General features: G+C 47.4%; 1 protein-coding gene across 3 annotated transcripts; it reads left to right on the plus strand.

Annotated features, from left to right (window-relative positions):
* The first annotated feature begins 1,861 nt into the window (after nt 1–1,861).
* Nucleotides 1,862–36,483, plus strand: LOC144114725 (uncharacterized). Of its 3 annotated transcripts, none has more exons than XM_077648626.1 (12): nt 1,862–2,019; nt 2,141–2,237; nt 14,547–14,804; nt 15,151–15,186; nt 15,740–15,838; nt 16,588–16,620; nt 17,097–17,202; nt 18,613–18,837; nt 22,928–23,049; nt 27,702–28,021; nt 35,470–35,521; nt 36,258–36,483. In XM_077648626.1, exons 1-11 carry the CDS (start codon nt 1,966–1,968, stop codon nt 35,479–35,481), a joined length of 1,362 nt encoding a protein of 453 aa, XP_077504752.1. In that variant the 5' UTR covers nt 1,862–1,965; the 3' UTR covers nt 35,482–35,521; nt 36,258–36,483. The 3 variants fall into 3 exon arrangements, with proteins under 3 accessions (XP_077504752.1, XP_077504754.1, XP_077504753.1); XM_077648628.1 differs by having other exon boundaries at nt 35,470–35,517; XM_077648627.1 differs by lacking the exon at nt 35,470–35,521.
* Nucleotides 36,484–72,089: the final 35,606 nt, after the last annotated feature.

Raw genomic sequence — 72,089 nt, forward strand, 5'->3', positions numbered from 1 at the left:
GCCTTAGCGTTTTTCCTCCATAAAAACGCAGCCGCCGCGGTCGGATTCGAACCCGGGAACTCCGGATAAGTAGAAAATTGATTTTTGAGGAAAAGAAATTTCGGGGTAATTGTCTCGATGGGCACAAGAACCGCGGGGTAAGTGAAGGGAGGAAGGTGGGAGTAAAAGAGGAAAGAGGTGCCGTAGTGAAGGGCTCCGGAATAATTTCGACCACCTGGGGATCTTTAACGTGCACTGACATCGCACAGCACACGGGCGCCTTAGCGTTTTTCCTCCATAAAAACGCAGCCGCCGCGGTCGGATTCGAACCCGGGAACTCCGGATAAGTAGAAAATTGATTTTTGAGGAAAAGAAATTTCGGGGTAATTGTCTCGATGGGCACAAGAACCGCGGGGTAAGTGAAGGGAGGAAGGTGGGAGTAAAAGAGGAAAGAGGTGCCGTAGTGAAGGGCTCCGGAATAATTTCGACCACCTGGGGATCTTTAACGTGCACTGACATCGCACAGCACACGGGCGCCTTAGCGTTTTTCCTCCATACAAACGCAGCCGCCGCGGTCGGGTTCGAACCCGGGTACTCCAGATCAGTAGTCGAGCGCCCTAACCACTGAGCCACCGCGGCGGGTTAAAGACACAAATTTTGTCAAGTGCATGCGGCTGCAAATGGGATAAAGTTAAATGTGGCATGACTTTCAATGTAAGCGCGTCTTTGTCAAACTTCCACGCTTCTTCGATAACGTCGACGTACGCATTACCACCTGGGATCTGGACTTCCTTAGAAGTAAATGCGTTCCTTATACATTTTACGATGTGAGGAAAATCAGAAATGAAATGAAGGTTCCTTGTTTTGTCCACGGGATGTTGAACCTTGCACTTGATTTCCTGGGCTGATGCTGGAGAGATGGAAATGCACTTCGATTAACACAATAAACAATATCGTGGGCGCAATGCAGACACAGATTAGCGAAGCGGAAGCACACCAGAAAGACGCGCTTTCACTCGACGAGCGACACGAGGAGCTGCGGCGGCGGCGGCATCGGTCTTCTCTGCTCGACTAACTCGCCTGCCGCGAACAGCGCCACTTACGCTAGCATCGAAACAGGCTTCGGCGCGACGGCTGGCGAGGGCGCCTGCTCACGACACTAGTCAAAACTACTAGCCTCTATAATAAAACCAAGAAAATTCCCCGCCCCAAACAAGAACCATGAAATCCTCTATAATAAAACCAAGAAAATTCCCCGCTCCAAACAAGAACCAATTTTTGTGGTACTATCGAAACTCGAGGGATGGCGCTCGCCTCTCTTTGAGATGAAAGCAGCAACCGAAGTGGGGCCGATTCCCGGGGGCAGGTTTTGCAACTGTCCTTATCTAAAAACGTTGGCCCGTCGTAAAATAGTAAAGCGACAGCAGCGCCACCGACTAGGCGGCGATCGCGTGTGCCCGATCCGCTCCCCGGCGCAGCGGCGCTCTTAGCAAACTGATCCTGTCAAAAAACGTTGGCCGGAATCTGGGCCGCTGGGCGGACCAGGCCAAAGATGAGGTTGTGGTGGTGTGGGCCCCGGTTCTACGCCTGTCCTTTGCGGCTCGTTCTTCGCCGTGTAAATAGAAAAAACGTTTTTTTTTTTCCTGAAATTCAAGGCTATCGTTTATAAGTACATGAAAAAATACATGATGATACGACATATTCCATATGGGGCTTCTTCGGAGCTCTTCGCAGCGCATCACGGCGCCATGGCTTATGATAGCTTCGTTAGCTCAGGACGTCCGATCGTTGCCGCGGCGTTTTTGAGGAGTTCGAGCAACAGTGTGCACGACCGCGTGACGCGAGACCCGCGTGACCACGCCTTTCGCCCTCTCGCGCCCGCGAACACAAGTTCTTTTTGTCCCCACGTGCTGATCGTGTCGGTGGCTGCTCTTGACGTCCGCGAATTCTGTTCTTTCCTGGGCGATTTTTTTTCGGGTGTACACCATGCCTCCGAAGAAGACGGCGGCTAAGGCACAGCCTGCGCCTGCCAAGGCCAGCGTAAGTTGACGTTTTCTGCGAATAGTTTTTTGCTTTACCAGCCTCACGGCGCCGGTACACGTGTATAGAATGCTCCACTGCCGGTGCCTACCTTTCTCATGCGTCGTCTCTTTTCGCGCAGGCTAAGAAACCCGTGAAGAAGGTCGTTCCCGTCGAGGAGGATGAAGATGAGGACGATAAAATGGAAGATGACGAGGATGGAGAGGACGCAGATGCCGGTGAGTGCTATATAACGTGGCGATTCATTGAGCGATCGCGCCGGGTGCCGTCGCGGCAAGCGCCGTCGCGGCATGACGCTCTTGGCGTGGTGCCTTCTAGGACTACTTTTGTTGCCGGTCGCGCGTGCGGGCTTTTCGCTGATCTCTCTCGCGTTCGATGTGGGATCCGAAAAAATCGGAAGCTGCAGATCCGTTCTTTTTTTTTTAAATCCTACGTATGTCTGTTTTTCGGTGTTTTTGGAAGCGGAGGTCCGCCGATTCGTCCGGCGCGAAATGGCGCCCATAGAGATGAACGATGCTTGTGTTCGCTCTTTTTTTATTTTTTTCTTTCGTTGAGTGTACTTTGTTTTTAATGCTCCGCTTACGTTGTGGGCATCGTATATTCCCGCAGATTGGGAAATGTTCGTTGAGACTGGTGTCTCAGGCCTCGCGCACTTCCCTTTTGGCTTTGTCGTGGCGTAATGTGGTGCAAGCGCCCTAGGCGGACAAAGCTAGCGTGCTGCACGCGCGTATCTCAGCTCGCGGACACAATGGACGTGGCTCCCAGCTTCTGGGTTACGTTTTCCTCCGGCGTTGGGAGCGAAGAATGTGGTTTTAGCGCATCGGGCCGAGCATATTTTCCAGGGAACCTTAGTGGTGTTATTATCGATCCCCGGGTTTTGGCCGCGGTCTGGATTGCTGGTCTGAGTTTGATGGCGACTACGCTCAGACCGCTTTGCAAGTTGTAGCCGTTTTATTGCGCGGATCCGTAAATGCTTCCGTTTAGAACAGGAATCTTTTTGTTCGTTACATCACCCAGTCACGTGGCGTCCAAAACTTGGGCCTCGCCGAGTGGTATGCCGATTTTCCCGCCGAATGCCAGCCCTAGCTTGTTATATTCGTCGTTGCGAAGACACGAATAAAAAAAATGCTTTTTATTGGTAGTGTTTGCGACGGTTAAGCAGATGCTGTCCTCTCGGCGATTTTCGTATGTTTGCTATTTGTAGGGAAATTTTGTCTGTCTGCTGCTAAAGCGTGGTCTCAGATTGGGGCAGTAATGTCGTCTGCTGTGCTACTTGTCTGACTACATGCAGTACGCTGCATTTATTTTTCCGGAACGCAATCTGGGACCAGCTTTAGATTACTGCCAACCTACCTTGTGTCGCGCAAAGCCCCGACGTGAAGAAAGGTCTCGATTACTTAAATAGCTACGGTTTTAAAATAGGCCCAAACACGCGAAGGCTGATATACTGGCTTTAAGTTGACTTAAAAAGCCATAGACTATTAGAGTGCATTTTCAGTACACATGGCCCTGAAAATGCTCTCTGCGGCTTATGCATGCTGTCTTGGCTCGGTATGTGCATGGATGAAAGTTGGTGGTAAAAATATTTCTGCGTATTCAGAGTAGGCCAATGACAAGCATACGTGCGCCACTTTCCCGCAAACGTTTGCCCATAACATGATGATTTGTTGAAAACGTTCCGATTAGCCTTGTGTAAACGCGTTTGAAAAAACTGCTTCGTATAAACGTCAGTTGAGAGCGTCAGCTTTGACTAAAAGCATCGTGGGTCAAGGAACCGCAATAATTTATCGAGTTGCTAGGCTGATGTGCCTACTAATAAGCAGTATATAGCGGCCAGTGGCGCGCAGGAATTTCGCTTCAACTACGGCTAGCTGTTCTGAGGGGCTACTGCGCTGTTGCTGAAGTTCTCGCGATTTTGAGGCCTTCCTATTCGCAGCACACCGAGCTCGTGTAAAGCTTGGGCGTTAAAAGCCTGCTTTGTAATCATTTGTCGCCCTACCTGCTCTGCCCTATGATACTTGTAGCGCTTGGCTGCTCGTGTCATTTCAGAGGTTGTGATTAACCGCCGCTTGACTCTCTGTGAAGAAAGCTAGGCGAGCATCACACTCGCTCAGCCGGTTTTTTCTATCTATTCGTGCGATAAGCCAGTAATCGTCTCTCGCTGTCGAAGCAGCTCTGCTGTAGCGTTCCAGAACGTGTGCAGCTTTGTGTTCGTAGAAGTTGCGGAGCGGAGCCGCCGGCCGCCGTCGCCGGTGCTGCGGGGAGTGATCACGTGGCCAGCCTGTGCGCGCGGCTCAGAGAGAAAGAGGGAGGGTGTGTTCTCTCGGTCTCGGCCCCACGTGACTCGGTCGGCGCTGCGTGTGAGAGGGGAAGGTAGCGCGCTAGCTTTGAAGCGCCGCGCCTTTCCTCAAAATGCAACTTTCAGTTTTCTCTTTCACCCGCCGCCGCGGTGGCTCAGTGGTTAGAGCGCTCCGCTAATAATAATAATTGTTTTTTTGGGGGGAAAGGAAATGGCGCAGTATCTGTCTCACATATCGTTGGACACCTTAACTGCGCCGTAAGGGAGGGAGTGAAAGAGGAAAGGAAGGAGGTGCCGTAGTGGAGGGCTCCGGAATAATTTCGACCACCTGGGGATCTTTAACGTGCACTGACATCGCACAGCACACGGGCGCCTTAGCGTTTTGTCCTCCATAAAACGCAGCCGCCGCGGTCGGGTTCGAACCCGGGAACTCCGGATCAGTAGTCGAGCGCCTAACCACTGAGCCACCGCGGCGGGTGCGCTCCGGCTACTGATCCGGAGTTCCCGGGTTCGAACCCCGACCGCGGCGCCTGCGTTCTTATGGAGGAAAAACGCTAAGGCGCCCCTATGCTGTGTGATGTCAGTGCATGTAAATATCCCCAGGTGGTCTAAATTATTCCGGAGCCCTCCACCACGGCACCTCCTTCCTTTCTTTCACTCCCTCCTTATACCTTCCCTTACGGCGCGGTTTCAGGTGTCCAACGATATGAGACAGATACTGCGCAATTTCCTTTCCCCTAAAACCAATTATTATTGTCAGCGCGGCGCCTTTCCTCAAATGCAACTTTCAATTTCAGTTTCTTTCACCCACCGCCGCGGTGGCTCAGTGGTTAGAGCGCTCGGCTACTGATCCGGAGTTCCAGGGCTCGAACCCGACCGCGGCGCCTGCGTTTTTATGGAGGAAAAACGCTAAGGCGCCCCTATGTGTGATGTCAGTGCATGTTAAATATCCCCAGGTGGTCTAAATTATTCCGCAGCCCTCCACCACGGCACCTCCTTCCTTTCTTTCACTCCCTCCTTTATACTTTCCCTTACGGCGCGGTTCGGGTGTCCAACGATATGGCAGATACTGCGCCATTTCCTTTCCCCTAAAACCAATTATTGTCAGCGGGGCGCCTTTCCTCAAAATGCAACTTTTAATTTTCAGTTTTCTCTTTCACCCGCCGCCGCGGTGGCTCAGTGGTTAGCGCGCTCGGCTACTGATCAGGAGTTCCAGGGCTCGAACCAGACCGCGGCGGCTGCGTTTTTGTGGAGGAAAAAACGCTAAGGCGCTCCTGTGCTGTGTGATGTCAGTGCGCGTTAAAGATCCCCAGGTGGTAGAGATTATTCCGGAGCCCTCCACTACAGCACCTCTTTCTTCCTTTCATTCCCTTCTTTATCCCTTCCCTTACGGCGTGGTTCAGGTGTCCAACGATATGAGACAGATACTGTGCCATTTTCTTTTCCCAAAACAAATTATTATTAGTTTTCTCTTCTTTCCCTCCCTCCTTTATCCCTTGCTTTACGGCGCGGTTCGGGTGTCCACCGAGATATGTGAGACGGTTACTGTGCTTTGCGCGCTCGCCGCGCCTCTGGCATGACGTCACACCGCGCGGATCTTGGTATGACGTCACACCGCGTTCCTCGTTGCGCTCGCCTCCGCTCCCTTCGCCAGCAGCGTCACATGTCTGATAACATGTGGGAGGATTGAAAAGGAGAGCTCGCGTGCGCCACAACCACAGTTGTGTTGTCTTTAATGCAATCAAGATTAACCAAGGCTAACCAAGCTATGCCTTGATTTCGCTATGTATATCCTGGCATAGCTGAGCTAAGCCATTGCCAATTTCTGTCGCTCTCGCTCCCTATTCACCTACTGGGCATGCGCCTCTAGTAGCATGGAAGGGGGAGGGGAGGAACACCTCGCAGTGCAGGGCAGTGCCCCACCTTTCCTCAAAATCCAACTTTAAATTTTCAGTTTCCTTCAGTTTCGCTTTTCCCTCCTCCTTTTCCATCCCATCCTTTAAACCCCCCCCCCCCCCCCCCCCTGCTTTGGTGTCCACCCCAGATATGGGAGACCTTTACTGTACCATTTCCTTTCCTCAAAAACAAAACCAAACAAACAAGTGAGCAGACAGCTCATAGAGTTCATTGGTGTTGACAACTTTGCAAATACCATTCATTTTCAAGGAAAGGAAAGGTGCTCTGTGGGTCAGTGGAGACCTCAATCTCGCTTTTGCTTTGTATATCCTGGATTAGCTGGGCTAATCCACATTTTTTTCGTCGCAGATTTGCGGCGAGGGGTGGGGGTGGGGGTGTTAGCCCTCACACGTTGATCACTGTCCCAGCCGGAGTCGGATCGGCTGTGGCCATGCGAATGTTAATGCTTCATCCCAAACCAAACCACGTTTATTTTTCTGTAAGGAGACGTTGTGGAGAAATTGAGATTGCACTGTATGGTAGATTACCGCGTTCTAGCAACTGAAAATGGAGCTTTTATGAGCTAGAAAAGTTCAAAAGTCAATACAGTGTCGCCACTACTGGCCGTTTTCGCAAGCAAAACTGCGATACGTTGAGTCAGTTTTTAGTGCTCGGATCACTGAGGCTATACTACCTCGTCATTCCCTTCCAAACTGTGATAGCTAGTCCTTTTTGGTTGATACCCGCCGCGATGGCTCAGTGGCTTTGGCGTTCGACTTCTGATCGCAGGGTTGTAGGTTGGATCCTAGCTGTGGTGGCCGTGTTACGATGGAGATGAAATACAAGAACTCCAAGGGGTTGAGCGGTGTCACTGCATGTTAACACTTTCCTCCAGGGTGTCCAAACTTTAGGGTGTCTAAACTAATTCGGAGCCCACCGCCTTGACATCCCTCTGTTTGGCGCTCTTTGGCCCCAGTTGCCCTTGCGCCATTAAAACCTAGCATCATCATTGACATCCCTCATTCCCATGTGTTGCTTCAGAGTGTTAAACTGCAGTTTTTTTTCTCTGACTTGACATCGCTAGTTCAAATCGATTTGCAGGAAAGTTTTTAAATCCAGTTTTCTTTGCAATAAATGCATCTTTTGCTGCCAGGCAAACATTCACATAGCAGAAATAGCCATAGAATAGTTGTACAAAGAACAAAAATTTGGTTGAGTGTAATCAGTTTAAATGAAAAATGAGTGCCTACGGACAACAGAAAAACCGCGGAGTGTTAAAGGAGTCATCAGTGTAGCTATGTCCACTGCAGGAATGAAAGCGCCCTCCCATATCACTCCAGTTAACCCTGTCCCATATCATTTGCGTCCACCTTCCTCCCACAAACTTCCTAACCTCATCCGTCCACCTGCTTCTGCCACCTCCTTGTACTCTTGCCTTCTCTTGCAATCCATTGTTACCTTAAGGAACCATTGCCTTTGCAATGGATGCCCTGCTTTCAAGAGTGGGTTACTTCCGGAAGTTTTTTTTGTTGCATGAGGTGCACACACATCTCAGTACAAGCATAATAGCTGCTTCATTGTCGTAATTACAACTGTTGCATCAGCCTTCTCAGAACCCAGAAAAAACAAGAAATGAATGAGTAGCTATATATCACTGTGTTCCTGTGCTTCGCATGAAATGTCACGGCAGGAGTTTGGGTTTTGAAATCGAACCAGGAGGGAAAATTTTCAGTCAATTGTTTACTGCGACTAGGCAGGTTTGCACCACTTGAAAGAAAAATAACGCTACGAAAAATTTGGTGATCTTACACTTAAGTATTGAGCTAGTTGCTAAAATTTAATGGTAAATTTTTTAAAATTCTTCATAAAACTTTTTGCACTTTGCCTGGGATTTATCTGGGATTGGTAGCCCGCCATTAGTTGCAGCTCACCATTAGTAATGCGATATTTTGCCTATCCACTCTCATTAAATTGAAACCGCTGAGCTGAGGAGCATGCAGCGCCTGGTGGCTACGTGATATTAGAAATGGGCACATCTCAGCAATTTCTGCAACTTTTGCATAGAAGAATTTGCACTCAAGTTAACAGTGCAAAATGTTGCTCATTTTAATTTGTCACACAGTAAGTAAATTCCGGTGCATTTTAAAAAAAATACGTACATATGGCCAAGGTTGCTGCCTAAAATCCTGCACTGCTCATATATTTGTGCAGCGCAGTCATTTTTTAAACTGGGGCATCCTCACTATAGGGCTGCTGCTACACAAACCACGAGGAAGGTGCACCAAATTGAATTTTTGCGTACTACAAAGCCTGCTCCAAAATCTTGAAAATGCTCAATGCTCCAAAAGCTTGAGCCCAAGACATGCAGAAACATTTACAGTACTCTGTATTGAATTTGGCTGCTGAAAGCATAACTTTCATCAAGCACCGCTAGGCTTACAGGCTCCATGAACTGGGCTCCTGTTACATCCCATGCATTGTAGTTAATATTGAGCACAACATTACATCTGCTCAGAAACTGCAGTAGATAAAACCTGGTTAAACAGCAAATTAATTTTAATATACATCCTGAAAACATATCTTGGGGCCAGAATTATTCTGTTAAATCACTATTGTGTACAAATTTTTTTAATTATGCCTGCACTTTTATGTAATGCGAGCTGCATGCACAAGATATGTGGCTTGGTTTCATTGCATTGCCATAATATTGTCTTGTGAGATGGCATTTGTTGAATATTTGTGAAATTTTTATCCTTGCGTCATGCTTCCCTTTAAGGATGCTTGGCCAAGATGCAGTCAAAAGGTACTGAGGTTATCTTCGTGACATTTGGTGTTGTCTTGGTCATTTTGGAAAATCTAAAAACTGAATGGATATTGCTAATGGCAAGTTACAAATCGCCAGAATGCACTTAGTTTCAAACATGAAGAGTCAAACATTCATATTGCACTTAGTGCTACATTCGGAACCAAGGTATGAAATAGTTTTCATTTTTTTTTCTGAGCTTTTCAAAGCACCAAAAGTGGTCTTTGAAGCTGGGCTCAACAGCCGTTTGGAGAAGGCAGATTTTGATGTCGTTAATGGCAAAGTGTGCGGCATGCAAGTATGCGAAGGAGAAGGTTGCTGTGGATATGGATAGGCGGCAGTGCAGGTCGTTGAGAGCGCTGGAAGAGCAGAGTGGAGTAGGGAAAGCAAAGAAGCAGAAATGGGTGCAGGCCTGGGGAGCGGGAAACAGTAGTAGCGGCGTGGCGGCTGCTGCGTAGGAGGCAGTGTGCATTCAAAATATCTGAAGCTTGGCTTTGCGGGATTGTTGCGCAGGTATCTGAAACATAGCCACTTGGGCAACACTAACATATTGCCTGCTTTTGTAGTTTAACGTGCAGTCTGTTTTTTGAGGCGGCCCTCGCCGCTGGTTAGCCTGAAGAGTTTCAGATTGCATTATAATCATAATATTTGCTTTAAAGTTATCCTCCTCTCATTATATTCATGCAAATAAGGTAAAATAGTCATTTTTCCATCACACTCATTCGTACTGGTGTCCATAACAATAGCATAAAAAAGAATGTCGCTGCTAACACATTTCACACAACACCAGGAACTCTTTATTAAAATCATCTTGTGTCCCCTTCACATTGGACATACACATCTCACATCTAATTTCATACTCGTGAAACTATGTGGTGAAGTAGGCACAGTAAACCATACTTTTTCGTGCAGAAAATTGGAAAAACTAAGAAAAGAGCATTTCGTATTATCTTACGACAGGCACATGCTTTTCCACTCCAGCTTGCTCTTAGGAGGTAATGTGATGGCAGACTTATCAGGAGTTGTTGGATTCCTAGAAAAAGGAAATGTCATCAGCAAATTGTCATTTTTTGTTAAGGGGGGAAGCTGGTCTTAAATAAAATTTAATAATGAAGTCTCAATTCTGAAATCTCCAGAAAATGTATTTTTTATAGGCTGATTATAAATGTCATTTACTTTCATGTAAAACAAGCCGTTGGGCACTTCTGTAACATGTTATGCAAGTTTTTTGCCAAAAGCTTTCAAAAATTTCTGCTGCAGGGAACTTGCTGAATTGCATGCTGTTGGTTTGTCTTGACATCAAGGCATGCAATAAGGGTGGAATTATCATCCTACCTATCCTAGAATGAGTTACTGGGTATTGGAGCTGCCACTTGAGAAATAGGAAGAAAAGTTTGTATTTCTGTTTCTGGAGTGGCAGCTTCAAAACCCAATAGACCAGAATCCAGAGCCGCTCTCCAGTGCAGCCATTGCTGTCGGCTGGCGTGCCGCGGTGTGGGCGGCTTTTCTTTGGGGACTGCTGGGCTACTGCAGTTCCGCGGCCGCGCCTGCACATAGCCGCGATTTACTGCCCTTCGGGCGCTAAAAAAACACTGCCAAGCATACTTTCGCAGAGCGATTGTGTTGTAGGAAGACTTTGCCTATCAAAGGGATAAAATTTATGCATAATCATGGCATTTAGTTTGACATTCACGCTAATTGTGCCAACGTTTAGCATGCGCTCGTGCTTATATATATATATATTGCTACCATATTGGTGCTTCATTGCAGAGAAAACTTTTTGGTCAATATCAAGCATTAGGTATATGGCTAGCATGCAGTTCCAATTCCAATGCGCTCCTAATCCTTCCCGCCGGCCATAAAGCACCCCCCACAAATAGTTCTTCCTTGTCGCCAGCTATGTGGTGTGCCGGTCACATCAACAAATTATCGTTGAGCTCAACTGAATCTCACTGCTAACAGAAAACATTTTTTGTCATGGCTTATGCTATCTGGTGCATAAAAACATATTTTCGCTTAGTTTATCAAAGTTCGAATAAATATTAGCAGAGAAGGCAGCTTTCACGAATTCTGAGGCCCGAAGTCGCATTTATTTTATGCGGCAACTCTCGCCGCGTGTTATGGCGTTTCGTAGCCATTTGACGAAGTGTCACAGAATGTAATAAAATCTTGTTTATTTTGGTATGAGTAAGGCAGATGTCATCAGCAGAAAGATGCTACGGCCAGCCTTTTACCCCGCCGATCCCTCTGACATAATTGCGGAAATAGCAACTGAAATTGGTAGCCGTCGTGCTTACATTTTTGTACGCGAAAGGTGTTCTCAATAGCAAGCTCAGCGCAAGGATTGCAAAGACGTAGTGGTGAACGAAAACTCGCTTTGCCGGCACAACCTTCAGTCTGCAGCTAGCCAATGCGGCTACTACACCATAGAGTCAAATCAATAAATCTACATTCTGATGCATAAAGTTATCATAGATGGTGGCGCACGTAAAAGACGGCTACAAACTGCACGCCAGCACAGAAATTTGCTTATAAGTACCGGTTTCCAGTCCGTACACCTACCAGGTCGAGTACCCTCGGATATCACGTTAACGAGTAACTGCGCGTCAGATAACCACAGTACGGTCTGGTAGAGGGAAAATGTGAATAGTGGTGCACAGCACATACCCACATACATTAGGTGATGGTAGCTGTTGGAGCGCAACAGCGACAGAAGTGAGCACGTAAACACGCGTTCTACGCGTGGCGCTGACGCCGCCCACAGTCAGCCGGGCCATGCGTACCGACAGATGGTGATGGTTGTCAAGAGTGGAAGCGCGCCCGCAGCCTATATGCGCAGGTAGAAGAATGTGGTCTATAAGTAAGTTCTATGACAAACAGGGTGATAATTTTACCCTTATTGCATAGCTTGATGTCAAGACAAACCAATGGCATGCAGTTCAGCTAGTTCCCTCTGCAGCAAAAATTTCTTGAAAGCTCGTGGTAAAAATTTGCATAGCATGTTACACAAGTGTACAAGCCCTAGGTTTGCATGCAATTAAATGGGATATTTTGAATCTGCACCCAAAAAAACGGTTCCTGAAAATTCCAGTTGTGACTATATATATATAAAAATTGGAGGACGCTTAAGCTTCATCTTTAAGAGTGAGACGCGACAGCGTGTCGCAGCGTTGCTGAGAAGTACACGGAATGCCGTCGCCCGCGATGTGGCCCGTTGGACAATTTAAGGAAAGGACGCCTGTCACATATCTCGGCGGACACCCCGATCGCGCCGTAATCAATCAGTCGATCGACGATCAATCAATCCATGATCAATCGATCCATCCATCAATCAATCAATCTTTAACGCTGTCGCGTTAAAATCCCTTCCCTTACGGCGTGGTTCAGGCGTCCACTGAGATGCGCCATTTTTTGCTCACGGCCAGACGCCGACGACACCGGCTTTTTTGCGACTCGAGCTCCTTAATGCTGTCGCGTTAAAAAAATTCCCCCCTTAAGAACTAGTTGTCCACCAGTGCAACAGCAAGATCTGTGTTTCGCACATGACCCTGTGTTTTGCACATGAAAGTCTCGGCTGCTTGTGTGCCATAAAACCAAACACGCATGCATACATTTACACAAAAAATGCTTTAATCCACTATTTTTCTCAGAATCTCCCAATTGTGGGAAACTAAGTGCACTAACTAGTTGCAACTTGCATATAATTTATGCGCAGCGCATATATTTGTGGACGCAGCCATTGATTTTTACATTGTATCCTGAATAAACCTGTTCACAACATGTTGGGAAGGTCCTGTTATAATTTTCAATTATATGTGGAATTTCTGAACTGTTGAAACATTTTGGTACAAATAAAATTTAGTTTTCTTTTAGCCTACTATGCTTCTAAAAGAATCCCAAAATTTAGTGCCGCCATTTTAGCACGTTGATTTACTCATGAAACAAGGGCAAATTGCTCATCTGCGGTTCTCATTTTGCCAAGTGAAGTTCCGATTACAGTACAGTCGAGCCCACATGTAACGGCCCCGCGCGACGAGACCTGCGCGACCGTCAAAATATACATTGTTTCAATGGAACAAAATCACGTATAACGAGCGTCATTAAGCCCTGCTGATCAGTTAAAGCGAACGGACGGCGTAAACCTGGCGCCGCGATGAGAGATAACCTGCCTCCGAACCCTTTGTGCGCCCGGCGCGCGGTTTGTTTTTCTGAGCCTCATCGCAGGCCAACTGCCCGCCCCGTTTCGTGCCGCTCTCAAGCGAGCTACCCTTTCCCCGCCGACGCGCCTTCCTAGATCGCCCTCCCGCCTCTCCTCGCAACTCCACTCACCTCTCCTCACTCTCTTGCAAATCCACGTGTGGCCTCCGCAATCAACCCCGCTGCCGCCGGTGCCGATCGCGGAGGCCACGCTCCGTGAAGCAGGCCTTCCGTGGGAGCCAAGAAGTGGCTGCACTGACGCTCACGAACGACCCTCATTGGTCTCTCTGCTAGCGCTGTGCGTTTGTATATTTAGCTTGATTGGCTTGATTGCCGCCTGTGCACGCTGCACGTCTACCCCATCGCGCGCTTTTGTCGCTTGTTGCGGTGCGGACGTCTTGTTGGCTTCGTCGAAATCTTGGGCCCTGGTTGTAATTCGGGATGGCAGACGGGAACACCGTGCCCATTTCCAATTGTATTCAGCGGTCGAGATGATGAAAGCGGCCTGGGCGGAGGTGACAGCCACTGGCGAGCGGAACTGCTTCCGCAAGGCCGGCTTCGTCGACATAGTGTCTGATGCCGAGCCTGATGCTTCGGAAGACGACCAACCCGGCGGCGATTTGTGGCAGCGCGTCGTCGACTCCGACATGGGGTCATGACATTAGTTGTAACAATTTTATTTCTGTTGATGACGACGCCGACACCGCGGAACCGTTCACGGACGAGGGCATCGTTTCTGAAGTGCGGGACGAGAGTGACGCGGAGGTATCAGATGAGGATGAAACTTCGGAGCCAGCACCCATAAGCGCGCCTGTAGCAATGAGCTACATAGAGAGCCTCAGACAACATGTCTATTGCAAGGGCCTCGGTGATCGCACGCTTCTGCTTTAAATAAACTGAAAACCTCCCTCATCGGATCTGCGCTGTAAAAACATGTCCATCGCGGACTTTTTCGCGAAGAAAAAATTTTTTGTTTTGACTAGCAACTGTCTTTAAAGCTGTTGTACACTTACTACGAACTACGGGATATAACAAACGGACGTCGCATGGCGCTCATGTTCGTTATAGGCGGGCTCGACTGTATCTGAACAGGACAAAGACAAGTCCTCGTGTTTGTCTTGTTCTGATATTGAACAAACTCTCCCAAGCTTTCACTTTATTCAGCTGCAGTCACTTGTCAGATTTGAATGCTAAAGTACATAGTAAGGAAGCTTGGCGTAGTGCTTTTCACATCAACTAATCTATTCTATTTTATCTTTTGAGTTGCATGTTGCTGTTATCACATTCTTACTGGGGTGAGTCTGTAACCTTGGCTGGCTGTACTTTTTTCAGGCATGGATGAAGCTGTAAATGAGGAGGAAGAGGAGGCTGCAGCTAATGAGGAAGAAGAAGAAGATGAAGAGGAGGATGATGAGGAAGCTGCTCCTCCTCCAGCGAAGTCCAAAGCCAAGAACGGCCTCCAGGTCAAGGCTGATGTAGCCCAGGAAGAGGAGGACGAGGAAGAGGAGGTTGAGGAGGTAGATGCTGAGGAAGAAGAGGAGGAGGAGGAGGAAGAAGAACAGGAAGAAGAGGACGAGGAAGAGGAGCAAGGTGAGTGAGGAATGCTTGTCTAGCAGTCCTGTGTGGTAGATGTCAGAAAATAGGTGCCTGGAAGCCATATAGATGCCTGCAAGCCATATACATCCAAAAGTTGTAACGTCTGAAAATTCAATGTTTGCATGGCATATTATGCATGTACTAGAGCTTGCATAATAGCCACTGTGTGTCAAATAACTCACATTGAAGTTTGATGTACAGTACAGTTTAGTACCTCAGATAACCTGCATTTTCTGCATAGGAGAACTGAATAACTTGTGACCTGCCAATAAGAGGTTATCAGAGGTGACCGCCGCCAGTATTTTTTTTTTCTTCACTAATTGGTGCATTTTATTTCTAGGTGACACTCCTAAAAAATCCAAGAAAGCTGCTAAAGGCGAGTGTTCCTTAATTTGTTTCTTATCAATTTTGTTTCTAGTTTCTCAATTTTAGACTATGGCAGTAGCTTCAAATATTTAGGAGCTTACATGTCTGAAACAACTCGATGGTAATTGTGGCATTAAATTGTCGTTTCATCTTTTGAGGCACGATCTTAAAGTGTTGAAAGAATAGTGCTAGAATGTGACTAGCTTGACTGGTGTTTTCTTGCAGATTTTGGCTTTGTCTGGTTTTGGGGCCCAAATTTCAGTCTGTGAAACAAAAAAAAGTGTCGGTAATGTGAAAAATTGCACGTGATTTTTTTCTCAGAGCATATATTGGTGGGACATTGTACATTGTCAAGATCCTTTTGGCCTTGGTTGTTCGTTTTACCTGGCGTTTTTTTGTTTCCCTTTTAAAGTGGTTTCTGGTAATAAAATTTACCACTGCAGTGGTTGGTTTTTGTTTCCCAGCATGTGCATGAATAGTGCCGATAGCCTTGTGGTTGTGCAGTTCTGTAGGTGTGAATTAAGGATGATGTATGTCTCAACGTGGGCTCATTTCCTGTGTAGACAAAAAAGCTGACGGTGCAACAAAGAGTGGCAAACGGAAGGCGGCCGATGACGAGCACAGTGCTGGAGGCAGCGACGCCAAGAAACTGAAGCTAGAAGGTGGGGCACAGGTTTTTTGGCTTTGTTTGATGCATTTTTTTATTATTCAGCTCTGCTCAGCTTACTAGTTCTGTCATTGTATTACTAAGGCATTACAGTTTGGTAAACTTGTATGGATGATTGTTGTCATTTTGACAGATACACAATGACAGCCAAAGGATCGAGTACGCAGAAGACATCGAACATGATCGCAAATTGTGTTAGAACATCTCCTGCGTACTTAATCTTTGGCTGTCCTTGTATTTTTTGTCTGAATGCTGGCACGCGTTGGCGCAATGCCATGCCAACAAGCTTTACTGGTGAACTTATTTGAGCAAAATAGCATTTTGTTAAAGCTGCTGCGGTGGCTCAGTGGTTATGGCGCTCAGCTGCTGATCCGAAAGATTCGGGTTCGATCCCGGCCGTGGCGGTCGAATTTCGATGGAGGCGAAATTCTAGGGGCTCGTGTACTGTGCGATGTCAGTGCACGTTAAGAACCCCAGGTGGTGGAAATCTCCAGAGCCCTCCACTACGGCGTCCCTCATAGCCTAAGTTGATTTGGGACGTTAAGCCCCTGAAAATAAAAGCATTTTTGTTAAAATGCTTGTGAAGCATTTTTCTGAATCGACGTTAAGCCCCTGAAAATAAAAGCATTTTGTTAATGCTTGTGAAGCATTGTTCTGAATCGTGTTGCACTTGTTTTTGGCTGTTGCCTTTGAATAGCTTAGCTATGAGGGTTTGTTTTCAATTTCTGTCTTTTTTAATTTCAGACTATGTTCCAGAGTCTTGCATCGACAGCCAAGGTGTGTTTCTTTGCAGTGTATAGCCTTATTACTGCAACATTTATGTTCCAATATTTTGTGGAAACGAAGCTGTAGTACAGGGATACTTTTCTCTGTTTGCTAAAGATATTCATCTGCATGACTTCACTTCGCACTATTACCCAAAAGACTCCACTTTGAGAGTATTATATAGGGGTGATAGTACAGGAGTAACGGTTCTGACCGCCACATTTAATTTAATTAAGAGTATATTGATGGACAGTTGGTGGCAGCTACATTGGGAGAGTTTCAATCTCAAGGTGATTTTATTATAAGTTACATTGCAATGTGAATGTCTCATCAGTACATCTGCAAAGCATTTCACACAAACCAAAGTGGAACTTTGGTTCGTAGCATTTCCGAGACCTTGAACTCGTTAGAATTTTTTCATCGAGCAATTGCTTTTTTGTCAAAATTCTGTGTCATGTCTTTTTGACTGTGGTACTTTTTCTACACAGAAAAAAGAGACAGCTGTAGCCTCGTCATCACCATGGCACGGGGAGCTCGGCCAGGCGACATCACAGAACTGTCGGGTGACATCATTAACCTGGTTGTCAAGGGAGAGTGAGTTGGCCTTTAACTTTTTTTTTCTCCTGTGTGCTTCTCGGGGGAGTCTGCTGCTGCCTGCCAGATTGGCCGTTATATGCTCTTGTGAGAATCTTGGAAGTAGTGTGTGTGTGCTGTAGAACAATTCTGTATTGCAGTATTCATGCACAATATGCTGGACAGTTAATAGTCATTTAGCATATTTGAGTATGCCCTGAATGTGGGCAAATGCAAAAGGAAGTCTGCAAGCCTTGTAACTGCCATAATCAAATACCGTAAATGACTTCATTTTTGCAGATCATATTTGTTTACGAAAAACTGGTCATTCGTATAATGTTCCCAACATGTTAACTTCAGAGACAGGCAATGTTCTGCAAAATGTCTGATGACCAGTTTGTTCCTATCTGCAACTAGAAGGGGAAAATGCGATCGCATTTCTTGCGGACAGGTTCTCTTTCTGAACACGCCATCATTTCAGCAACAACATTCCTTGCTCTTCACAGCCTGCTTGTTCAGTGGGTGCCAAGTAGAAATCATTTAGAGGGTGATCGTCCTAACCCGCAGCCAGAATTTCTGTTCCTTCCATTCTTTGTGTCGAGCCCTTCTGCTTGCTTACCTTCAGGAAAGATGAAAGCAATGCCTGCCACTTCCGTTTCATGAAATTTATTGGCTATGAAGTTTAAAGTGCGACTTAGCTCAATTCACAAAATATTGAGCTTTCAATGAAAATGCATGAATGTAGCAACGAAAGCTTTCATCTCCTATTTATGTCTGCACTAATGTTTCCTAGAGCTTTATACATTGGGTTCCTCAAACTTATTTGAACCAAAATCAATTGCAGAAATTTCCTCCTTGTACACTTGGTGTTGATTTTAACATGTGCTCATGTGCTCTGAGCCATCCAAAAACCTCGTTCTTGGCGCTCTTTGGCCTTGGATGCCCTTGCACCATAAAAAACCTAGCATCATCATCATTAGAAATTCTTCCGTCTACATTGGCAGTTACTCCTGAAGTAGTCGTGCAGCCTGTGGGCAGTGTCCATTCCCAACTCTTAAATAAATCTTCCCCTATCCTGAAGTATGCTTGTATGCTGGGGTTTGCAGTGGAAGCTCCACAAAACTGCATTTCAAATTTGTGGTGAAGCAAGGTACTCTGTTGTCAAGTGTTAGGAAGCACAGTAGTCTACCCATGTGAAGTACGGTCCTTATTGGTGTTCTGTTCTGAGCACAGTGTGATTGCCATATTCTAAAATGGTTGCATGAATCTGTGTCGTCAAGTTGTGTACTTTTATCACGGTTGTGTGCTGCTTTGACCTTTGTCAGTGCATTTGGTATAGATACTTACCCTTCAAGTTATGGCATAATATGCCTGCAGAGAGGACATGAATAACTTGATTAATAACAGCGCATGTGTCTATTGTGTCTGCAGGAGGGCATTTGCACGCTATGTGGACGCGGAAACTGCGGCAGAGAACCTGAAGCTGCTGGAGAAGGAGGCCGGGAAAGGCAAGGTGGCGCGGGTTGAGAAGTGCACGACGCATGACACTGAGACACAAGACAACTTGCTGGACGTGTTCCGGGTGCCCTTCGAGTGCACCGTCAGCCGGCTCAAGGAGCTGTTCCCTGGTGCCAAGGTTTACGTGCTTAATGACGGGTGAGCTCTTATGTCTTGTTTATTCTGTGTCAAAGCATGGTGGCATGGTTAGCAAACAGTCCAGATTGGTCCATCCGTGCATGGCACTACGAATGGACAACTTTAGATAGTAAAATGATTCGTGTTGCAAGTCTTCAAGAAACTTTTTGTGAGTAGTCTTCAGATATGTGTGACCAACATTGTAAGTTAAACGCTAGGTGCTTCCGATGTGCCGTTATGAGAATGGGGGCTATTGAATCTCAAAAAGGCAGCTGTAGCAGTTCAACTGGAAACTGCTTTTGCAGGAAAATGTTTGTGAAAAAATGCAGAGAAAGAAGTGGGGACCCTGAATGGCATTTCTGCCTACTGGGCCACATCTCCATGTCACAGTTTGCAAACAGGAGAGCCTGTAGCTGTTGTCAAATTACCGTATATACTCGTGTAAGGGCCGCCCGCACCCCTAATTTGGCAGCCAGTAATTAAAGAAAAAGTCAGCCAAAGGAATTGTTTCATGTGCGCATGATTTTGCTCACATGGTACTTTACGCTACGAGCTGATAGATAACTGCCTGCGACATTCTGTGCAACCATGCATGCGTCGTCTCGCGCGCCGAGTCTTACTCACGCCTGGAACCGTGACCACGCAGTTCCCTAGCGCTGCTAACTTGTCTTGTGCACTTGGTGTTCGCATCAGAAAGGACAAAACGTTATGCTGCCGAAAAAACTAAAATGGAGAGTACCCACACCAGTGGCATGCTTCCTTATGGCGACACGGCGCCTGCCAGGCTCGGGCAATATGTGCCGTGGTAGCGAGCGCCGTTTTTGCGGTTTTGCTAGGCCTAGCGTGCTGTGAATCAAAGTTGCAGCGAAAGTGCTTTGAATAGTTACAGTTGGTTATACAGTAGCCGACAGATAATTTGGACTCAAATAATTCGGACTTGTAGGATATTTCGGACTTCGATGAGGCACCATCAGTGACCCCATAGAAGCGCATACATATTCGCGATGGATACTTCGGACTTAAATCCGAAAGTTTGATTTTTCGGACTACTTTCAGTCGCCTGCGGCCAAAAATCGGCCAACTTATCGGCTTTTTGCCGGCGCAAAAGACGCCATCTTGGATTGAGGTGGATTTACTCTGCAGTTGGATTGGCTTGACATACTTTCGGTACCTCATTTTTGCCAGTAGAGGTCATTGCGAACTCTGCCACTTCGAGGTGGCAGTCAGATTGCCATCGCCGTCAACTTGTTTTTGTTGTTGCGGGCAGTTATCCCTTGTCTCATACATTCGCCGTTTGAAAATGAAAATTGGTGCTTTGGGAAAGGAAATGGCACAGTATCTGTCTGACACAGTGGCTGACACCTGAACTGCTCCATAAGGGAAGCGATAAAGGAGGGGAGTGAAAGAAGAAAGTGGAGAGCTCCGGAATAATTTCGACCACCTGGGGATCTTTAACCTGCATTGACATCGCACAGCACACGGGCGCCTTTGCTTTCCACCTCCATAGAAACGCGGCCGCCGCGGTCAGGTTTGAACCCGGGTACAGTTGTCACTTGGGTTTCTCCGACTGCGTCGACTGAGTGGCGCTCCGTCTTCACGAAGTTACACCTGTTTGCCGTTTTGTGATTGCGTCTGGCGGTTCCACCACTTTGAACGAAAAGTGCCTTGTCTTTGCGTATGTTTGAAGAGTGGTGTGGTGCACACTCGGGTTGTGGACAACATGGCCCCGCTGGGTCTGTCAGAGAAGCGTAGTATTCACCTGAACGCCGTGACCTTGCTGTCTAGCGTGTATAGTGAAAGCACAACTTTGGCGCAAATACAGGCGCAAATCGTCGCCAGCAAGAGAAATTTTCCGCAAGGTAAAATCGGCGACTTTTTAAAGCCGATTTCATCTCATTAAGGTGATATTTTTGTACTTCACGGATTTTTCGGACTGCTTGATTATTCGGACCATTTTCCGGGTCCCTTCGAGTCTGAAAAATCGGTCGGTGACTGTAAAAGGTCTAACATTGTTACCAGTTTACAGTCTCACAGTAACCCACAAGGCCTTCGACAGTGAAGCATGCGAAAAAGCAGGCCAGGCGAACGCCACCGTACAGGGTCCTGCGTGAGTTGAACGCGTGGAGCACCGCTTTGAACTGTCTGTGAAAGGCATCATTACTGTCAGTCAAGCGCTGGGTCTTCGGAGGATCTTGATCTTAACTCAGATTCATGTCTTTCGCCAGTAAACTGATGTAGCAACCTGTTTTACTTTATGCGGATAATTCGCGCTGGTCATCAGGCGTGCGACCCATCTATACTTTCAGTGCATTATGTACTGTATAATCTTGCATAAAGCCGCTGCGGTGGCTGAGTGGTTATGGCGCTGGCCCGAAAGACACGGGTTCGATCCTGGCCGCGGCGGTCGAATTTTGATGGAGGCAAAATTCTAGAGGCTCATGTACTGTGCGATGTCAGTGCACGTTAAAGAACCTCAGGTGGTCGAAATTCCCGGAGCCCTTCACTACGGCGTCTCTCATAGCCTGAGTCGCTTTGGAACGTTAAACCCCCATAAACCATAAACCAAACTAATCTTGCATAAGGGTCGCTCCTACAAAATTCACTCTCGAATGTAAAATAGAAATTGCGGCCCCTACACGTGTTTATAAGGTATTTGAAGGATTTGCCAGGAACGCGCTTGACACGCGCTCGTCACTTCCGGAAGCGCCGAGTGGGGGGACGGCAAAAAGGGAGAACTGCTCCGCTGCGGTCCACGCTTTGGTGAAGGACAGGTCGACGTAATCTTCTGCTAGAGTCCCCAGCCTCTTCCACATTAACCAGACAAACTGCCAGTGCGCAGCATACTGAAACTGCCTGCACAAAATATGTGCATCAATATTTCTCTTTTCGCTATATTATTCCTTGCTGAGCTAAAGCTCCTTCCAGCACTGCCTTACTGAGGCTCGTTACGCACTGTGTGCCTTTTTGCTTTTTTCCTGATTTCTTGCACCTCCTGGCAGCACAAGCAATCCTCTTAATCTTTCATTAGTGCGCAGCACATGCAGCTGCACATAATTTAACAAAAAACTGATTATATCTACCTAGTCTATTTGAGCAATGCAAACATTTGCATTCATGAACGCTTGGTCATGGCTGACGATCGACAATGGCGCCAGAATTCATGCAAATTTGTCCTTGAGTCAGAATGGCAAAGTCGTCGAGCCGCGGTACACATATCTGTCACAAGTAATTCTGCTGGTTATCTCGATACGCAACAGCAGCAACTGTACCTCGCAGAACACTAGTTTTAATGAGCAGCACTGCAAGCTTTGAAACACAGGCATAATTATTGTTCAAAAGCGTGTTCAGCATGCGAAAAAAAAGAAAACAATGTACGGGGTAAATGCAGAAGTTTCGTGGTTGAACCATAGTCCGAACATGCGACAGAAGGAATTGCACACACGAGAGCTTCCCCCGTCGTCTTGTCTCTTCGCGCTGCAGTAGTACAGCAGTGAACCCACTCCAGCCCATTCAGTTTGGCATTCTTTTGCAGTTCTAAAAGGCCTTCAGGTTTAATTAGGCACGTCACTATATAAATGAACAAACAAATGCTTTACCTCGCGCGACTCGTGTAATCATGCTGGCGATCATGTAAATTCAATCACGTTTATAGGCGTTACAAGAGGTTGGTGGCCAGGCTTTTATGGAGCCCCGGTACACAACGTTTTGACGCAATTTCCTTTTTTATTATTGCCACTTGCACATACGTGTACACAAAATATATGCACGAAACATACGTATCAGTTGAGATTTCCAACACGTGAAAATGTCGCGACTTGACTTTAGCTGCCAGCGCACACCGCGGCGTCGTTGGTTCCGCAGTCTTCTGAAGCTGCTGATGGCTCGATTGTGTATGGTGATAGTTCAAACTTCTCAACACTGCTTGAATTATCCGTAATTTTCAAAGCGTAGTTCTTCCAAAACAGGGTGCGTGCGGCCTTTACCCACCTTTTATGGTACTGTTTTAGTGTGAAGTGAGGTAGGCAAATTGGGTTAGTCTGTTACAGTAGGCTTTCATATTGTTTTTGCTTTGTCTCAACAAGTGATCATAACTTAATATTTTTTTTTTTAGGTTCGCACGATTGCATTTTGATTCTTCAGAAGACCTGCTGAATGCAGTGCAGAACCCTGAGTGCCACACAATTGATGGAAGCAGTATCCGTTTCAGCCTTGTTAAGAAATTTGGCGGACAAGGTAAGCTTGCTCTACTTTTGCTTTATTTCATACACGGCTCTTTCGGGCTGAAAATTCGCGAAAGAAATATGTTTTTCAATTTTGTCATATTTGGATTTATGAGGTCATTTTGCACCTGACATCGTATTTTTGGAAAGAAATAACCTGTATACTTGCTTTGTAATAGCCACTTAACGGGAGATGCTCCTCGAAGACACTTTTTTTAAATATTTAACCTATGATTATGAAACTTGGATCATTGATAATGTTTTTAATGCAGATTCCAAATATGGTGTTAGTTTTTATGTAGCTTGCATAGTTTTTGTGTAAAAGGGCCCACAAAAGCACACTATAAGGCCTTTTGTGCACACTTTTCTGATAATAAAATGCATGTCTAGAGCAGCTTGCAATAGCTCATTGTGCTGCTTTGGTAGTGTATGTTGATCTCTACTTCAAATTTACTCATTTTATCCCATTATTGTAAAAAAAATTCAGGAACACCTAAGTGTATATTTTGGGCACCATGTGTCAACATTCTGAATTTTTTTCAAAAAATGTTGACGAGATGTTGTATAATCAGATAGATAACAACATTCTACACATTTTGAAAAGGCTGTGTGCAAAATTTAATCCAAATCTGACTACTGCAAGTACTTGAAATTTGTTACACAAAACATAAAGAATGCTGAAAATTACAATTGGAGAAAAACGCATTTGAAAGTTTCAGACATCTGTATTCTTGACAAGCATGATGCAAGCACATGAAATTCCTTGACAAAATACAAAAATGAGTCTCTGACACAGCCATGCTTATTAGAATTCTCCTTGGGCCCTCATGATCTTCACGAACGGAGTCTCGGACGAGCTCTCAGTGCCATGTTACGGTGATGTGCTCGGGCTTCGGCTGTTTGACGGACCTGACATCTTCGTTCTTCTCTGCTCATGGGAGGTTCCCAGCACAACAAGCTCTGCCGGTGGCAGCACGCAAAGCTCCTCGAGAACTTGTTGAAACGTGTCCCATATGATACCATCGCGCGCGCAGCCACGGCCACCTTGATGTTCACGGCGAAGTTGTTGCAGGAGCTCCCGCTCTGAAAGCTCCGGCTTCCGCTAGCGCCATCCGCGAGTCCACCAGGCACAGCACGGCTCGAGGTGTATGTAGAAGAAAGTAGCGATGCAGGGCACTCGCTATTTCTGCAGTGGAGTTCAAGAAACGCCGAAACGCCCTTAGGTTTTTTGGCCGGTTCGCATACCGCAAGGTTACAAGTACGGCACGGCATGTTGGGCATGCAGCCCCGTTTACCAGTAATGTTAGCGCGCCGATGTCGCATATCGCGGCACTTGTGGAATGGCGACTGCTCACAGCTGTGTCACTCTCCAGTCTTCACCTCTGAGGCGCTCACGAAGTTCACCACGGCGTCAATTTTTCCCAAGTGGCTGTTGCCCTGGTTAGGGCTAGCTGGCGTCGGGCGGCTGCCTTCCGCTGTCGTTTTCTGTCGAGGCTTGCGACGGCGTCCTCGGTACGCTTTCTTTGTGCGAGATTTCCGCGCTTATTCGTGTCGTCGTTCATTTCGAACAGATTCAAAAAAACCCGGAGAGATCGATGTAGACGCCACTCAATGCGAAAGCAGGCGGTAGCAAAAGGTGGGCTTCGCCACAGTTGCGCATCGGTCTCGGCCAATGGCAGCTGCGGTAAAGCAGCACGTGATTTAAAGGTCCAGTAGAAACGCTCGAAATAGGCGCCAAAAATGTGTTTGTTTAATTATTTACAGCCAAAATACGAAACGGCAGGAGGTGCTGTCTGCGAGAAGGCCTACTCTATCTCTCCAAGCAAATGGCACTGGCGGGCGGTGCCGCGTTCTCGAGAGGAAGATGCTCGAAAGTTGACGATGTGCGTGGAAAGTTGCAGTTTCTCGAGCCACCGTGGCTCAATAAAATGGATGTTTTACCAATTTTGCTTTCGAATTTCGCCTTGATTTTTTGGGAATTGTAGGTGAATGCCAAAAGATAATTTTAAAGTAAAAACCCAGAACTGAAAAATTTCGCGAAAAAACTCTTTCGACGCGCATCGCTTAAATTTCCGAAAGCACACAAGTTGCCTTTTAAATTGAGGTCAAATCATGCCTTCGCTCTGTACCTACGTGCTCCCCCCTCCCCGTTGCCATCGAAGCTGCGTACAGAAATCGCGCGATTGCACTGAAAACGAGACCGTAGCTTGGACACCACTTGTGGTGCAGGGCAGCAGATGCGGAAAGGTGGACGGGGCCGTTGAGGTACCTTATAAACCGTATATAGGTCGAGCGGGAGCATAGGTCGACCCCCTTACCTTGATGTGAAGAAAATAGAAAAAAATAGAGAAGCAAATATTGCCGAAACGCATTTATTGCAACGTCTGACTGCGTCCTGGACCACAGGAGCTGCGACTTCACTCCGAACTTTCATCAGTGTCGTCGGAAGACGATTCCTTGTCGCTCACCACCTCCCATAGTGCGTCGTCCTCAGTTCCATCCAATATGTTGCTTATGCAGCACTTCTTGAAAGCCTTTTGCACCATGGCATCTGGCAAAGAACGCCAGGCCGACAACACCCAGCTGCAGACGGTCGCAAGCGGAGGCCTTTGCAGGCGGCCCGTCGGCGTCTTCGGATTGTCGCCGGACACCCACTCATTGTACTCCTGTCGCACTCTGTCCTGAAAGGGCTTGTTGAGTACCACGTCGAGTGGCTGAAGCGTGGACGTCATTCCTGGTGAATGACGACGAGGTCGGTCCTAGCTCCGTGAGCGCGCGCTTTACTGATTCGGTCAGGTGGCCGCGAAAAGCATCCAAAACCAGCATGCTCCGATGACGCAGCAGTGCACCGGGCCGACGATTCCACACCACGCGAATCCAATCAATCATCATGCCTCGTCCATGTACCCTTTCTCATTCACGCGCACAACACCACCTGAAGGGAAGGCTTCCTTCGGCATGGTTTTCCTTTCGAAAATGACAAAAGGAGGCAACTTTCTGCCATCTGCCGTGCACGCAAGCATGACAGTAAAGCGCGAGTGCTCACTTCCTGTCGACAGAAGTTTTACTTCTTTGGCGCTGCGTTCCCTGACCGTGGTAGCCGAAGGCATATCAAACCAGACAGGGGTCTCGTCGGCGTTCGCAATTAGTCCGAGCATCTAATTGTGCTCTTCTCGAAGCCGAATGACATACCGCTGGAAGCTGACGAGCTTATCGGTGAACTCCTCTGGCAGCTTCTGGCATATGGATGTGCGGCGACGGAGAGAAAATTCCTTGCGCCTCATAAAACGGCGCACCCATGACTTCGGTGCGCTGAACTCTTCTCGGCGTAGTTCAGCTTCCTTGCGCAAGGTCCAAAGCTTTGCATTGAATGGAATGCACAGTCACGGGTAGTGACCGCGCACGAAGGTGCCGCACAGTCCACAAGTGCGTACTGTACTGCCCACAAGGATGTACTGCACGATGTCCGCGAAAGGACATTTTGCTCGGCTTGCACGCAAACAACTTATCTTTGTCTGCGCCAATACCGCACGCTCTTCTCCGAAACGCCGAACATGCGCTCAGCGGCCATGTTCCCGTTCGCTTCAGCGAACTCTATAACTTTCTTCTTGAAAGCTGCTGTGAACTGCCTTCGCTGCCGCTGGTACTCATTGCTAACGCGGAATTGCGCACAAGGTCAAACAAAACAGCGCACGCGAAGACCAACGATCCGGTGGCTCTGAACGAAAAAAAAAAAGGCAATCGCGTTTGGATGTCGATACGGCTTTGGCTATCCGTTCGCGAACAGGCTCCGTGGGTTGCCAGACTACGACTCACATTCTGCTAAGGCCGCTTTATAAGACGAGGGGCGACTTTCGCTCGCTGTTTTTAAGAAAAAATCTCGACTTATATTCCGGTTTATACGGTACATTCGAAGGCGCTTGCTTCTGCTCGAGTCTTCCCGTGGGTTACTCCCGTGGGTTACTTCTCGGCCTTCGTACGCATTGTTGTCCATGCAGACACTGTTCTGGCTTGGCATGGCGCGTGCATTCGCTCACAGCATGACTTGCGGCTGCATCACGCTGTTTGGTATCGAGACGTGAGGTGGTGCGGACATGACGAAAGCTTGACTATGGTTCAGACATAGTCTAATATTATTGCTTGCAAGAGGAACATAGGGAGCAGCAGATTTCACAATTTTGAAAACCGGTTTTTTGCAGAAAAGTTATTTTAAAAATATTTTTTATTTCACAGATTTCTCGGACTGTATGATTATTTGGCCATTTTCTGGGTCCTGCAGAGCCAGAAAGATCAGTTGAGGACTGTATTCAGCTGCCTTAGAAGTCCACGTCGTGACTCATGTACCATAGTGCAGCGCATCTCCAAGAAAAGAAAAATAAGCATAAAAAATCTCTCATTGCCATAGCATGTGTCTCTGTGATTATGAACCCCCAAATTTTTTCAAACATTGTCCGTATTTTTCCTTGGTAGCGTTTAGAACAGTGAGTAACTTTCCAGCAAACAGGCCCTGGTGTTCAACCATGTGTATTAAACAACTTTTGTCTTTTGTAACCGTACTACAGGTGTATATGCCACTTGACAGCACTTTCCCGGGTCTTACTCATAAATGTGCTACGTCTGTGTGCTTGGTCACATTCTAAAATTGCTGTGCTCTTTGCTTTGCAGGTGGTGGCTTCCGAGGTGGCAGCCAGTCTCGTGGCCAGTCCCGAGGGGGACGGGGTGGGGGTGGTAACAATTCTTTTAGCCGCGGCGGCGGAGGTGGCCGAGGTGGAGGAAGCTGGGGCAATAGCAACTGGGGTGGTGGCCGCGGAGGCTGGGGCAACAGTGGTGGCAGTTGGGGTCGGGGTGGTGGGGGCCGTGGAGGGGGCAAGTTTGGTGGAGGTCGAGGAGACTTTGGTGGCCGTGGAGGACGAGGGGGCGGCGGACGATTTGGAGGTCGCGGCGGCGGAGGCCGGGGCCGGGGCGGCCGTGGGGGACGCTTTGGGGTAAGTGAACACCTGGACTGACTGCCTGCCTGTCATATTTTTCTCAGCTGTTCTGTTTGGAGTGCCTGCATTTTTTGTGTGCATGGTGTGTGTGTGTGAGTGTGTGTGTGTGCGCGCGTGCGTGTGTACATGCATGCATGGCATCTTCGTTTCTGCTCTTGGATGTTTACAAATGTATGTTTACATTGCCATTATGATATTGGAGCTGGAATATTGCTGCCAGAAAAAGAACATGTTTTGAGGGTTCACTTGATTGAGGTTGTTTGGTGCACAAAGGTTTTTAAAAAAAATTTCAATTTTGTCATATTTGGTTTCACGAGATCTTTTCCACCTACAGGTGAAGTTTGGTGGTCGACAGTTACATTACATATTTATCGAAAAATTGTTTATCGAAAACTTTTCAGATGTGAATGCTGTCTGTGATAGTCTCTCTCAAAAAAGGGTTAAATGGAGGGGGCAAGTTTGGTGGAGGTCGAGGAGACTTTGGCAGTTGCAGAGTACAAAGAGGATAAGGGGCCTCGCGATTGATTGCCTTGTACCATGTGACAAAAGCAATGCTATTCATTGCCTAGTTTCAACTTCCCCAGTAGGCTGGGCGGCCAGCCCTTTCGGTTTTAGATAGATGCCGCTGTTTTGAAATTTTGTGATCAGGAAGAGTTTAAATGTTGCAGTGGTGGGCCCACACTGTATATAAACGTGCTAAACTTAGGCAGTAGCAGAATGAAAAATTGGGATCAGTGGCAGTCGGCACTAATCGGGAATGAGTGTGTAGCATGGCATTTTACCATAAGCCAGTGCATCGGTGCGCAGTCGGGCAAGGTCGATAACAGCATCAGGCTCAGATTATTGCAGCTTACATTGGCTGCGATTACCGCGAGTAATTCGTGAAAAAAATTGGCGGTGGTTTAGTGACGCGATAGCCACAGCTGGCCGAGTGGAACTTGCTCAGTCGAATTGCAAAGGCGGCCTTTCGCCACTTCGTTTCGCTGGGTGTTCCTCCTCCATCTTTATCCCATAGCATGTGACGCCGCCACAGTCGATGTTTTGCCGCCACGCTGAAGGCTTGAAATGCTACCGTAATGTAGCTGTTGCTACAAAAGAACCTGGCAGAAAAGCTGCTATAGTCGGATACAACTTAAAGGACGATAGACACGAAATTACAAAGCTCAGAAACAAATACGACCACCTTCCTGGTTATACAGAGATGCTGCCCAGGCAGTAGTACCACTTTCTTTGGCCGAGAAGATATTTTAATTTAGATTTAATCACAGGTTGTACAGAGACCTCTCAATTCAGAACCCATCGGTAGCGACTGCTCTACGGCGAGCAGTCGACGTGTCATAAACGTGATGTCATGCAGATGCCTATGACGTGTAGCAAAGGGCAGTGACTCATAAGGCTGGATCTCTCTCGCGAGTCGCGACCATCTTGACCAGTGCTCCGCAAGGTCAGTGTGTGTGTTACTGCACACCTGATCACAGCCTTGCCATCAGGGGGCGCTTGTGTGACGCTCGTACATCAACTTGACGTCACGCCATGCACATGCTCTCCGAGATTGAAACCAAAACGAACTGTTGCGCTCAAGCTTTTCAGGTTGGACTTCCATCATTCTGGACTACTAGCTACTCATTAAGGGGGGAAGCGGGAATCAGATCGCGATTTTCGCGACAAAAATCTATTTTTTAAAAGTACGCTTTTCAGAATCTACAGCATCATGTCTATCTTGTACTGAAATATTTCACCGAAAAACAAACTCTAAGCACTAAAAATAAATATTTGTCGGTGCCGGCGACCACACATTCGCCCGAAATCGCGAAGTTCAAGGCGCGACTGCTCGGATTTCCCGCCACGGAGCGCCGCCATTTGGTATCATTGGAAAGCCCGACTCTTTCACTCTTTTTCCCAGCCCTTCCCTTCCTCCGCTGCCAGCCAGCGAGCGCACAAAAAAAGAAAAACCGGAGGGTGGCAGCACGGAGCAGCCAATGGCTGCTGCACCCCGATTGGCTCTGCGCCGCGGCGCGTTGTAAGGTGCCTCCTCATTGGCCGACGCCGCGGCATAATGACGGCTGAGGCAAGGTGCGTCTGCTTTTGTCCGCTGCTGGGAAGCCTTTCTGGCCTTTCCTTCTCTTGTGTTTCGAGGACTTCGACCACGTGCAATGGATCCGCGCACGTTCGAAAAGAAGTACCGGACGAAGCATGCCTACGGAAGCGGAAACTCAAGTCTGTCACAGCAAGAAGCGGCGATTGTCAGCAGGTGGGTTCGCCCCGAGCCGAGCGTCCATTCAGAATCGGCGGAGTACGCGCCCAACGTGCTGTGCGATCTCTCGCCCAACGTGCTGCGGGATCTTGCGCCGAGTCGAGCACCAGCCAGCGATAGTGAGACGAACCATGATCTTTCGCCACATGCCACATGCATGATCTTTCAACATGATCTTTCGACACATGCCAGTGAGTCTCACCGTACGCGAGCGTCCAGTCGCAAGTTCGTCCAGCACAGATCACGGAGTGGGCTTGCAGCGATCGCCGCCCGACTGCAGAGCTTAGGAGACACGCTTCCGCGGTGAGTCGTTCAACGCCGAGATGTCTCCGCAGCCAACAACCGCCAGTGAAGGCAGTCCCATTCCATCGACGAGTTCCGGCGCTTCGACGGAGCTGCAACGCGGGCGCACGCTCGCTGCTGCGGATGTGCCGGCGGCCGTCCTTGCCGCTCGTCTCAGTGTTGACTGTTCGCCCAGTGAACGTCGCACTATTCAAGCTCACCTGAAAACACGATTTGTGTCCGCAGAAAGTGCAGAACTGCAAGCGTCGACAGTTCGCGAATCACTTCGCGCGGTTTCAGCAACGGAGCGCAAGTTCGGGCTGACTGGCTCACAGGAAAGTGCCATTCCCGCACCTCCAGAAGAGGAGTTTATGCTTGTTCAAGTTGCTGCTTTGAACTCGCTGATTGGTTCCGCGCTTTGCTGCCCAACTTGTCAGCAGCCTGGCCTAGCAGTGCACCGCGAGACTGAACTGGGGCTATCCGTGAAGATGGTACTTTCATTCATTTCCTGTGGTACCCTACAGTCTGAGTGGTCCTTACAAAGGAAGAGCGGCTCTAGAGCTTTCGAGGGCAACATCAGAGCTATGCAAGCAATAAAGAGCATTGGAAAAGGACCAACTGCTCTTAATGACTTCTGGGCCACCATCGTGGGTTACACCACAAAACATATGATGAGCACCTCAAAAAGACTTTCAAGCCTGCTGCAGCGGCAGCTGCACACAGCATCTTCACAGATGCTGTAGAGGCAGTGAAAAAGGTGTACACTGAAATGGGGACATTTTCAAAGAACATCACAGTAGTGTATGATGGCACATGGGTGACACGCGGCCGCAGCTCCCATACTGGCGTAGGCTGTATAATTGAATTCCATACAGGGCTTGTGTTGGACTGCGTAGTTATGTCCAACTTCTGCCTTGGGTGCAGCCGACAGCCAGCAGAAAGTAACCCCCACTATGCTGAATGGAACCAGCAACACCAGTGCGAGAAAAACACTGTGAATTCTGGAAGAATGGAGGTTGAGGCTGCGCTACAGCTCTTCAGGCGCTCCTTGAGCAAAAATGATTTACGCTACACAAACATAGTTTGTGATGGGGACAGCTGGATGTTTCGCACTCTATGTGATGAAGAAGCTTATGGTTTTGTGCAGCTACCTAAAGAAGACTGCATAAATCAGGTGAAAAAACGAATGGGGGCTGCACTTCGCTCTTTGGTAGCCAAGGCAAAGAAAGGAGAGCCACTATGTGGAAAGGGGGTCCTGACGCAGCAGTTCATCAAAAAAACTGACGAACTACTATGGCCTTGCTCTGCGGAACCATTCAGAAGTCGAGGAAATGCAAAGGGTAGAAATGGCAACATACTACCACATCACATCAACAGATGGTGAGCCCCATCATGAGCCGTGTCCTCCTGGCCACCTTAGCTGGTGCAACCACCGATCAGCTGAGGCAGAAGGGCAGCCAGCACCGGCTCACAATCACAAGTACAAGCTTTCAGCTAAAGTTGCTGAAGCACTTCTGCCTGTGTACCAGTGCCTCTCAGACCCTCACTGGCCAGGTGCAGAGGAGGCAAAACTCAAAACGCGGCTGAGAGTCTTCATTCAGTGATATGGTCATTAATATCAAAAGACCAGCATGCCTCACTGTTTGCCGTGGAAACAGCAGTGCACGAGGCAATTTCAAGGTACAACTCGGGCAGCCTGAAAGCTTATTCAGACCTGTGCACAGCATTGGGCCTGCGCCCTGGTGCCCTCTCTCTTCAGCGGGCTGTCGAGAAAGATTCCCAGCGAATGAAGAAGGCACACAAAGTCCATCTCCTGAAAGGACAGAGGGCTAAGAAGTCACCTACTGCCAAGGACACCAAATTTTACAATGCAGGAGCATTCTAGACAGTGTGTGCCAGTATGGAACTTTGAGGCTTGTTTTCTCAAAAGTTTGTTTTGGGCTTATCACCTCGCTCGTGGAAAGCATAGCACGGCAATGGGAGCATGGAATTTAATCCTGTTTGTCTTGTTGCAATTGCTGAAGTGTGCCTTATGTCAAGACAGCCTCAGATTTACCATTTAGGCTCACCATTTTTTATTACACAACAATTGGAGCATGATACATTCTAAACATAAAGATAACGTGCATACTATGTCGTTTAGAAGAAGAGCAGGGAAATTTTAAAAAAAATTAAGAGAATCTTGACTTAGACTATACTTCTTAGTTACTATTAAAAAAATTTACTGACTCATAACCCATTTTGCTACGAGCAAGCAACATGTGAGCAATATATAAATAATGATAAAGTAAAAACTACTGAATATATTATTGTGAAACTTTGTAGCTCTCTGTTTGATGTTATTTCAAACCTGTCTGCCAAATTTCATCACTCTTAAGTTAAAAAATGAAAAAGTTTGTTCCGGTCCCCTCATCCCCCCTTAAAACAAAAATCTTGAAACAAAAGAAATACGTGTCTATAGTCCTTAAAATCTGCAGTGAGGCTTCACCCATTTTCAGGACCGCCACACAAAATTCCTCCATGACAAAAAGTAGTACATTGCTAAAACTTCTCTTGTTACCAAAACTAGAAGCTAATCAGAAGAAAAAAATATTATGGGCTCTAGAGTTCTTATACCTGCCTTCTAATAAAGTCAAATGTTGAAAAGCTGATTTCACCTACTGTTGCGATTGGCTAACGGAGTAATGCAGGGTTTTGCGGACCGTGGCCCAGTGTAACAACTGCTATTTTCTTAAGTTTTATCCTGCTATAGCAAGTGATATGCAGATGGAAAGCTGACTGTGAGGTGGAAACGGTGGTAAATTTCATTTCTCGTGTAACATTTTTCATGCAACATTGCTGTAATGCAATCAACCCTTGGTGGCGTTAGGCCTGCCGCAGTGGAGCGGTTAGTGCTGTGCTTAGAAGCCTACCTAACTGCTGTTTGGTGCTCTTTTTTTTTTTCGTGGCTTCAGGATTGGCTGCAAGTGAATTAAAAGCAGACATAAACATAGAAAACACTTTTTTCATGCATACATAACGTGCATCATTGCCTAAGCTAGTGTGCCTTTTGCGTTGGCCACATCCATGCCCGAAAAGCATTGTACGTCCAAAGTTCAGAAGAGCACCTTTCATCGTGACAGTGCCCAAGTAACACGACTGGAAATGTCTTGCACTTAGTTCCACACCTTGTCACATTGGTGGCCTGCCATTCACCGAGACGAGAAGTGACGTGTGACTTTGTCTGCGCCCTACAAGTTGTTCACCATTGGGGGGTTTAGTAACTGAACCCTGGTCCATGATTTGTCCCTCTGCGGCTTTGAGAGGTATGAGTGATATGTAGCATAGTGATATGCTTTTGAGTACACTATTTGAGTAGTTTCCACAATATAGCATGCTAAGTGTGAAGCAGTATAGAAGGGTTGCTTGATTTGCCATCCCTCAGTGACAAAATTGCACTGGTTGTGGATTTTCGATGATATTTTACATTGTGAATTTCAGCTACATCAGTATTTTTTGATGTTTGCTGTTCACTATTAAGCTGTGGGAATGGCATTTAGCTGCAGATATGATTGGTTAGCTGTTTAGTTCCTAAAATGTTGGCAGAACAGAGTGGATAGGTGATATATGGAGGTATAAATCAGCGTGCGAGGGAAGCTACTTTGTTTGATGGACCTAATGGTATTAATATTGCTTTAGGGGTGCTGTTATTTATTTGATTACTAATCATGATGGTGTGGATTTGAACGGGCATTGCAGGATATGTATAGAATTCATATTGACTTCAGTGGCCGCATACATTTTCTACAGGAGTTCATTTGGCTACTAGCTCACCTTAGTCTTTATTCACCAGAAAAAATGCAGGGATTTCCTGCTTAGTGCTTTACAAGTTGCTTGGTAGCCCTACTTGTTTTTTTTAGTTACATTGCTGTAGGTCACCTGTGCATATTCGAGTGATGCAGTGCATTTTGCTTGCTTCATTTAATTCATTTGGTTCCAAGCAGCATGTATTCGAGTGATGCAGTGCGTTTTGCTTGCTTCATTTAATTCAATTGGTTCCAAGCAGCATGTTTCTGTTGCACTTGCTGTTCCCCTCACTTCGTTTACCAGTACAGTGTGTCAACAGTTAACTTTGGCATCACTTTGAATGTGTCTGTTCTCTTTTTCTTGCTGTGCCCTCTGCATTTTGTGAGCCTGCTTTCTTTTTGGCTGAATGTTTGCTACCACTTCTATTTTTGTTGAACGTCTGGTAACAAGCAAGGCTGCCATTGATTGCAGCTAGCCTCTTGCCATGCTTAAAAAAGGACTGCAGTACACAGTGCATTACTTTTACATGGCACTCCTTTCGTAAGCATGTCAGACCAGTTTGCCCATACTCTTTCCTCTTCTGCTTGCATATTTGTCTTGACTGAAAGCATGATGGCACTTTCATTTCCTACTCTGACCTTTATTCGTTTTCTATTGGCTGGCTTTCATCATATAATTCAGTTAAGTTCGTGATGAGCATGCTTGTAGCAGGTAAGCAGTCATGAGTGACAGCATGGCTGTTGACCTAGTTGCCCTTGAAAAGCATCAAGCTTGCACTTGCACCCCTGTGAAAGTGTGTGCTGTAAAGCCAAATTTTTTTGGTTTAGTGAAATGTGGTTGAGAAACGGGCCTATGCAGACCTCATTATTTGGCCACCATTTATATAACTGTCTCTGGTTCAGTGCCAAATGCTATCGAGTGCTGTGGTCGGCCAGTGCAATGTGGCAAGGACAAACTATAACGTTTGGAACTAATGTCCCTTTTGTTGCAATGTTATGTGCTTTGCAGTAAGTGATCTGATCTCAGGATCAGTGGGACATTATAATCAAGTGAACAACTGCCAGTGCAATGAAACGTGCCTGTGCCTGTCATGGTTGACTCGCCATAACTTTAATCTTTACAGTTTTATTATTGATGAAGGGCCAAGTCTCCACTGCTTGGACGGCAAGGTGCATGTAAGATTTCCTTGTTAACACGGCTTTCTTTGCGACTTTCCTCTCTTGTGGCTTATTGTGTGTGTGTGGAAAGTTAACGTTGGGTCAGTCCGTGTGTATGCCGCACTGTGGTGTGTTTGAGTGCTTGTGTTAGAAGCGGGGGCACAGAGTGACCAGCTGCTCAGATTGGCATTGCTTCCTCCGAGGCATTAGCGGTTTTTTAGCCTTTGTCGCCTCTGTAGTAGGGTGGGGCTATCTCGTATGGTGCCTTGTGTGATGGCCAGCATTGCTAGTATCTTCACATTACGTAATGCACTGTTGGCGCACATTGAGAAGTGTAAACTCGCTGAGACTGATGGGGTGCTTGACGGCGCCTTTGTGTCTTGTCTGAACAGACTACAAGAGCAGCCAACGAAATACTCTCAGTGAATGTGTGTGCCCATAGCTTGTATGGTATGACCAAGATCGTGCTGCATGCATCCTGACATTTAGCACACAGATGGCTCTGAGTGTGCATGTACAGCCATTGTCAAATGTTATGAAGTGCCTGTTGGTTGCAGTGATGCTTGAAGTTAATAATATTTAGTGGTTGCAATTACAGAGGTTCCCTGAAAAAGTCTGCTAGTATTGTTTTTGAACACACTGGGTGGCTGGTGACTCTGTGCCTGTAACGAGCATCCCAGTGGGTGATGTGTGATCGAGTGCCATGCCGTCCACTCCTGTACTGATTTAGTGGACATTCTCCATACTCTTGCAGGGCGAAGATTGAATAGACAGTGAAGGAAGCCACGACATCTTCATATACGCCACATCCGTGACTCTAGCGTTCCTTGTTTTCATCGGAGGCATTTGTTTGTTTAAATCGTCATAATCAATTCACATTGCCATGCACTGAACGCCAGAGCCATTACAAGTTTCCATCAAGCACGCAAGGGAAGCTTGACATCATCTGTGTGGTGTAATTAAAGGACAAAATGAGCAAAGTTGTTTGTCCCTGCTTGTTTCCAAACTATCCAACTACAATGCAATGCACTTGTAATGGTTTTGAGAAAATCTGATCGTTTTTCTGGACCGGCAAAAAAAAAAAGGCCGGGGTTTAACTTTGCCTAAACCGATGTGTGACGTGCGAAAACGCGGTGACGGAAATGGTGACGCCACAAGCGACACCATAGCTATGAGATAGCGCAAATCTCAAAGCTGTAACTACTTTTTGGGGGTGGCCCTGGCTAAAATTGGATATGACCAGGGTCAATTCTGGAGGTTGTCATCGTGTCGGGCATGTGTGGACATCATTTTCGTCCAAATCGGCCTAGGTGAAATTTTTGGTGTTGCCGGGGCTTAATTCTTGCCGCTTGGCGTCACATTTGCTACGAGTTCATTCCACACCAAACGTTCCAGGCGGTTACGCTCGACAATCTCAAATTTGTTCACAAAAATTCTTGGAAACTTATCGTCATGTGCGTAATGAAAGCCTGAAACATTTTAGCCGAAAAAATTTATTTACGTGGTGAGGGCAGTTTGAATATTAAAAATAGAGAAACCAGGCACTGCTCAATAATTTAAAATTTTTAAAAAGCACTTCAAAAATTTTTTCATTGACATTTGCACAGATTGTATTTTGATATAATGTGGAGCTTGCTCTTTACATGGCATAAATATTTAAAATCTAAAGTATGAAAACCTGTCATTTTTGGCTCTCGGAAATTGCCGTTTTGTTCCTCCAGATGTCTAGTACCTGTAATCTTACAGGTGAAGCTGCGTATACAAGTAAAAAATACTAGTTTCAAAAATGGGATGCGAGCCAAAATCGCTCGTTAATTTCACCCTGATGTGGTCCAAAATACAATAGCGGGTTACGTAGAACAGTTTATTGCCTTTCATTTGTTAACTATTTATGAGGTAATTTCTGTTCAAATCAAGAAAAGAATTTTTGAAGTTGAGCTCGGGCCGTAAATTGCCAAGTGAGCTTGTTCGGAGTGGTTCTGTCTCGTCGGCGCCATGACAGACGCGATAGCTTGTGAGATGCCGATCTGGAAATTACCAGAACGATCCGGTGTTGAAACAATCCGCGACGCAGCAGCACCACGTGGTACCTGACAATTGTGGCTGTCAGAGGCTGATGCCCGGATGTTTCCGATGTGTTGTATTTCATTTAATCAGTGCGATTTCTGCAATAATACTCCAGCGATAACTAGACGAGCCACTACGCGTGCGAAGCACCTTCATGCGAGCGACACACCTATGCGGGAGCGGGCCGCGTTCACCGCCAGCGCGGCGCGTTTACACCGCTCGCTTCATTTCTAACCTTAACTCGGGCGTCCCACTGGCGCCGACGCCAGACCCCCGAACTGCTCCCTACCCAATTCATGCCGTTACCCCGATCAATTCCTCTCTTCCTGTAAGCTCTCCGTGAAACCGGGAGACTTCCTTCACGTCCTCCTCACATGTCCTACACACTCCATCTCCAACCACGGCGGAGTCATACTGGGGGACTTTCCTGGCCAGCTCGGCTGCTGCTGACCAGCGCCGGATAATTACCGAGCAGATAGCCCTCCAAGGGCTGTAAGGGCAGCCCCCTAAAGGTTGCCTCGTGCCATGTTAGGGGTACCCCCCCCCCCTCTGTATTGGCAATAAATGTTTCCACCACCGCCAGCCAGGCACCCATCGATGATACAATGGGTACAAGCCTTACCCTGCCTGGTGCTCGGCTTGTTTAGGATGAAATGCTTGGGAAATCGGTCTTTGACCCCACTCAGAAAAAAAAAGGCCACAAATGGGCTTCTACCGCACGAGGCGGATTTAACGTTGTTGACGGCGGAACCTATCGCTGATCCGTCAGAGCAACTGCTCCTTGCACTTGGTATCGTTTTTTACCCATTTGGAGAATGCACAAATGGGCGCTGTGGCGACTAAGCAAGCTCCCCTCGTTAATTTCGCCACGCCAGTCCGTTTGCACAGTTTTCAGATAATTCGCTTCAATATAAATCTTTCCGACATTGTTGGTAGACTTTACGGGCAGCCAGAATCCTATCGTGACCTTTATTTAGTCGATTTTATCGGTATATATGGTTTATTTTTACATGGGCCCAATGGCAGAATTGGTAAATCTAAAGAATTTGTTCGTTGATTACACTGCACACCCAAACTCGAAAAAAAAGCAAAGTTGTAAGAATTCGCTTAAAGGATAAATCTGGTTGCACCCAGATGCACTCTTCCCTTGTTGCTAACTGTAGCTTTCTGAGTTTCAGAGTGGAAAAATGCACGTGTTCCTGTTCTTAAGGGGACGCATCACTGATATCAAATTGTCGTCCCATATCTGACTTTAACCGGTTGCAAATTACTGGAACACATCATCGGTTTTCTTGGCGACAACAAGATCATTTCTAACGTTCAGCACGGGTTTAGGAAGGGCTATTCTGTAACAGCTAACATCGGTTGTTCGCTTCGCATCTGTACTTGATAAATCCGGCCAGGTTCATATTATTTTTATGGATTTGAGTAAAGAATTTGACCTCGTCTCCCATTCTAAATTAATTTACAAGCTTAAACAAGTTGGTCTTCCTAACTTTGTAGTTAACTGGGTTTCAGCTTACTTATCTAACCGAGAGCAGTTTGTTAGTATTGACGACCATTCACACAGCCTGCCTGTCTTCTGGTGTCCCCCAAGGAAGCGTTCTCGGTCCCCTGTTATTTTTAATATATGTGAATGACATTGTTAAAGTAGTTGCTCATCCCGTTCAAATCCGGCTGTTTGCAGATGACTTGTGTAATGTAATTACTTGTGAAGACCAAATATTACTCAATTTAAACCCAAGGGATATTTTGGATTGGTGCAATCAGTGGGACATGAAACTTAACGCTCAGAAAACCGGTTTTATGAGATTAACAAAAAAAAGCCTATTATAACCCTACTTCCTTCGTTTCCAAGGTAACTGAATATAAATATCTTGGCGTAACGATAACTAATAATCTAAACGAACAATAAGTAACGTTATGTGCATCGGGTTTTCGTAAACTTTGTGTCCTCAAGCACACACTGAAGAATTCTGCATACTTGAAAATTTTAGCCTATTCATTAATCAGACCCAAGTTAGAATACGCTTCCATTATGTGGGGCCGATTTACTAAAATTAACATTGAAACACTTGAAATGATCCAGCGCAAAGCTATTCGAGTTATCTTTTCAAAATACCGTTCAACCGACTCACCTACTGCCATAATGCGATTACGCCGAATTCAAACATTGCAAGTAAGACGTAAAATTCCCAGATTAAAATTTCTTTTCCTTCTAAAACAACTTGTCAATGTGCCCGGATCCCTACGTCAAGCCATTTTCCGCTCCACGACCAAGACATCGCCGCTCAGATTCACCAACTCCATTCACCGCCAGAACTAACCTATTTAAATACTTCCATCGTACCGTTACTGAATGGAATGCTCTAACTTTAACAGCACTACGTGATATAGAATCCTTTGAAGAAATGGAAGATTGACGCCGTCAAACTTATTTGGCTTTGTGTTTCGAATTTTCTTTAGTGTTTTTGTGTATATTCACGTTGCATTGTATTGCCCCTCCTGCTAGGGCCCAGAAGGGCCTGCAGTATTCTGTAAATAAGTAAAATAAATATGCGACACCAGGAGGAACTGCAAGGGCAGAACCGTTCATTCTGGGCTCGCGTGTACTACCGACAGCTCGCTTAACAGGAACGCTTGATTACGCGTCCTGCACTGATACCGCTGGGCGTCGAGTCCGAGACCATGCTGCACGGTGTGTGTGCGGCGGTTGGAGACATGTGCCCTGCTTACACCCTAACATTGTCTCATACCCAGCGGCGCTAAATTGGGTGGAAGACGCGCTCGAGCGTTCCGTGTTAGCGTGCTGACGGTGCTGACGAGCTTTCTCAAATTATGCGAGAAAGGCCTGCACTTGCAGCACGTCGGCGGCCAAAATCCTGCTTGCCACTCCTCTCGCGTAGATTTCTGCTGCGGATGCTGTATGGCGCATGGTCCCCTGCTGCTTCTGTTTCCAAACTCGCGCGCGTTGCATTCCAGAGTACTAGACGCCGTGCTAACCCTCTTCACTTTTTGCGCCTTTTTTAAACCGCCCTGTACACGCTGTGCCCCGCCCCCGATCCTTGGCTCAGCCGGCCGGCCACCTCCCGAGCTTCGTGCTGGGTTACTTTCGCTGCCTACTGTACCAAGTTTGCCCGTATTTTTGTGTTCACTTCACCAGTCAGGAAGGTTTGCCTGTTGCTTCGCACGTTGGACGTATGGGCTGCGCTGATTGTGTGTGTGGGTGGGTAGGTGGGTGCGTGCGTTGTGAAGCCTCCGAGTAGCAAGTGTAACTGGATCAGTGGACGCCTCAATCGAGCACCCACAGCCGGTGGCGGCCACCTACAAATTAAGGAAGTTATGCGCCTTTTCTGAAAGCCAGCGAAATGTTTACTCCGTTGATTTTGAAAAAAAAAGGAAATGCTCAATGGCTCCCTGGATCAGTGGACACACCTCACTCGCGCTTTGAGGTACGTGGCGTCCGCCTGCAAAAAACCTTGCTTTTGCACAATATTCAGTGCTCAGCATTGATATACCGCCAGCTATTCCGCTTCCCCTAACGCTGTTGGTTTTCAGAAAGCCGGGGAACTAGTTGCCGTTCTTCGCAAAAGCCGTAGAATGCTTCACACGACAGACCATTAGCCCGCGGAGCAGGCACACCACAGTGGAAAAACCCCGCAGTATAATCTTTGATGCGTGGTCTCTTGCCGATTGTATGTCAGAGAAGCGCTCCGTTCTGCGGGAGGTGGTAGTTACTTTATTGCCACAAAATGGAAGGGATTAGTTGGGACTGGGGCAAGTCCAGGGTGGCCTCCAGTCGGGGGCATGATGAGGGCCAGCTGCGTTGTTTTTCTTGAACTGGCCAACAGCTTGTCTCTATCCTCCGCCGAAGGAGCTGGCAAGAGTGCCGTTGAAGGGGGTTTGCTAGCGCATTCGCATAATGTATGGTCTTGGGTGGCATGCGCCCCGTCACCGCAGTGCGGGACCTTTGTCCGTAAAGTTTCGAGACTGATTTATTTTCTCTAGAAATGAATCCCCAAAACAAATGGTGCGTATGTGAAGCGCCATTTTTTCGAGCTAACCTGAGATATTTATGTTAATTGCTGTGGAAGCCACTAGATGGCACTACATGTACAAAATACGTTGTCACTGGTCGTCTGCGCATTCTGCTGTGAGTGAATGTGGAGAGTTGGACGTCTACCTCGAACAGCGTGTAAACATAAAACTGTGTGAAGCTTGTCCAAGACAGCTACACAGACGTATGAACTCCTTCGTGACGCTTACGGCAACGAGACATTATCGCGGCCGCGAGTTTTCGAATGGCACAAGAGGTTTGTTTAGGGGAGAACATCGATGGAAGACGACACAAGGCAGGGGCGCCCTTCAACCTCACGGAATGAAAATGTGGCTGGGATCAGGGAAATTGTACAGCAAGACTGCACCATCATTGTGCAGCAAGACTGCGGATCACAGTCCGCATGCTATCAGATGCTCTGGACATTAGTAAGGCAACATGCCACCAAATTTTGCTTGATAACTTGGGGAAACGAAAGCACTTCCTCACACAGGACCAGAAGGACACGCGGGCATCAGTGAGCGCTGGTTTACTCCGAGGCAAAGGATGCTGCATTCGTCGACAGCATTATTGCTGAACACGAAGCATGGAGTTTTTAAAACGACCCTCAAAGAGGCACATCGCCGAATGGCGGCCCACAAGCTCTCTCCGGCGTCGGGAAAAGTGCGGCGACAGAAGACCAAAGACGATGCTGATAGTTTTTTTCGATGCCAGCTAGAGGTGTCATGCACCACGAGTTCTTCCCACAAGGGCAGATGGTGAGTCAGTTTTATATCCGCGTGCTCGAACGCATGCGTGATGCACCGCGAAGCCGTCGCCCTGATTTATGGGCATCTGGACAATGGAGCCTTCTCCACGATAACGCAAGGCCGCACGTTGCTCTCAGCGCGACAAAATTTCTTGCCAAGCACAGCATTACTTCACTTCATACCGCGGCGGCTGCGTTTTTATGGAGGCAAAACGCTAACGCGCCCGTGTGCTGTGCGATGTCAGTGCACGTTAAAGATCCCCAGGTGGTCGAAATTATTCCGGAGCCCTCCACTACGGCACCTCTTCCTTTCTTCTTTCGCTCCCTCCTTTATCCCTTACGGCGCGGTTCATGTGTCCAACGATATACGAGACATGCTGTGTCATTTCCTTTTCCCCAAAACCAATTATTATTATTATTATTGTCCGCCATGCTCGCCTGACCTCTCCCCATGCGATATTTTCCTGTTTCCTCGTGTGAGGAGAGCCCTAAAAGGTCGCTGGATGGGGAACGTGGAGGCCATTCGAGATGCCACGACAAAGGAGCTGACAGCCCTGCCAAAAGAAGCGTTCTCCAACTGTTTCCAAGACTTCAAGAAGCGTTGGAAGCTGTGTATAGATTCCAAGGGAGACTATTTCGAAGGGGTGCTCCAAAAATGATTTCAATGTTAAGCGAATTTTTTTAATGGACTCAATCTCCGAGCTTTACAGACAAAGGTTGTATTCACCGTTTGTGATCAAACATAATCGGTAGGGGCTAAGAATGGCCCTTGTTTGTAGCCGTCTGAGCGTCGTGGCTTGCGCCCTGTCCAGGTCGGGGTGAGGGGCTGGGTACCCCCTCGGCTAGGGGCGACGGGAGCGATGGATTTTCCTCCTAGCGTTTCAATTTCCTCGCGTTCCTAGCGTTTCCTAGCGTTTTCCCGAAATACGATGCTGTGCCTTCTTCATCCGCTAGTTTAAATATGGCAGGCATCCCAGCGCATGTATATCAAATGCCGTCTGATGTCGACGTAGATGGAATTGCGTGTCCATTCTCTATGCCTGAGTTGCTGGCTGCGATAGATGATGCGAAACGGAAAACAGCGCTCGGCCCGGACAATATTCAGTACGAGGTGTACAAGAACCTGAGTAGCGCTGCACTCCCTCAACTACTTGACACCATAAGCAAAGTATGGTTGGATGGCGTAGTGCCAGAGCTGGAAATCCGCTGTCGTGATTCCTATCCCGAAACCAGGAAAGCCTCTGACGGACCTCGCCAACTTGCGACCTATCTCTTTAACTCCTGCGCTGTGCAAGCTGGCGGAGAAAATGCTAGCCACACGACTGTCATGGTGGCTAGAGCAGCACGGTTTTTATTACCCAGCACAAATCGGCTTTCGTCCATATATTGGTACAAAGGACGGGTTGGCTGTCTTAGCATCTGCAGTTTTGTCATCTACCCGCAGCCGCAATGTGCGTACTGTTTTAGCAATGGACGTTGAAAAGGCATATGACAACATCAGTCATGCAGCCATTCTGAACTCCATTGACATGCTTCATCTCCCTCTGAGATTGTGTAGTTTTGTCCAATCATTTTTGGAAGGCAGAAAATTTGTAATACGCCTCAGCGGCGAAGCGGTCGGATCATTCGTTCCTCTCTGCGGCGTGCCCCAGAGATCAGTATTGTCGCCGACGTTATTTAATATTGCTTTCATCCCGCTGGCTTGGCGCTTACATGACATCCGTGACATAAAATTTCTTCAGTACGCTGACGACATCACGGTGTGGAGTACTCACCAAGATCTCCGTACTCAGGAGACTGCCCTTCAATCTGCCTTGCATGTTACCTGTAATTACGCATCATCCATCGCACTTCAGCTATCCGTGCATAAAACAACATACACGTCAGTCGCCAACCGCTGGGGACGGCGTAAACTTGCTGCAAGCCCAATCCGCCTTTGTCTATCAGGAACCCCGCTACAGGAAAGTCCGAGTGTAAAAATCCTTGGCTTAATGATTCACCAATCAGGATCAGCGACTGCATGGCTTTCTCAGGCAAAAAGGCAAGCTATTCAGACTTTGGGTTTGATTAGAAGAATTGCCCTTAAAACTGGTGGCGCAGGCTCGTTCGTTGCACAGCAATTGGTGAGGGCAGTTCTGCAGCCATGTATTGTTTATCAAGCCCAGTTTCAACATCTTACAAGAGCACAATGGGATCGCCTTGAAGCCGTGAATCGAGAGGCTATGAGGACAATTACGTGCCTTCCACGCATCACACCGGTCATAGTTTTACAAGAGAATGCGAATCTCAATACCATTGATGAGCTGGCGCAGCAGCGCCGTGAAGCGCGCCGCCTTAAGGCCAGTCTATCGCACTCCACGCATGCACTGAGGACTTATGCAACGTCACACTCCATTCTTCAGCCGCCAACGCCAGTTCTACCCCCATGGAAGTTTGTACAGCTCAGCGACAACAAGCCAACAGATGATCGCCGGCCAACATCTGCTCATTCGGCATCATTGCTTCGCCAGAAATTTGAGGAACAAGATGCTTGCCTGCCTGAAGGATCCATTGTTGTCTACGTAGACGCAAGCATACAAGACTGCAAAGCAACAACAGCTATCTACTGCCAGTGCAGACCTGCCCTGAATCAAACCTCTTGGTTTCAGCTTACAGAACCACCTTCGTCCTTTTGTGCTGTGCTCGTTGCAGTTCAAGAAGCACTCTGCTCTGTGGCCGACTTAAGTATGCTCCGGTGGCCCGCGTTGTCATCCGCACTGACGCCCTTCAAGTTGTCTGGTTGCTACGACCTGTTAGCCGCTGTTCCACGATATGTCAGGACATCCACCGGCTCGCGGCACGCATCCCGCAGCCAGTACGTATTGAGTGTGTCCCACGGGATCTGCTGACCTATCCAAGGCAGGCAGATTTAGCGACCCGCCTTGCGAATCCAAGCTCATCACCGCCTCGGCTCCTTCATTTGGTCAATTTTACCCTCCTTTCATCAAGAAAGGAACTCCTCCGGCGCCGCACACGTGCTCTCATCCCTCCGTGTGCTGTAACCCTCCCCCGCGGTCTTACCAGTGCAGAGGAGGTTGCGCTTAGGAGGATCCGGGTCGGGGTTGCCCTCACACCAGCCATCACTCGAAAGTGGCCCCAGTACCGAAAATTGTTTCCTCGGCGAGGGTGTCCGGTATGTAAACACGAGGACATTGAGGCCGACATTCATCACTTACTGTGGGACTGCCCAGCTAAAGCCTACAAGGATCTGGCACCTGATGGTAGCAGGTCTTTCACCAAGCAACCCTTCTTCATACATTGCCTGGACGCAGGGACCGTACCATCGTTCTCTACTGGACTTCATCAAATCAGCTAACCCTTTTCCATTCATTTAGATCATTCATCACACCTTCACCCATCGTTGATTCCCTGTGGCAATAAATTTCGCTTTAAAAAAAACTAAAATCAGTTTCAGCTTTCGCAGTAGAACACGTCCTGGGGCAAGTTGGTGCATAGGTTGAGTAGAGGAAGCGCACTAAAGACAGAACACAGGCAAAGAATAACACGAGACAGCACATGACTGGTGTTATTCTTAATGCGCTTCCTCTACTCTAGCTTAAGCTTGCCCCGCAAAGCGCACGGATGACTCGCACATTTTCGCTCCCCAGGAGTGGCTTTGCGCCAGTTATGTTGAACGGCTGAGGTTCTTAAATTGTAGGAAATAACGCTGGTCACATGATGAGCTGTAGTTGCGACTTGGAGTGTTCTTGAGAACGGTGTTTGGATAACCGAATGCAAAGGACAAATGATATGGAAGCGGAGTCACCGCCATCGCGGCATATGAATTTCAGGGAGAGAAATTGCGATTACAGCTAAGCTACAGTAGTACATCGGCACATTCCGTCGCTTCTGCCAATAGAAGTGAACTGTGAATTGAGAGGTGTTCAAGCACCTGTGCACATGCATTCCAGGCTGCAGCCTGATGCTGTGCTTCTGTGGCTGTCGTTTTTGTGCCAAGACGGGCGGCAGTCATCCCACGCGCGCCACGAAGCACGCGGCAGTATGCGAATCCTATGAAAGCTGCAGCGTTATTGCCTGTCGGCAGGCCTAGAAAGTTCTTGCATGACGATGGCGCGGCTACTCCTTGTCGCTCTAAAATAAACCCTTGATGGTGTCGTAGATGGTCTATCGTCGAAGAGAACGTTTATTGACAAAAGGGTTACGTGAGTAAAAGCACGATGGGTGGAGTCCTTATTTCAGGACCCCACTTGCCTTGGCTGTCGCTCTTGCCAGGCATACCAGTCCGCGTTGGGTCGCCAGGTCAGAGCTTGAAAGGGTAGCCTCCCACTGCTCCTCGGAGTGATGCTTTTGTATGTCTGGCGGTTTTGGCCCGACGCAGCCTTACGTTACATGGTAGTGCTCAGGGGGTCGTCGCACCACGGGCATACGTCTTTGAGAAAATTTCGGCATTTGTGAAGGCTTGCGTTTGTATGTCGCCAGTCCCTAATCTCTTCCGCATTGATTGGATTGTAAAGCATTTATTGCGTCGAGAGCAGGTTGCAGGAGACACATACTAGGTGGCCGCTAGCCCATGGCTGGCGGCGACCTCATTTGCCCGCTCGATTGCCCGTACTTGAAGGTTAGGGTCCGAGCTGACCAGCACGGACTCCCACCGCTCGGGAGAAGGGAGCTGTATCAACTCCGCCGGAGGCGGATCATTTGCGCAGTTCCAGAGAACGTGGTCGTATGTGGCCCTTTCACCACATTTATGGCAGTTTGGGTCCTACTGGCCAGGGCACATTAGGGCATGCAAACACTGCCGGATTCAGAAGGGAGCGTGTTTGCAGTCGGCGCCAGGTAACTTCCTGGGCTTTTGTTAACGATTTGTGGGGAGGGGGATATGCGCGCCTCTCCAGCCTAAAGTCCCCTCGTGAAATTCGTGTCGGAGGGCGTTCTCACTGCCCGCTCGATGAAACCCCGCGGGATTGCGCGTGAGCCGCCTCGTTCCCTGGATTAGACGAGTGGGCCGGGACCCAGATCAATTCAACTTCTCTAGTCGGAAGCGGGGCGTTTCGAAGGATGCGGAGTGAAGTAGATGTTATACGGCCCCTCGCGAAATTGCGAATGGCTGTTTTGGAGTCGCTGAATATAATATCAGCACGCATGTTCACTATAGCTAAGGCTATTGCCGCTTCCTCCGCCATCTCGGAGGAGGTGGTTTCTATCGACGCGGCCGCCAACGGGGCGCCGTTCCCGTTCACCGCGACCAGTGCAAACGCTTTTCTCTGGGTTTGTCGCTATTCCGCTGCGTCCACGTACGGCACATTGTAGTTCCGGCCGTATTTGGTGTGTAGGGCGCGAGCCTTCGCTGTGCGTCGGCCTTCGTGGTGCGCGGGGTGCATGTTCTTGGGTATGGGTTTAATCAACAGAGCTTTCCTCATGTGCGTGGGTAATTGCGTTTTCGAGACCCTCTCTGGGAGCTGTTCGCATATCTTTAGTTTGTATAGGATGGCCCTTCCCGCGCTCATACGAGTGAGTCGTCCGAGCTTGGAAACGAGGTGCGCCTCGCACAGCTCCAAGAGTGTGTTGTGTACCCAAAGGGCCAGCAACCTTTCCGTGGACGTACTCTGCGGGAGCCCAAGGGCCGCCTTGTAGGCTGCCGGATTGCAGCGTCGACATTGTTCCTTTCTGCGAGCTGCAGTTGCAGGTAAGGGAGGGAGTAGACGATCCTGCTCAGCACGAAAGCCTGCACAAGTCGACATAGATCTTTCTCTTTCATGCCTCGTATTTTGCTGCAGATCCGTATGATTAGCCGCACAGTCTCATTGATCGTGACCGTAAGTCTGTAGATTGTTTCGGTGTTTTTGCGATTGTTCTGTATGCACATGCCCAGTATGCGTATAGTTTGGACCTCCTTGACCGGAAGTCTTTGCACATATACATTCAGAGGGGTCGGCAGGGTCAGGTTTGCGTTTCTACCGCGCGGCTTCGCCCTAAGAACCAGGAGTTCGGATTTCGAGTGCGAGCATTCAAGGCTCGCTGCCGACGCGTAAGTTTCAATTATGTCAACCGCCTGCTGCAGGGTATCTTCCATTTGGCCGTCATTCCCAGTGGTTACCCACAGGGTGATGTCGTCCGCGTGTAAGGTGTGCTGCAGCCCCAGCAAGGCGGCGAGTTTGGGGGGGGGTAGTGTAATGAGTGCAAGGTTAAAGAGGAAAGGCGAGAGCACCGAGCCTTGCGGCGTGCCTCGGCTTCCCAGAGGAATGGGCTCCGATTTGAGGCCACCTAACGCAAGCTCTGCGGTCCGCTCTGATAGGAATGATCGGACGTAATTGAATATCCGTTCTCCCGGGTCTATTTTAGAGAGGTTCATGAGAATGGCGTCATGCGAGATGTTGTCGAAGGCCTTTTTCAGGTCTAGCCCGAGCATTGCCTTCGTTCCGGTCCCGCGTGGAGGACCAGCACGTCCTTCTTAAGCTGGAGCACCATGTCCTGCGTGGACAAGCTAGCCTTAAAGCCAATCGTGGGAAAAAGTAGGTCACCGTATTCCGCGTAAATTTGCAATCGGTTTAGGATGATATGCTCCATGAGTTTTCCGATGCAAGACGTGAAGGAGATGGACCGCAGATTCTCGATCGAGAGTTTCTTTCCCGGTTTGGGGATGAAGGTCACCCGAGCATGCCTCCATTCCTGGGGGATCTCGCCTTCCCTTCAGTATGTGTTCATTAGGTCTGTCAGAGCCGCGACCGACTTGGGGGTCTAGGTTTCTGAGCGTCTTGTTCGGCACTCCGTGTTGGGGGAAGGGGGGTGGATAGGCTTACATTTGTGTTCGGAGGAACAGGAGGCGTTTCCCATAGTTTGAGGGGACGGGGAGATTAGTCGCTCGGTCCGTGGCCTCATTTCCCTTGTGTCCGGGGGTCCAGGTAAGGATGTTTACAGGTGGAGTTTAGGTTTGGTCGTCATCCAGAATCTGTGCTACAGTATTTGGAAGTCTGCTATAAAGGAATAGCCGACTGGGAGTCTGCGATGATTCTGAGTTCTCTGCCGGCGGCGTCTGCGTGGTGATGGCAAGGGCGATGCCTGCTGTTTCCGCTAGGGTGGGTGTGCTGTGTGGGAGAGAGGCGCTGATGATCTCTCGGAAGTTGGAGCCCAGCGCCACTGCAGCTGCATTTTTAAAGTTTTCGTGCAGCGTCGCATCTACGTAGACGGCGTTCGAGGCATGTTATGGCACGGCTGAGGTGATCCTCTCTGGCTGTTCGGCCGTCGTGGATGTGTTTCTGCATGTTCTTTGGGAGTGGTGCAAAGTGGACGCGGGCTCTTAGAGCAGAGTCCATGTCCTTGTTGGTGTGTAGGCACCGGGGTGCCTACGCTCCCAAGGATAGTGCGTCTGGCTTTGGCGTTCCTTCCGGGAGAGGACCTCTTCTCGGATTTCTTCGAAGGTGTTGCGAGTCCGAGGCCGTCCGAGCTCTTGTTGGCTGTGTATGGAAGTAGTCCAAGGGCATTCTTGTATGCATTTCTGATTATTCCGTTGGCTTTTGCGATGTGTTTTTTTAGGAGCTTGTAAAACAGGCGTCTGAGGGCGAGTCCCTGTTTCAGTCTCACGGTGTCTTCCTTCATGCCCCTTTTATTGCGGGTGACGGGGTGGATCATGCGGGAGATCTGCTGTGTCGTGGTCTTGAGGAGTGGCAAGGTATGCGTTGTCTTTCGGTCGCATTGTAGCCAGAGGCCGATGATCCGGATGAGTGTTACCTCGTTGATCCGAGTCCCTCTGAGGATACTGATGGTTCCGGGAGACTAGTACCCTTGTCCTTGGATGCGGATGAGCTCTGATTGGTCAGGTGCGCAACGGAGTCCGCAGTGGGCCGCCTGGTCTTCGACACAGTTGGCTGCTGCTTGAAGGGGTGCTTCTTTCTAGGCTAAGGAGCTTTGAGTAGTCCAGATAGGGATGTCGGCATAGATGATGTAGCCGACTTAGGCAAGTTGTTGCAGGGCTCTCGTCATACCGATCATCGCTGTGTTGAGGAATGGCGAGATAACCGAACCCTGCAGGTTTCTTTTGTTGGGCATGTTATCTATGCCGGATCGTGTGTCACCTATGCCTATTGTGGCGGTCCGGTTACTTAGGAAAGTATTGATATATACGAAAATTTCGGCGCCGCAACCAAGGCTGTTGAGTTCGTGTAAGATGGCATCGTGAGAGACATTATCAAATGCGCCTTTCACGTCTAGTATCATGATGTGCTCACTGCCCTTCGGAATGTTCGAGAGAATTTATTCCTTGAGGAGTGAGAGAGAGAGAAAAACTGTCTTCAATCAAATTCGAGGAGTCGGCCAGGATCCCTTGGGACCTGGCGGCTGCCTGGGCTTGATTGACTTCTTTTTGCTTATGTGGGTCCGAGCTGAGCACCAGAGCCTCCCATGTTTCTTCATTTCTAATGCTCCCTGAATTGTTTTCTAAGTGTGTGCATGTTGATATCATGTGGGTCATGTTTGCCTGTCCCTTGTAAAGTTTGCATTCCGTCGTATTGCCCCGGGTACCATTTGCTTAATATGTGCGGATTCGGGTATGTGCCTGTCAGTGACCGCCTCCTAATCGCTTCCTCTTTTTTACTGAGCTTTCGATCAGCTTCCGGTTGTCTATAGTGCTGAACTATATCCCTGTATCCTATCAGCCTGCCTTCGTCCGAGTAGTGTGTGCGTGTGAGGGGGGGATAGGAGCCAGCTAGGAAAGTGAGATCTCGAACCAGTTCGTTTGCCCCTTCATTCCCTGCCAAAGCTTGGTGCGCGGGGGCCCAGGTAAGGAGAATTTGGCCCTCGACTTGGTTTTTCTCCAGGATTTTTGCTTCCTCCGCTGAGACGCGACCGCAGTTGTAATTGTTAATTGCGCTCTTGGAGTCGCTTACTATGACCTTGGCGTGTTTTGAGGTGTTTATTAGTGCAATGGATACTTCTGCCGCCACTATGGAACTATTCCTGGCCGTACAGCAGGCGCGTATTTTCTTGTTCTTGTCGGTTGCCACCAATACCTTGTCCCTTACTTTTTCTTATTTGAAAGCGTCTCGAGTTGAGAGACCCTTTCAGAAACCGATTATGGTAGTGGGGAAGAGGCCCTTGTCCTCAATGGGATTTTGAGCCCAGGTCTGGATTACGCGTTCGTATAGTTTGCCCAGGCACGAAGTGAGAGAAAAGAGACGGAAAGCTTGCAAGATGGATTTTCTTGCCAGACTTTGGAATCGTTATAATTTCCGAGTGCTCCCACTCTGTTGGAACGTCTTAGTTCTCCCATAAGGTGTAATTCATGTATGTGGTGAGGGTCTTAATATGGAGTTTGCTCAGGTTGCGGACCAAGGCGGTGATCTTGTCGGCCCCCGCTGCCGTGTTGCGGGTCCATTTTCGCGTTTGGGCTGCCTGTGTAGATCTTGGTACTGGGAGGAATAGAAACGGTGCCAATGGCTTTTAAGGCGTCAAGAAGGGCCGCGTCGTTTCCTGGGTAGAGGTTAGCAATTTTTCTGGGCGTTTGATTGAAGATCGAGCGAAATTTCATGGGGTCCACCAGGCTGTGGAGGATGGCCCACGTGTGGGATGCTCCTAGTGTGCCGGGCGGGGACTCGCAGAACTGCTGCCAATTTAAGCAGGTGGCGACCAACTGCTGCGGTGATGGGCGTGCGTTGGACTGATGCTGTTATGGCCGTGACTAGTTGCTTTTACCCGTTTAGCTAAAATACCAGCGTTAATTATGAAGTTGAGCCGCCGCGGTGGCTGAGTGGTTACGGCGCTTGGCTGCCGGCCCGAAAGACGCGGGTTCGATCCCGGCCGCGGCGGTCGAATTTCGATGGAGGCGAAATTCTAGAGGCCCGTGTACTGTGCGATGTCAGTGCACGTTAAAGAACCTCAGGTGGTCGAAATTTCCGGAGCCCTTCACTACGGCGTCTCTCATAGCCTGAGTCGCGTTGGGACGTAAAACCCCCATAAACCATAAACCAATTATGAAGTTGAGATCATAGAAGCAGCTGAGTCTACCTATCCGCACGCCCTTGCAGAAGTGTTTAATTACAAAACCATCTTATTCGCATGACAGTCTGTGTCAGTTATATTCTTAGAGTTTATTTTAGGGCTAAACGAACGGCTACTAGCTATGTAGTAACTACCCAAGCAGCACAAGTAATCGGCCCAGCATTGGTCACGTATTGGCAAAGCTGGCCCTACAAAGGACCAGCATGGGACCATCCTGTTGCAATATTGGGCCGATGACCTGTGCTGCTTGGGTAGCGACCAGAGTTATAAGGTAGCAAGGACTACTTTTACTAACTATACCTTGAAGAGGGCAAAATAGTAAAACGCAGCCCGCGTTAGTAACTGCTGCACTTACTACCTTTTTACTACCCTTTTACTAACTTCTTTTTTAAGAGTGTGTGCCTGTAGGTAGTAACAGGCAGTGAAAAGTTAGTAACGGTGCAAGAGAAGTAGTAACTGCTGCAGTTACAAACATTTTGCTTGCAGTTACTTACTTTTTACTAACTTTTTTTAGAGTGTTGTTGCCTCAGCAATGTTCTCAATTACGGTAAGGTCGGCAGGAGTCTCGTGTGACGCTGTTGCCCGCCCGTGTGGATAGAGCAGGTCCTAGAGGACTTCCATGCCCCGGATATCTCTGGCTCGGGCTATGGTGAGGCCGCGTTGTGAATTATCAGTAGCCCCAATCGCGGTAGGGCGCGTTGAAGTCCACCATGAAGCTGGTTGGTGCTAGCTAGCTTGGCGCCGTTTATGATGGTTGTGATGTCGGCTGTGGCCGGGCGGTGGAGGGGGCTAGACATTCAGGATGTTGGTGCTCTTGCGTCCGCGCTTATTTGGGATGGTTTAATTTTCTCATTTATGTCGTGTTCCTCTAAGGCGTGTCAGTGACCGTGTTGTCTTTAGCAACGAAAGCGGCCGCCTTTGGCATACCTTAGTGGTGAATTGTGTAATAGCCCATGAGGGTCGGTGCTATGTCGGCTCTTAGTTAGGCAGATGTGTGGTCATACAGGTGCTACTTCGATGTATTGTTTCAGGAGACTGTTCCTGAAACTCCGGCAGGTCCACTGCTGCTGAGGGCAGCAGCGACCTCAACTCGCATCGTAACGAATGTTACACACCTCTTTCAGAGCTCAAATTACACAACTTGCTGGACAAACGGACGTATTCTGAAAGGAACTCGCTAACCAACACGCTATCATTGAAACCCTCAGACGGCCTATTCATGCATGCGTCCTTAAAAGGGCTCTGAAACGGGCTTTTATAAAGCTGCGGTTTACCTGGGATGTTAAAGCACCCCTTCACAAATATTGTCCAGCAAGAATTTTTTAGTGCAGTTTGTAGAACCTGAGTTATATGTAGCAGTAATAATAATAATAATAATAATAATAATAATAATAATAATAATAATAATAATAATAATAATAATAATAATAATTGGTTTTGAGGAAAGGGAATGGCGCTATCTCTCATATATCGTTGGACACCTGAACCGCGCCGTACGGGAAGGGATAAAGGAGGGAGTGAAAGAAGAAAGGAAGAAAGAGGTGCCTTAGTGGAGGGCTCCGGAATAATTTCCACCACCTGGGGATCTTTAACGTGCACTGACTTCGCACAGCACGCGGGCGCCTTAGCGTTTTGTCTCCATAAAAACGCAGCCGCCGCGGTCGGGTTCGAGCCCGGGAACTCCGGATCAGTAGCCGAGCGCCCTAACCACTAAGCCACCGCGGTGGGTAGTTATATGTAGTTAAAATTTGAATTGCAGCGTCTTCGCGCCTTTCCCTCTTCTCTCGTCGCTTTTTGCATGCTGGAAGGTCGGCGTTCTTCTGCCGGCCTGACCTCCGGGGGCGTTGCCTCCTGACTTGAATTGAATAGCGTGCGCTAACAGGACGAACCTAGGAAACTTGGAGAAGACGAAAAAAGCGCAATGAAAGAAGCAGCCTTCTGGCCTGCCGGAGCTACGCGGCTTAACGGCAGCGGAGATGGTAGATGCCAGACGTCTGAAAGTACCTTACAAATAGCCATCTATCAACTTGTATACGCGGGCACGAGCATGACATCCATAGATACCCAGGAGTCTTCGTACCACTTCTGGCGCAGTGGTGCAGCGGTTAAGCGATGCAGCACTGCTCTGCGATGGCACGTGCTGCATCCCAGTGGAGCTTCCACCTGGTGGACCGGCCGAGCTCTTCCCCAAGACCTACTAAACTGCAGACCTGCACAGATGGCCTGCTCCAGCGCGCATGTTCTAGGTCATGCTTTTTGCCGCTAGGGTAGAAACATTACGGGCAGCGTGGCGCATTATATGCCTGTAGGGAAAATGGCCTCCTCCATCGTTTTATTTCAAACAGGGCAGCTTTATCGTTTATCCACGTAATAATTGTCATCTAATTATCTATGCTAGGCACGGTTTTGCGGACGAAAAGAAGGCAGAGAATAAATTCCCTTGGGCCCCGCCCGAAAAATAATCCTGGCTACGTGCCTGGTATGACGCGACAGCGTTAATGGGTTAATGCCATATGTGTGGAAACAGTAATTCTCTACTTAACATCCATAGATGCCCAGGAGTCTTCGTTCCACTCCTGGCGCAGGGAAAAAGGAAGACGCTTTTTATACTCTTTTAGAACAGAAAAGTTATTATGGCCATTTTTTTTGCTTATATTAATTACAGTAGAGAAAGACAGAACAAATGTTTTAAACAGCGCGCACGAAACGGCAGACGCTGATGATAATAGCAGACGAACAGGTTAACCGAGAGCCCTCAAAGGCCAAGAAGCTAACGAAAGTTGGCGCAGGCTGCTCCATAGGACCCCGCGATCTGTGCAGGTCTGTAGTTCAGTAGGTCTTGCTCTTCCCGAGCAACCTCCCGCGACCAGTCATTAATTTAACCTGCCACCTACCTCACAATCCGGCGGGCAAGTTGTGATGACGCCACAAGGTCACGTGCCCTCTAGGTTACTTCTTGAGAGATTTTTCGTGAATTTTTCGCTCAGGGTTAATGGCAGCAGTCGACGACGCCAGCTTCCTTGCGACACGGGCTTCTTGATACTGTCGCGCAAAGCGGCGCTGTAGGCGGGGCTTCAGAACAGTATCAACTATAATCGGATACAACTCAAGAACGAAGCGGCTTTTCGCCGTCAAAGGACCCCCTTCCCAAAGAAACACAAACCCTCCTCAAAATCTCCCAAAAATATCTCATCGGGACATTTGGAATCTGCCCAGGAGGTGCTCATTTTTCCCGAACACATCCAAAAAGCGTCCCTACAACTAGTAGTGCCCAAAAAGTTGTGCGTCCCAGGGAAAGCCCCAAAAGGTTAGTGCTAGATTCCTCGGCTCTGGTTCAATAAAGTTATTCCTCCTTTTTCATGCAGCCTTCAAGTATCTAAGCGCACATACAGAGTCGCAAAGACAGTTAGAAAGAACTACACAGAAAATACAGTAAGATGCGTATGAGACCAGGCGGCAGCGATGAGGGCTTGCAACGCTACATGAAATCTGGCTCCTTTCATATCAGCCACTCACGCCAAAGTGCTGTTCCATCCTTGCAGATGCCACTTTCATCTGCGCTATCCATCCCGGCGCGGTGCCGCCCCGCCGTCCATGCACGTACAGAGTCGATCACACTTGTCTAGAGTGCTCGAGAGGTGCCATCCGGGGGAAATAAAGCGGAATTCTAAAGCAGGTATTGCCTTTTAATGATAATGCTTGCGCTGGAGAGCAGCAGAATAGACACGTGAACCGCACAGGCACCAGCGCCTTACCGATAGCAAAGCAGCTGCGGAAAGATTTCACTTCATTTGCTCCGCAGCACACCGCTCGAGCACTCTAGGCAAGTGTGATAGCCTCTGCACATACATGCTGTTGGCTCGTGCTGACCGCCGATTCCGCGAGCACGCTCTAGCAATGCTCCCGCAGGAATCCCCCCGCGCGCCGCTTCGCTGGCCTTATCAAGGATTCACCGCAGCGATCGCCACATCTGTCGAGAAAATGTGCGGTCATGCGCAGTTTCGCTGCCTGCGCGCGCATCTAGATGACTGGAAGAGAGCACGCACATTTCAAATGGCTAAAAAAGGAACCTAAACCAACATACCTTGACGACGTTGCCAACAGAAACCCAGGGATAAGATAGAAGGCTGCAACAGCTGCAACCATGAATGCAACGCAATCTTCTGTCCTGCGCCTTCTCACAGCAGAGCAATCGCTCAAACTTACGCGTTACACCCTCTTAACGATCCTGTGAGTTTTACTTTCTGAGAGCCAGATGGGAAGAGGGGACGTCTTGATGTAGGAGCCGCGGTGCGCTGCACCCATGGCGCAGCAGACCGCGCGTGCGGCACATTTCGGCGTGGGAGGCGAGATCAAGACACAACAAATCTGGTTGGCGGGAATCACTAGCGACGCGAACACACCACTGCGACAGTATGACTGGCCGATGGCGAGTAGGTAGAGCAGGATATTCCATTGGCACTCGTGGCAAGAGGCTGGTGGGTCTCCGAAGGTCCCTCCCGCCTATGACCGCAGTGGGCGGCCACGCTGCCCCCAACAACACGCTGCAGTCGTCGGAGGCGCTGAGGAATGCAGGGCGCGTGCTAAGAGCCGCCCATTGCCACGAACTCAGCCGCCGCGAACGCCGCCTCGAACAGCGGCATCAGTATATGGGCCGTACGTAAGCTGTGCAAAGGACTTGCGATGCGCCGCCGCTGCATCAGTTCCAAAAGGAATTGTGCGGGCATGCCGAGGTTTGCGGGAAAGGTGCCGTGAATCCGTAGCTACGACGTCCACGACAGCCCAGTGATGAGAGCAAAAGCTGCCGCGCGGTGGGGCTTGCGCGCGAACGGCCGGGGGCTGCGCGAATAAGGGTACGCAAGGTGGCTTCCGTGCAGCGAGGAAGCCGGGTGAGCGACGGGAGGCCATTACTGCGCCTCTGCTAGACAGCGGCGCAGCGAGGACTGCCGATAGTCGGAGATGCCTGCAGGGACCGCCGCACCACGTTGAAGTTGGGCGGCAGCAGGGGAACGTCCAGAAGACGGGCACTCTGGTTACCGCCGCTTCCTGAGGCGCGATGAAAAGGCAGACCGCCGTCGCCTGCCTGCAGCAGGGAGCTCACGATCCGGGCAAAAAATAAACCACTTCAAATTCAACACGCAATTAGATATGCTGATAAAGAAATTGAAATTGTGCATGAGCACAAAATTCTGGGAGTTGTTTTCTCGTCTAACCTCAGCTGGGATACGCAGGTGAAAAGCATCTGTAAAAAGCTCGCTGCGACAGCAGGAGCACTGTCACAATGCCGAACGCTGCTGCCCACAAACGTTAAGCGAAAAATTTATTATGCACCCTTCGAATCTCATATTATTTACTGTAGCTTAATATGGGCAACCACTACGAAAACAAATATCGCGAAGATTCTGCGCCTCCAAAAGAAAACCCTTCGTCACATCGCAAACGTACACTGCTTATCCCCAACAAACGTTTTGTTTCCGTTGCGTCACATTGTCCGCATTGACCATATGTATGATTTCCGGATGCTACGTTTGTTTTCTTTCTCTAACAGTTCTTACAAGGCCTTTATAACTGAAACAGCGTCCCTAAAAATTAAACATACTTCTGCTCATACTCGCAGCACGGACGCTTGGTTTGTTCCTCATTTTAGAACTAATTATAAACTCCAAACATTGCAACACAATCTTCCGCATGTACTTAACAAATATAAACATACCGCAAATTTCAGGTTCAATGAATTGCGACGGTATTTCGTAGAGTTGTGAACTATTTCTTTTTTTTTAGATATGTTACTTCTGATTCTCTAGGTGGCCTGTGATGTACAGAGACAATTTTGTGCATTTCTATAATATTTTGATTATTTCATACAATTTGATGTGTATATTCTGCTTTTCATGTGTGTATATGGGTTCAAAATGTTTATAAGTGAACATTAAGTGCGTCTTTGAGATTCTATTACATGTGCACTTCTTAATTACGTATTATTTTTGCACTAGATGAGCCTAGAAGTTGCAGTTTTAACCATACAATTGCATGTAAAAGTGTATTCATTGTTTGTATTTGATAGTGTGTACATTTGTTCTCCTTTGTTGTATCTTATGTTCATTTCCATCAGCTGGTATGTCGAAGCCACTGCTATGTAAAGGTTTTCCGGGCCCAGTCAAGTTGCAAAAGCAGCTTTTTGCCTGGAAATCCTTCCAGTTGTTCTGGAGAAATAAATTCAATTCAATTCAATTCACGTGCGAGAAACTTATGCGCTCTCGGCACATGAGTTTCTCATGCGCGGGATTCCGCTTTCCGCGGGAACCGCTTTCTTCGGTTGTTCGAACGAAACTGTTTGATTTCTCAAAGCTGAGTGCAAGAGCAAAAGCTTCTCACCCCGCAGCTTGTGGCGCGAGGGAGAGAGAAAGAGAGCACGCAGTCGATTTTTTTTTTCATGTTGAAAACCATTGGTCCCGAAATGTTATGCCCAGTTACCTTTCTGGGACCGAAATGGTATGGTTTGTTTTTGTTGCTCCTTAACGCCCCCGAAAACACGTTTCTAGACCCTTAGTGGGAGCATTGCTCTTTGCTAGTGTTACCATCCTGCCTGTACGGTCTAGAAACGGTTTGATAAATAATGTATTAAGACCGGGACATTTCATCCTTTTTGGGCGCCCATAAGGAGGTACGTTGCTTGCTGGGTCTAGCCAATGTCGTCGGTCGATTCTCATGAGCCTAATATTGTGATAGTGCAGAATCGCAGATGAAAGGAGATAGTTCTCTCCCTGCATTGTCGCGCTAGCAGGTTCATGAGAATTGGCCGACGACATTGGCTGGAAGGGGGTCCTTTGTCGGGGAAAAGCCACTTCGTTCTTGAGTTGTTTGTACTCGACTCCAGCTGGAGATTTGCACTGAAATCGTTCAGCACCCGGGCACCTTTCGCATTTCGCTTCCATCAAAACGCGGCTGCCGCAGCCAGGTTTGATCCGCGTCCTCGGGCTAAGCAGCCGAGTTGGAAGGCGGTTTCGAATACTCCCACCTATGTAATGCTCAAGAGCCATGCTGTCTTGTGACCTGCACCTTTCGCAGAATTGCTCGGTGGTTGATTCTGCTGAGAATACCTCCTCCCCATTGGCAGAAAGAAAATGTAACTGAGGAAACGTCCTCAACAAGTACCATTCATCAAAGGCATGCACTTTCGTACGTGAGACTGCCTGCAAGTTGCACTTTCTGCGAAACAATTATGGCTATATCGCTAAGTGATTGCACGTCCCTCGGGAGCTTCATTCACATTTTTGTCATCCATGGCGAAACATTGACCGAACGATGGAAGAATACTACTGCTGGCTCGAAAGACGCGGGTTTGATCCCGGCCGCGGCGGTCGAATTTCGATGGAGGCGAAATTCTAGAGGCCCGTGTATTGTGCGATGTCAGTGCATGTTAAAGAACCCCAGGTGGTCGAATTTCCGGAGTCCTTCACTACGGCGTCCCTCATAGCCTGAGTCGCTTTGGGACGTTAAACCCAAATAAAAAACAAGAATACTACAAAAACCACAATTTTTTTGGCTACATCAACTGAAGTCCTAGTTTTGTCCGTTGCTGGACGTTCATTAACTTAACGAGCGAATATCCCGAGGATTCATTCTTCTGGACGCATGGGCCGGTCCCTAAGTCAATATCCACCGGCAACCCACTGTATTTTTCTGGCCGACGAAGTTTATGCACAGTGGTGCTAATTTTTTTTCTTTTAACAGATCATCACGTAAAAATTGAAAATTCGTTTTTGGGGAAAGGAAATGGCGCAGTATCTGTCTCATATTTTGGCGGACACCTGAACCACGCCGTAAGGGAAGGGATAAAGGAGAACTGAGCGAAGAACGGAAGAAAGGTGCCGTAGTGGAGGTCTCCGGAATAATTTCGACCGCCTGGGGATCTTTAACTTGCACTGACATTGCATAGCACACGGACGCCTTTGCGTTTCGCCTCCATCGAAACGCCGCCGCCGTCGTCGGGTTCGAACCCGGGTACTCCGGCTCAGTAGCCGAGCTCCCTAACCACTGAGCCACCGCGGCGGGTTACATCATCACGTGGCGTTGAAATGAATACTTTATTTTAACAACAGTTTTCAATGCGCTTCGCACTGTCCTGAGAAAAAAGATTCTGAAAATTTGGTGCGCTGTAGTTTGTGTTTCAGCCATCGCACCAACCGCACTTCGGATTGCAATGGACTTCTGCGACCGTTGGCGCCAGCTAATCTAGTACAATATTGATCTCTTCGATTTGGCTGCACTAGTTCAAAAGGTGCAGCACCGTCGTTTTCATTTTTCCGATGTCGCGCGCGCCCTCTGCACTTTTTTCCTCGCGCTTTGTGAAGGTGCAGGCCACTTCGGCACTAGTTCTCGGTCGCCGTGCACTCACTGCATAGGCGGTGTAGAGAAGTGCAGCAATGGCGTACGTGCCGCCCAACGCTGAGCAGACGACGCAACACATCGTGTTTCAAGGCGTTGAAAAAGAAGTCCGTCTCCTTCATAGCCCGGACGGTTCTTCCATGCAGGACGCAAATGGTTACTTGCGCAATGGTGGTGCCAGCGAAACAGACGCAGAACAAGAACAAGGAGACACACACACAACACCGCTGGACTTACAATTGATTTATTGCGAGGAATTCAGCCACATTTATACATACTTCCTGCGCAAGCGCACACTTTGGAAAAGGCGAGGGAAACTTTACGACGATAAGAATTGAAACTCCTTTTCAGTGATTATGATTCAAGGGTCGCTTACGCATATCTTATTTTTCCTGATTAAAAACGCTTCCAGCAGCTCGCGCTCACGTCTTGATTCCCCCCGACCGATAATACTGACCAGGTGAAACCGAGGGGAACAGTGGCAGTCCTTGACATGCAAGGCTCCTTGTTCTTGTCCTGCGTCTCTTTCGCTGGTTTCACCATTGCGCATTATGAACCAACTAGCCCAGCATTTCTCTATTTAAATGGTTCCTTATACGAGGCATTCAGTAAGTGCTGTTGCAAGCTGCGGATAACACGTGGCTAGCGGTCAGGAGGGGTTTATTCTCTCAACTGGAAGCTCAAGGCGAGTGAAAATTTCATAGTTTATGTAAAGCCCTGGAAATAATGCAGTATATATATATATATATATATATATATATATATATATATATATATATATATATATATATATATATATATATATATATATATATATATATATATATATATATATAGCAGACAAGGTAAAATAAATGAGGGGCCCGTTTGACAAACTTATGAAGGGAGCCAAGAGTCATCGAAACCAAGGTGCATAGGGGAACGTTATTTTTTTTAATGTGTTGTGCTTATCAGTGGGATAATATTACTTAGATTAATAAATCGCATAAAGAAAATTACTTATAAAGCAGCAGAAAAAACAACCATGCCGCCTGTGGGATCCGAACCCACGACCTCCGAATATCGCGTCCGGTGCTCTTACCAACTGAGCTACGGCGACGGCTGTCCAATCTGCTGCTCTCGTGGGTATTTATGTTTATTTGGTGTATGCGAACCTTGAGAGAGTTCACCAGCGCCACCCTCGTCTGTTGGCTCCCTTCACACACACACACACACACACACACACACACACACACACACACACACACACACACACACACACACACACACACACACACACACACACACACACACACACACACACACACACACACACACACACACACACACACACACACACACACACACACACACACACACACACACACACACACACACACACACACACACACACACACACACACACACACACACACACACACACACACACACACACACACACACACACACACACACACACACACACACACACACACACACACACACACACACACACACACACACACACACACACACACACACACACACACACACACACACACACACACACACACACACACACACACACACACACACACACACACACACACACACACACACACACACACACACACACACACACACACACACACACACACACACACACACACACACACACACACACACACACACACACACACACACACACACACACACACACACACACACACACACACACACACACACACACACACACACACACACACACACACACACACACACACACACACACACACACACACACACACACACACACACACACACACACACACACACACACACACACACACACACACACACACACACACACACACACACACACACACACACACACACACACACACACACACACACACACACACACACACACACACACACACACACACACACACACACACACACACACACACACACACACACACACACACACACACACACACACACACACACACACACACACACACACACACACACACACACACACACACACACACACACACACACACACACACACACACACACACACACACACACACACACACACACACACACACACACACACACACACACACACACACACACACACACACACACACACACACACACACACACACACACACACACACACACACACACACACACACACACACACACACACACACACACACACACACACACACACACACACACACGATGCAGTATATATATATATATATATATATATATATATATATATATATATATATATATATATATATATATATATATATATATATCAAAAGTAATTTCTGGCAGCTTATTTCGTCAATATAATATAAAATCACCGAAATTTGAAGAAACATAACAGGATTTAATTCACGACGTTTCGGCTGGAGGACCAGCCTTTTTCGAGTTCTCCTATGCACCTTGGTTTCGGTGACTGCTGGCTCCCTTCATAAGTTTGTCAAACGGGCCCCTCATTTACTTTACCTTGTCTGCTAACAGCTTAACGAGTGTCTCGGCTCTGGCAGTCTTGATGCCACAGGTTGCTTAAGAGGGCTCTCGCACAGTTTCCGCCCTCGCCGTTAGATGACGTTCCACGTCATGCTCGCGGTATTACAGGACGTGCTACGTCCGCCGCTATGGTCGAGGGTGGCGCTGGTGAACACACACATATATATATATATATATATATATATATATATATATATATATATATATATATATATATATATATATATATGCGGTAATGTTAGAAAGCACTTTGATGCTGACTTGTCAGTGACAGAAAATATACGCTATTAGCACTGCTCCTTGGCAATGAATTCACGCTGAGGCTGGGAGACTGCCGTCAAAGTCCCCTTCACTGTCCTTATTGCCCACATCATCATCTTGCGGCAATGATGTCAACTCCTGAAGGAAGTCTCTCTCGTCATTAGAGAAGTTGCGCAGCACACACGCAGCCATAACTGTGTAACAGTACTGCACGACACTTTTGGTATCTACTAAGTACAGTCTCCTGAAACGCCGTTTCAGCAATCCAAAGGTGTTTTCAATAGTTGCTCTTTGCTGGCTCTGTCGCTTATTGAAGTTCTTTTTCCATGTAGGAAAACTGCTCTCATTCCCCCTGAATGGAGTCATGAGCCATGTCTTCAAGGGGTATGCACTGTCCCCGAGTATGTAATTTTCTCCGCATTCCAGAGCTGCACGTGTGAAGGACGGGTTCTCTCTCAAGACCCGGGCGTCGTGTACTGAGCGTGGGAATCTTAAGAACACGTTTAGGAATTTGTTCCTATCAACGCAGATTCCTTGGAGAATGATTGAAGGCCACTTCTTCCGGTTGAAGTAGGATTGAGCCGATTCACTTGGGGTCAGTATTTGTATGTGCGACCCGTCAGTGCAGCCGATGGCTTTTCTTGGGCCCTTGCCACCGCTCTTGGCGAGAAAACCGGCCTTGATGCGGCTCATTTCCGCGCTACGGGGCCAGCTTATCCCTTCTCCCCTAATGGCGTGCAGAAAGTGGATGACCCGTGTCACGCAAGCGTGCACAGACGACTCGGTGACATCGAACTTGTCGCCTGTGGCGGACATCGGCACTTGTGACCCGATGTACGCCAGCGTAATGAGGCACGTCTGTTCGGCCGATACTTGTTGACGGCCTTGCACAGCGCCTGGGTAGAAGGCCGAAAACCTGAATTTGCCACTAAACCAGTCAAACGTCTCCCTGGATAGCCTGGACAGCCTCTTAAACTCGGACTCATGTACACCTGTTGACAACGTCCTCGTACCCAGGCACACGAGTGGCATCTTCACGCACCAACGCGCAGGCGACCAAAATGCAGACGTCGTCGAGCTCCTCGTCGCTGTCGCTATCATCGAAGTCGAAATCGTCTTCGCTGTCAGAGTCTAGCAGTTCCATGGCAACTTCTAAGAGTGCCATCATGGCCGCGTTCTGACAAGCAACACTGGCGATGCGCACAGCGCACGTCGCGAAAGTAAACACAGAGCTGACAGAGCTGCTAGGCTTACATGAGCTACAGGCAAGGTTTCAGACCTACACTTGTGTCTTCGTTTTGGATGTAGCCGTCGGGCGCTAGTGTCGCGGCTGCACCTGCACTCGCTGCACTCTCGCAGCACCACTGCTGCATCTTCTCAGAACTAGTGCAGACAGTGCAAGCCAAATCGAAGAGACCAGCGAGATGTTAATAGGCGCCATTGGCAAGCCAAGCCGGTGCTGTAATGCGTGCAGGCGCGCAGCTCTCTTTTTCGCGGGCAGTTTGTCTGGTGATGAGCACAGCAGCTTTTAACACTGCAAATCGAGCACCTCGACAGACGCAAGCCGCTAAAAACGAGACATGTGAGTACGCCTTCATTTACCGGGCTACGCTGCAACTTGCGTGTTGAAATCGGACGTGTTGTCGTGGCTAAATCATGAAGCTAGGATGTATGGGGTTGTTTCTTTGTGTCCATGCTTCAGTAAATATAAATAAAGCAATTGAAATGCTGCGGGACAGATGAAATCGCCGACGCTTCTTCATTTCATGGCCATTGACATGATATGAGCTTCGTATTTCTAGTTTCCTGCTCTCGCCATTTGGGACACTGGGCAGAGGACCACAGGGTGATTGTTTCTTATATGGAGGGGGCCCATGTATGTGTGGGGCAGGGAACTGTATGTCATGTCCGCGGAGGCTAACCACTTGCTCTATCCTCGTTTATCGGCTCCTCTTTCCGTTAGCATAGGCAGGGTGTTCGTTACTTTTTTTTCTTTATTGCCTGGCTTTGGCTCATAACATTTAACAAAAAAAAAACATTCAACAAAAAACACACAAAACACTATGTACATAAGACTGTCGTGGTCAGCCAGCATGAGTCTGGCTTCGTCATTCTAAAATTCACGAAGCATACTTAATTGATATAATTAAATATTTTAAATTGTGGGGTTTACTGTACCGAAGAAACACATGGGCATTGAGGAACGCCATAGTGGAGGGCTCCAGATCAATTTAGACTACCTGGGGTTTTTTGACGTGCGCTAACATCGCACAGCACACAGGCGCATTGTGCGTTCCGCCCCCATAGAGACGCGGCTATCGCGGCCGGGATTGAACCCTGTTCCTCCGGCTCAGTAGCCAAGCGCTTTAACCACTGAGTCAATACGGCGGGTAAACGACAATATGCGTTGGCATCTAAATAAACCTGTCTGGTTTCACTGGCTGTATGTAGCACCTCTAGCATAAATGTTTATAACGGATTAAAATTAAACTCAGCCATGCAGTTAGGGTTTCTCGTTAACAAATGCGTTTCTTACCCTACATTTCCCAGTTAATTAGGTCACTATGTAAAGAGGGTTTAATAGTATTGTCATATTGTTATGGTACAACATAGAGAGATAAGGTAAGGTAAGCTAAATAAGGTAATTTCTGTCTAACTTTCAGTCATCTTGAAAGTTACAATTTTTTGCAGCCGATGTAATGCCATACATGAGGCTCATGGAGGAGAATTGTGTGCTTTCTTTCAGCAGATAACCAGACTTTTCCAGTCCTTGTTCTGTTTGTACTACCTGTTAGGCTTAATCAAATTGTATGTGACGATAGCTGATTTTTGAAATCAAGAAAATGTGGTTGTGTGGTCAAATAAAAAAAGGAAAGAACTTGTAATAAGAAATCTTTACAAACCAGGCAATACAAGTTGTCTTCAGCAAAACGTTTTGCAGTAAAGGAGACCACAAAACATGCGGTAAAAACCTTTCGTGTTTAAGCACTGCGTTTGTTATGATCTGCTTTTTATGTGTCATGTTAGAAATAAGCATTAAACAGTTCATTTTTCGGGCTGTGTGATTATGACGCACTGTGATAGAAAATCTCTCTTGTCGCCGTGATTTTGTTTATTGTGCTCGTTCGTTTTCTACCTTTTAAGGGTTTCCCTTGTGTTCACGTAGCCAGTATGGCGGATTTGGTAAAATGTCTTGTTCTTTTATTATGTGCCTACGGGCGCATTACTTTAAACCAACACATTCTTTCATTGCATGTGAATTTACTTGTCCAGCCTGGAAGAAAAATGCAAGCTGAGCCACAAAGCACATAATTAGTGGTATGTGCTAACACCAGAGATTTCTTGGGTTAAAAGGAAAAACAAGTTGAGCTGTTCAGTCTTGGAAACTGGAAGATCAATTATATGTAAGACAAATACTGCGTAATTCATAAAAAAACCCTACTGTGAAGCATCTAACAAGACATTTAAAGCAGTAGTACACACTTAAGGTTATGCTCAGAGTTAACTGTGTGGATCAGAATCGTTCCAGTGCCTTCCTCCTCTTTATCTGGACTTTTTCTGCTGACCATATCATTGTGACTGCATTCTGGGAAGGCACTATAAGGGCAACTTATTTTGTTATAAGCTTTGTAGTTGTCTAGTCACTCAAAGCTGAAGCACTATTTATCTTGTTTTGCTTTTTGCACTTTTGTACTTTCAAGCTGTTCACCGCCTAAGCTATTCACCGCCTGTTTACAGGAGGTATTCCATGGCCTGAATAGGGGTTAATGGAGAATGCCTAAGTAATCTGCGATTCGCTGATGAGATTGCCTTGCTGAGTCACTCAGAAGGTGAACTGCAAATCATGATCAATGAGTTAAACAGGCAGAGCAGAACGCTGAGTCTAAAAATTAACATGCAGAAAGCGAAAGTAATGTTCAACAGTCTAGCAAGGAAACAGCAGTTCATAATTGCCAACGAGGGGCTGGAAGTGGTAAAGGAATACGTCTACTTAGGGCAGGTAGTGAACTAATCCGGATCATGAGAGGGAAATAACTAGAAGGATAAGAATGGGGTGGAGCCCATATTGGAGGTTATCTCAGATCATGAATGGCAGTTTACCAATATCCCTCAAGAGAAAAGTGTACAACAGCTGCATCTTACCGATACTAACCTACGGGGCAGAAACGTGGAGGCTAACGAAAAAGGGTTAAGGACAACGCAGCGAGCCATGGAAAGAAAAATGATAGGTGTAACATTAAGGGACCGGAAGCGGGCAGATGGGTGAGGGAACAAACGCAGGTTAATGACATCCTAGTCGAAATCAAGAGGAAGAAATGGGCTTGGGCAGGGCATGTAATGCGAAGGCAAGATAAACGCTGGTCCTTAAGGGTAACGGAGTGGATTCCAAGAGAAAGTAAGCGTAGCAGGGGGCGGCAGAAGGTTAGGTGGGCGGATGAGATTAAGGAGTTTGCAGGCATAGGGTGGATAAAGCTGGCAAAGGGCAGGGTCAACTGGAGAGACATGGGAGAGACCTTTCCCCTGCAGTGGGTGTAGTCAGGCTGATGATGATGATGATGACTTTCAAGCATTAGATTACTTATTTTATTCTGTTATTTTGGTAATTGTTTTAGTATATCTCATTTAGTTTAGCTTAGCACACACTGCTGGTTGGTTGGCCTAGATGGCTATAGGTTGCAAAATGCAACATGTAGTGCAGTTGAAACTGATTTGAAGTCTGCCGTTTTGCTTTGTCTCACAGTTGACAGTACTGTTTCAGGGTGTGAAAACTCAATATATCAGTCTCCATAGCCGAATACACTTTGTTAATCAGCATATACCGCACAACAGTTCACCAGCACCATTTTTATCACTGATTGTTAATCTTAAGTATTCCTTACTGCAGACATTCGTCCTCTGTCACTAGTAATGGTGTAGCACCTAGTAGAATCTCTTTACACAGTTTAGGCTCAGCATTTTAACAAATTATATCTGTTAATATCAGCTATTTCAGGGTAGTTTCTGCAACAAAACACGACCACTGTTGGGAAGCTTATTAAATTCTAGCTGAAGCGCGCACCGCAAAACTTTTCTTATCACAAATGTACGGAACATCTCCAGCACCTAACTGACAAAAGCGAAGGCAAGTTTTACTACAAATCACAAAGAGTAGCAGCCATTATTTTATTTTATGCTGAAGCCTGTCAGCGCTGATCTTTGCAGCCTGCTGGCGTTTAAAGGTAGCTTCCACTTTTCCGACTAAAATGTCTTCGATGGCTTTTTCTGAGCATTTTTTTGTTGTCGTGTAACAACACCTGCTTCTTCTAAAAGTAATGAAACTTCGGAAGCTACTTACTGCAATTCTGTTGATGCGGCTTAGGTCTGAGAAAACTTCGTTTTGATTTATTAAGATGGAACATTTAGCTAGTAGGAACCGACCATCTCGATTTATAACATTTAGCGCTTAGTGTCAGGCCAGTGTAGATATGTTCTCTTGGTCCTGCGTCTTCTTTTGGGTGATAGGTATTATGAATCCAAATACTCATTTTGAATAGCTGCAATTTGTTTGAATTTCCATTTGCTTGCCTTCATGGACATACACATGCACGACTGACGTATTGTGTCTCTGCCTTGTCTATTCGTCATTCTTTCTCTTGGTGAGAAAGGTATTAGCCTTTTGAAGTTATGTTGCCTCTGGACCCTACCTTACTAGGTAGGCAGTGTAATGTAGATTGGTTACTAATGTCAGTTTCAAATAAAGCACAAGTTATGAAAAAAACTCTGGGCTAAGGCTGTAGTACCACTAATTTCATGCTAGTTGTGGTTCATTAATTAGGGGGAAAGCTCTCTGCAGCCAGTGGTTAGACATATATTAAGGAAGCTGATTGATTGAAGGCTACCAGCACACTCAAATTATGTAATCAAGTCATTGCTGCTGTTATCTATCTTGTAACTCGTTAGTTTTTCTCACTGTGATTCTGCTTGATTATGGTAGTGTTATTAGGCATAGCACTGTGGCTTATTCATGGGCTTTCGCTACATTGTGGTGTTACGCACCAAAATTTCATTTTACAGTACTATAAACTTTTGCATTTTTACTCATTATAGGCGGCTGATCCTGAATGATTTTCTGTAATGTGGCTAGCAGAGATAATAATAATAATAATTGGTTTTTGGTGGAAGGGAAATGGCGCAGTATCTGTCTCATATATTGTTGGACACCTGAACCGCGCCGTAAGGGAAGGCATAAAGGAGGGAGTGAAAGAATAAATGAAGAAGAGGTGCCGTAGTAGAGGGCTGAAATTTCTGTTTCTCTTTTTGCAGGTTGGTGTAATTTTGTTTTAGTAAATGAGAGGAACCAGACTGACTGAAATAGCTTTGTTTCCAGATATCTTTTCGCAAAAAGGGGAGCAAACTGAACACATTCTTTCTACTGTACTGCTGCATCTGGGAATAATTGCACAATTTTTCTTGCTTAGAATAAAAAAAACAACATATGCACTCACTGTGTATTCGGCAACATCAATTCTCCAGTGTTATTTTTACATGCTGACTGAAAAGTATACAGAAACATCTCTGCTGCCATTATGTGCACGACTGAAATGGTGTAGCTGAGGGCAAGCAACAGCAGTGGTCAGATGCTCAAGGCTTTGGACCATGAAGAGCAGTTGCTGGTCTGCACTTTTGTGAAATATTCGCTGTTGTATTAAATTTGTTTCCTTGTCTTCAGGCTGCCTAAGAGTCCCGTTTGTGTTCGCACTGCACCTCATATTCGTTGTCTGTCTGTGTTAACCGAAGTTTGACGCGTCCTTCTTGTTATTGTGATTTTCGTTGAGTGCCACCTAATTACCTTCTGACTAATGAACACTTGTGAATGTGCACTATAAATCAGATGTCATTTGTGCACCTTGATGGTTTATTTTTTTATTTTCTTTTTGGTGTTCGATACGAATTATTTTTGAATGAGGTAGTAATGGGCATCTACATAGTACCGTGCACTGTATTGTTACAGGATGAAGTGTGTGAGATGTAAGCTCACAGCAGAGTTACCTCTTTTTTATTCTCTGATGACCCTATGGAACCATCTGTATGATTTTGAGCTTCTTTGGCTGATGTCTACAGAAAGACTAGCCTTTTCATGTGAAAAAAAAAAGAAAGCTCCAAGTCACATGTGCAGGCTTTTGGGTTTGTGATATACTGGTCTTGGTCAGCTAATACCTAATAAGCTTAATGCCAGTGAATTTTTCAGGTGCAGATCGGACCAGATTAATATAGAGGGGCTGCCATATTTAATGATTGCGTTTATTGAACTCTCTAAGTTGAAAAAATGGGAGCCAACGGGGCTTTCCCCCAGAAAAACTTTTCTTGGTGGCAGTGGTTACTCCTTTCTTCCTAAATTTATCCTTGTTCGTGGACACAGCGCATTTTGTAGTTTACAGCATTTTTTAGGCTACTGCATGTAATTTTGGGCTGTATTATAGAAGGTTTAGTTTATAATGGTAAAATTCCTATATTAAGAGAAATTCCTAACTGGATTAGGTTTCAATTTAATGCGTAATTTTAATTTCCATCCACTCCAGTGTGCAGCCATAAACCTACGAAGAAAACTTGTAAAGCTGTCGCAGATTTTCTGCAGTCGAAGGGAGAATCACGGTCAAGGGCAGAAACCCAATGAAAAAACCTGTTCGGGGCAGTCACTCTTTCCACACAGGACAGCTAACACTGGGAAGATATAGCCTGAACTTATTGGCACCTTGAAGCGGGAATGATATTAGGCCGTATATAAGTGATACCTCCAAGGTGTGCCAGATGATTTTTTTTCATCTGCAAATATTCTGTGAAAGCTGTAAATCGTTCGCTTGTTGTATGGATGCGTTCATGTGGATGCTAATGAGTAAATACTCTCTAATTAATGACCAGATTTCAGGAAACAAATTCTGGTGTTCAAATAATATTGTGCTGTATTATGTCACCGTATTGTGCTAAGTTTCCTTCAAGCGGTCCGAAAAGATTTTTGCGCCGCATATGCTGACTGCATGGAGCCTTTCTAAATGAAAGCATGTGATTACTTGTGTGTACTGTTAATTTTTGCGAAAGGTTAACCACAGTTAGTCACTAACTCACAGTTCCCGAGCCAGTGGCGCTTTCTACAATTTAATAGTTCACATTTTTAGTCTAGCATTAGATTTTCTTAGTGATATTAGACTAGTGGTGCTCCGTGAACTTGCTTGCCATACAATTTTTGGACATAGATTGCTTTCAGTTGGGGTTTCCTACTGTTTTGTGGCACTTTCAACACATTTTCCTAGTAGTACTGGTTACCTACATTTTCGTGAACCTCTTATTTTTCTTTTTCTGACCGAGCCAGGGTAGTGGTTGCCCTGCATACTTCTAAAAAGGTCGTCTTATCTCATGTGATAGTACCGCTTGCAGCTGTTTGGACTGTGTTTTGTGCCTGGAACTTAGAGTACCTATAGCTTTTAGCAAGTCTGAAATCTCCATAAATGCTTGTAGGTTTTCTGTGAGTTTGCTTTACTAATTTCGAATCAGAGTGTCAGTGT

The sequence above is a fragment of the Amblyomma americanum genome, chromosome 1, assembly GCF_052857255.1.
Source record: "Amblyomma americanum isolate KBUSLIRL-KWMA chromosome 1, ASM5285725v1, whole genome shotgun sequence".
Taxonomy (NCBI): Eukaryota; Metazoa; Arthropoda; class Arachnida; order Ixodida; family Ixodidae; genus Amblyomma; species Amblyomma americanum.

Excerpts from the sequence above, each read along its gene's own strand:
- LOC144114725 (XM_077648626.1), top strand. The coding sequence starts at position 1,966 with ATGCCTCCGAAGAAGACGGCGGCTAAGGCACAGCCTGCGCCTGCCAAG. Across the intron at positions 2,020-2,140 it reads CTGCGCCTGCCAAGGCCAGC|GCTAAGAAACCCGTGAAGAA; the intron begins GTAAGTTGACGT and ends CTTTTCGCGCAG. Across the intron at positions 16,621-17,096 it reads GTCTTGCATCGACAGCCAAG|AAAAAAGAGACAGCTGTAGC; the intron begins GTGTGTTTCTTT and ends TTTTCTACACAG.